This window comes from Thalassophryne amazonica, chromosome 12, assembly GCF_902500255.1.
Source record: "Thalassophryne amazonica chromosome 12, fThaAma1.1, whole genome shotgun sequence".
Taxonomy (NCBI): Eukaryota; Metazoa; Chordata; class Actinopteri; order Batrachoidiformes; family Batrachoididae; genus Thalassophryne; species Thalassophryne amazonica.
This window is the reverse complement of record NC_047114.1, coordinates 22,274,919-22,347,007: the sequence shown is the minus strand read 5'-3', so window position 1 is coordinate 22,347,007 and position 72,089 is coordinate 22,274,919. Positions and strand designations below refer to the sequence as shown.

General features: G+C 42.5%; 1 protein-coding gene and 1 long non-coding RNA gene across 2 annotated transcripts; both read left to right on the top strand.

Moving 5' to 3' along the window:
• The first annotated feature begins 27,580 nt into the window (after nt 1–27,580).
• On the top strand, nt 27,581–71,863 carry LOC117521609 (NACHT, LRR and PYD domains-containing protein 4C-like). The gene is made up of 11 exons (XM_034182940.1): nt 27,581–27,734; nt 31,109–31,203; nt 31,307–31,432; nt 33,986–34,111; nt 46,420–46,498; nt 46,864–47,065; nt 47,214–49,017; nt 49,101–49,274; nt 65,737–65,907; nt 70,346–70,392; nt 71,199–71,863. The coding sequence occupies exons 2-11, from the start codon at nt 31,121–31,123 to the stop codon at nt 71,735–71,737; spliced, it is 3,351 nt and encodes a 1,116-aa protein (XP_034038831.1). The 5' UTR covers nt 27,581–27,734; nt 31,109–31,120; the 3' UTR covers nt 71,738–71,863.
• On the top strand, nt 49,284–58,118 carry LOC117521640. Its single transcript, XR_004564010.1, has 3 exons — nt 49,284–49,395; nt 54,816–55,498; nt 57,324–58,118. It is a non-coding gene; the product is annotated as an uncharacterized LOC117521640 (long non-coding RNA).
• Nucleotides 71,864–72,089: the final 226 nt, after the last annotated feature.

The following is a 72,089-nucleotide window of genomic DNA, read 5'->3' as shown; positions in this document are numbered from 1 at the left end:
ACTCTGCATTTAATCATTAGTGATCGATCTCTGCCCCCCTTCACGGCATGTCTTTTTTCCTGTTTTTTTCCCTCAGCCCCAACCAGTCTCAGCAGAAGACTGCCCCTCCCTGAGCCTGGTTCTGCTGGAGGTTTCTTCCTGTTAAAAGGGAGTTTTTCCTTCCCACTGTGGCCAAGTGCTTGCTCATAGGGGGTCGTTTTGACCGTTGGGGTTTTTCATAATTATTGTATGGCCTTGCCTTACAATATGGAGCGCCTTGGGGCAACTGTTTGTTGTGATTTGGCGCTATATAAGAAAAAAGTTGATTGATTGATTGAAAGTGGTGGGTGGACTCATTTACATTTTGAGCAAAGCCAATTGAGTCCTAATAATAGATTAAATGCAGTGTTGAGGCTGTCATTCTCAGCATCTGTGGTGGATGTTAAAATCGCCCACTATAATTATCTTATCTGAGCTAAGCACTAAGTCAGACAAAAGGTCTGAAAATTCACCAGAGAAACTCACAGTAACGACCAGGTGGACGATAGATAATACAATAAAACTGGTTTTTGGGACTTCCAATTTGGATGGACAAGACTAAGAGTCAAGCTTTCAAATGAATTAAAGCTCTGTCTGGTTTTTTGCATTAATTAATACGCTGGAATGGAGATTGCTTCTAATCTCCGCCTCGGCCCGTGCTACGAGCATTCTGGCAATTAGTGTGACTCGGGGGTGTTGACTCATTTAAACTAACATATCATCCTGCTGTAACCAGGTTTTCTGTAAGGCAGATAAATCAATATGTTGATCAATTATTATATAATTTACTAACAGGGACTTAGAAGAGAGAGACCCAATGTTTAATAGACCACATTTAACTGTTTTATAGGTCTGTGGTGCAGTTGAAGGTGCTATATATTTTTCTTTGAATTTTATGCTTAAATAGATTTTGCTGGTTATGGTGGTCTGGGAGCAGGGAACCGTCCTCTAACGGGGATGGGGTAATGAGGGGGATGGCAGGGGGAGGAGAGCTGCAGAGAGGTGTGTAAGACTAACAACTCTGCTTCCTGGTCCCAACCCTGGATAGTCATGGTTTGGAGGATTTAAGAAAATTGGCCAGATTTGTAGAAATGAGAGCTGCTCCATCCAAAGTGGGATGGATGCCGTCTCTCCTAACAAGACCAGGTTTTTCCCCAGAAAGCTTTGCCAATTATCTATGAAGCCCACCTCATTTTTTGGACACCACTCAGACAGCCAGCAATTCAAGGAGAACATGGCGGCTAAACATGTCACTCCCGGTCTGATTGGGGAGGGGCCCAGAGAAACAACAGAGTCCGACATTGTTTTTGCAAAGTTACACACCGATTCAGTGTTAATTTTGAGTGACCTCCGATTTGGCATAACTGGGTGTCATTACTGCCACGTGAATTACAATCTTACCAAATTTACGCTTAGCCTTAGCTAGCAGTTTCAAATTTCCTTCAATGGTCCGCCTGCTCTGGCCCCCGGAAGACAATTGACTATGGTTGCTGGTGTCGCTAACTTCACATTCTCAAAACAGAGGTCACCATAACCAGAGTTTGAGTCCTCGCGGGTGTGTCGTCGAGTGTGGAAAAATGGTTAGAGATGTGACGGGTTGGCGGTGTACACGGGGCTTCTGTTTAGAACTACTCTTCCTCCTCACAGTCAACCCAGTCGGCCTGCTTTCCCGGCTGCTCGGGATCTGCCAGAGGGAAACTAACGGCGGCTAAGCTAATCATGGTCCGCACCGACTACATGGGCCTGGCTAGCTGTAGAATTTTCCACGGTTGCTGAGCCGAGTCTCCAATTCGCCCAGCCTGGCCTCCAAAGCTACAAATAAGGCTACACTTATTACAATACCATTACTGCTAAAGGAGGCCGAGGAATAACTAAACATTTCACACCCAGACAGAAAAGTTGCGGGGGAGGACAGGAGAAGCCACCATGCTAAACCGGCTAAGAAACAGTATAGCTGACGGTTTCGGGGTCCTCGTTCCTACAGCCCGGCCTTCAGCACAACGGCTTCCAGGTAAGAACACAAACTACACTTGATTGTGACGGAGCCCTTAAAATGGCTCCAGTTTGTTTGTTTGTGAGGGAATTGTTGATTTTACACATCAAATGGAGTTTAGTCTTTTGGTATTGTGGCAACTCAAGGCTCCTGTATGCTTTTCAACACAGGAAATAAAGTAACTTTTATCATGCGATCAGTTTATTTATTTTACCCCATCTAACCTTTGACTTATTGGGTGCTTTAGGGCCGAGCATCCGATCAACTCAGACTCAATAGAAAAGTATTTCAGCCCGGCAATGCTGCAGGATCCATGGGCAGGTATGAACCTGTCCCCGTCCCTGCGAACGCCTGTACCGGACCGAGGACTGACTGGACGACTGCTGTTAGGGCTAAAAGTACTTGTGTACGTTTGTTTTTATCCAGAGGGATCGAACACTTCCATCAGATGCTCTTCACCCCTGACTCCTCTCAGCGTGTCCATGTCACATTAGTCCTACAAATCTTATTTTATTTTTTGTTTTTGTTCTTTTTTTTTTTGGAAAAAGTGCTTCCTCTCCCCTTCATTCTCCCTTAGCTGCTTTTGCTGTCATCACCTATAGAGGGCGCCCTATCCACCAAACAAGACTGCATATTCTATTACAGTTCCTTTGATGTCAAAATTTAAAATGTGTTTCCTGACATTTATTAAACTCTTTTAATTGGTGAGTTTTAAAGGCTCACAGTGTCTTTTAAAATGGGGTGTTGATGTTAAAGCTTTGAACTGTCAAAGGTCACCCACAGATTTGATCAAATGCACCTAAAATTTAGCCTGAGTATAACCTTCATGTTCATAAGTATTTGGACATTCACACTGTTTATTTGAAATGAAACTGTCACAATGTGGTTGTAGTGTTGATGATCAGATGGATTAACCATGTAGGATTTTAAACCATGAGTGTGTGTGTGTGTGTGTGTGTATATATATATATATATATATATATATATACATATATATATATATATATATATATATACATATATATATATATATATATATATATATATATATATATATATATATATATATATATATATATATATATATATATATAAAATGCTCCAATTTACAGAGCTCATAACTAACTGGACGGATGAGAGCATTACATGAAAATCATCAGTTTTACAGCCAGTTTTCATTTGGTAACTGGATGTTGGTAAGGCTTCCAAGTGAATCTGTCTTGGACATCATTTATATCCATCATTAAGATTGATCATCATTATTGTGCGAAAGTGGGCAAGTGAGGGAAGCCAACAGGATACCTATAACAACTATGAAAACTAGTGACAGGGCAAGTTTTACAGAGCAGGTAGCTCTGTATGCTTTGGGAAACCGAAGGAGTCTTGAAACTCTTGTCGGCCTTTCAACCTTACAAAACACCCCCCCCCCCCCCCAAAAAAAAAAAAAAAAAATCATGTTTCAAAAATAAAGAAAAAGTAAAGTTCGTGTGTATATTCAGTGTTTTGTAAGTTTGCACTCGAGTTGCCAGGTTTATAATGCCCTATAATTAATTCAGTCATAGAATTGTGTGAGTAGAGCCTCATTTTGGTCTGGTGTCATCTGTTTCAGACAAGGTGAAAATCAATTGAATGACTATCGTACCCTGACCCTGTGGTAATGATCCACCTTTTCTGGTGGGTTTCAGATTTGGAGGGCTGATCGTCATCAGAGCCTCTTCATGCTCTGCCTCCAACCTGCTCAGTGCACATGAGAGGCGCATTTCAGTCTGATGACATCAATCAAACCACATCATGGGGGGGGTAATACAGATACAGCGTATACGTTGATCGTATAGAGACCAGATCGAGCTGTGCAGCCGTGCTTATACTCTGTATTGCCACAGTGGCCTCCCTCAGGACACCTCAGGGGACCTTCTCAAAGTCCACAACACACTGGTTTTATTTCTCAGCTCTTTCTTTATATATATATATATATAGATAGATATATAGATATACACACACACACACACACACACACACACACACACACACACACACACACACACACACACACACACACACACACACACACACACACACACACACACACACACACACACACACACACACACACAGGTGTTGGTCATATAATTAGAATATCATGAAAAAGTTGATTTCAGTAATTCCATTCAAACCTGAAACTTGTATACTTTCATTACACACAGACTGATATATTTCAAGTGTTTATTTCTTTTAATTTTGATGATAACTGACAACTAATGAAAACCCCAAATTCAGTATTGTGGAAAATTAGAATATTACTTAAGACCAATACAAAAAAATGGATTTTTAGAAGTGTTGGCCAACTGAAAAGTATGAACATGTACAGCACTCAGTAGGTAGTCGGGGCTCCTTTTGTCTGAGTTACTGCAGTAATGCGGCGTGGCATGGAGTCAATCAGTCTGTGGCACTGCTCAGCTGGTATGAGAGCCCAGGTTTGCTCTGATAGTGGCCTTCAGCTCTTCTGCATTGTTGGGTCTGGTGTGTGGCATCTTCCTCTTCACAATACCCCATAGATAGGTCAGGTGAGTCTGCTGGCCAGTTAAGAAACAGGGATACCATGGTCGTTAAATCAGGTACTGGTAGCTTTGGCACTGTGTGCAGGGTGCCAAGTCCTGTTAGAAAAATGAAATCTGCATCTTCATAAAGTTGGTCAGCAGCAGGAAGCATGAAGTGCTCTCTACAACTTCCTGGTAGACGGCTGCATTGACACTGGACCTCAGAAAACACTGGACCAACACCAGCAGATGACATGGCCCCAAACCATCACTGACTGTGGAAACTTTACACTGGACCTCAAGCAACGTGGATTCTGTGTCTCTCCTCTCTTCCTCCAGACTCTGGGACTTTCGATTTCCAAAGGAAATGGAAAATGTACTTTGATCAGAGAACATAACTTTGGAGCACTCAGCAGCAGTCCAGAGTCCTTTTTGTCTTGAGTCCAGGCAAGATGTCAAGTCAGCAGTCTGCCCCATGACTCTGTCGCCTACAGAACTAGACTGAGAGACCAGTTAAAGGACTTTGCAGGTGTTTGGAGTTAATTAGCTGATTAGAGTCTGACACAGGTGTCTTCAATATTCAACCTTTTCACAAGATTCTAATTTTCTAAGATACTGAATTTGGGTTTTCGTAGTTGTCAGTTATAATCATCAAAATTAAAAGAAATAAACACTTGATATATATCAGTCTGTGTGGAATGAATGTATACATTATACAAGTTTCAGTTTTGAATGGAATTACTGCAATAAATCAACTTATTCATGATATTCTAATTATATGACCAAGCACCTAGAGAGAGAGAGAGAGAGACAGACAGAGACAGAGAGAGAGTTGTGGATACTGAGAACGCTATTCAATATTTCTAGATTTAAATTCGAGTTTACCAAATTTGTTGCCTCTTGAGGAAATAAAAAATTGCTGTTTTTTATATCTTAACTGATACAGAGAAGTAAATACAATTATACATGAGGTTTGCACGGTTTGTTACTGATCATTTCTTATTTTGGTATTCTATCCAGTCTTGTGTTATTACAAAATGGATTGGCTCATACAATGCATGATGTCATAAACAGTATTAAATAGGGGGTATCAGCCTTGAGTTTTACACTGTTCAGGTTCTTTCATTTGGTTCTGTTTTACTGTGCTATTATTTTTTTCCCCCCTTTCAATAGGGGGTAGACTGCTGGGGGTTCCCACGATGCACTGTTTCTTTCTCTTTGCTCTGTATGCACCACTCTGCATTTAATCATTAGTGATCGATCTCTGCTCCCCTCCACAGCATGTCTTTTTCCTGGTTCTCTCCCTCAGCCCCATCCAGTCCCTGCAGAAGACTGCCCCTCCCTGAGCCTGGTTCTGCTGGAGGTTTCTCCTGTTAAAAGGGAGTTTTTCCTTCCCACTGTAGCCAAGTGCTTGCTCACAGGGGGTCGTTTTGACCGTTGGGGTTTACATAATTATTGTATGGCCTTGCCTTGCAATATGAGGCGCCTTGGGGCAACTGTTTGTTGTGATTTGGCGCTATATAAAAAAAAAAATTGATTGATTGATTGATTGATTTCAATGACTGGTTTTATAAATGTTTTCACTGTTTGAAGAACTTATGGATATCTAAGGGTTTTTGCCAGTTATTTTTTGGAGGTCTATTTTCTGTGAAATGCAGATTAAGTACAACCCCAATTCCAATGAAGTTGGGAAGTTGTGTGAAATGTAAATAAAAACAGAATACAATGATTTGCAAATCCTCTTCAACCTATACTGAATACACCACAAAGACAAGATATTTAATGTTCAAACTGATAATATTTGTTATTGTTTGGTGCAAATATTTGCTCATTTTGAAATGGATGCCTGCAACATGTTTCAAAAAAGTTGGGACAGTGGTATGTTTACCACTGTGTTACATCACGTTTGCTTCTAACAACACTCAATAAGCGTTTGAGAACTGAGGACACTAACTGTGAGTGTCATGATTGAGTATAAAAGGAGCATCCCTAAAAGGCTCAGCTGTTCACCACTTTGTGAACAGCTGCATGAAATAATAGTCCAACAGGTTAAGAACAATGTTTCTCAATGTTCAATTAAAAGGAATTTAGGGATTCCATCATCTACAGTCATAATATAATCAGAAGATTCAGAGAATCTGGAGAACTTTCGACATGTAAGCGGCAAAGCCGAAAACTAACATGAATGCCTGTGACCTTCGATCCCTCAGGCGGCACTGCATTAAAAACTGACATTACTGTGTAAAAGCATCTTACCCGCGTGGGCTCAGGAACACTTCAGAAAACCATTGACAGTTAACACAGTTTGTCCCTACATCTACAAGTGCAAATTAAAACTCTACCATGCAAAGCGAAAGCCATACAGCAACAACATCCAGAAACACTGCTGCCTTCTCTGGGCCCAAGCTCATTTGAAATGCAAAGTGGAAAAGTGCTTTTTTGAAATGTGTTTCAGGCATAGATTTCAAAAGAGCAAATATTTGTACGAAAACAATAAAGTTTATCAGTTTGAACATTAAATATCTTGTCTTTGTGGTGTATTCAATTGAATATAGGTTGAAGAGGATTTGCAAATCACTGTATTCTGTTTATTTACATTTTACACAACATCCCAACTTCAATGGAATTGGGGTTGTATTTAAATTTGAACAATACTTGCATTAAGGTCCAACCTCCAACATTGTGCACAGCCACTTCTGGATTTGCACAACAGCTATACAAATTTTGGAAGTTATGCAGTCGCAGATTTCAGATGATTCATGGGACACGGCTATAGGTAAGAGAGTGTTGGCAAGTCAAGGAATGTGTGTCTTACTGCACCACAAAATCCCATTGGTTCCTGAATGGTAACCACAGAAGCAGACAAGTGGTCCATCCCCAACTGTTCCAAAGTACATATCTGCCACAGACAAGTGAAACATGGGCGTGTCCTTGGCCTTTTCCAGTTGCTGTGGATCAGTGTGGGTGTCATCGGGGCTTTTTCAACAAAAACAGTAAGTGGTGATTTATACTGATTTTGTGTTGATGCTTTCATTGTGGAAAAAAAAAATGTTCTTCTTGGCTGCTGGACAATCTTGATTTTTTAGCATCTAGAACCCTTCAACTTCCAGGGTCCTAGGGTGAGCCCAAGACCTCCAGCCTAAGATTTGCTTTTCCTCAGACCTTCCTATTACTGTATCGCATCCCTGAAGGGTAAGGAATGGTATGGTCCATGTTACAGGTGTCTGTTTTTGTGTCTTTAGAGGAGGAAGTGGTAAGTCTCGTACAGGCCACAAACTTTTGTAGATTCTGTACTGTCACGTAAATGAGAGTCAATGATTCCTCCTGGACGATGGGCAAATCCAACGTATGTTATCTGTACAACTGAAGCCGAAGCCAGTACCCATTTACAGCCGGGTGGACTGAGACACTAGACTGACTTGTCCAAGAATACCCAGTGCGTGGAATTCCGGATCAACAAAGCCTTCACGTTGGAAATGATCTGGTTGTTTCAGCGGGGTTTGAGCCTGTCGATCGGCGCTCGGAGCGCGGCGCGCTCTCAGCAGATGTGGCCAGTCTTTAATCTGTCTGGAGCACTCCTTAATCTGTGTAATCTCCATAAAATCGTCCCTGAAAGCCATATTAATTTTCCGAATGGTGTCCACCTGGAGGTCTCTCACAGTTTCTGGAAAAAATTGATGCAGCAATGCTCCAAATCGTTCAGACATTTATTCGCAATAAAAATCCGACGAGAGGGGTGGACCACTGCTCACACAAAGCCTGCTCACAGGCGAATGACGCAACCGACAGGCGTGAAAAAACTCACGCATGCGCACGAAGTTTCAAGCTTGGCTGATGCAATCACACGTGATTCAAATCCATATAGTTTTTGAAAAAAATAAAAAGGTCCGTTACTTTTTGGACAGACCTCGTATACACTGGTTCTCTGGAAACAATTCATTGACTTTTCTTGTGAAACATGGTTGCTGACAGAGGTCGTCCAACTCTTTGTTGTAAAACCTACTGCTGTCAAGAACTCCGTGACAGCTCATTGATTAAAATGGAATGGCGAGGTGAGTTTCTTTCACGGGGTTCCATTCTTGCCACAATAACAAAGCAACTTTTCACAATGATAGCTTTCCAATAACTGAGATTGTAGAGGGGAACCTACAGAACATATGAAAAACTGTTATGTGCCAGTGCTGCCAATTCGTGATGGAAACAGAAAATGAAGGCATTGCTTTTCATTCAGCCCCGTTACATTATTAGACTAGTAAATGTTAGAAAGCCTTAGTGTGCTATTGATGAAGCAATTGGCCAAGAGGGAGAAAGGCTTCATCTTGTCACGAGTCATAAACTCTGATGTCAACATCAATAAAATCCTTACTGGGAATCCCAGACTGACACTTGCTGCAACCATTATCAGTACAGAGGGGCAGTGATGTTGAGTGGTTCTGTGATACTCTCATCTGGGATTGCATGAAAGTGACGGATGGTCTTGAGGGAAGACGGAAACTACAGCTAAGAAGTTGAAGTTTCAGAAAGTGGTCTAATGAAGTCTCAGTGATATTCAGTCACTGATTTATCAATAGAAATATGACAAAGTTGATCAAGATGCGCCAGCAAGTTCCGAGGACTCCAGGGAGATAAATCGGTTATGGTTCGGATTTCAGTTCAGTTCTGTGAAATACAAAAAATGTATTCAAACTTGTACAACACTTCAAATGTGGTCAAACAGTGTGAGGAACAGGTACAGGCTGATGTCTAGACATATGTCCCGTTGTCACTGACCGAATGGTCCCCCCCAAAAAATCAGTCCCCCCTGATGACGCGGTTCACGGATTATCACCTCACTTCTACTTCAAACTGCACAACAGTCATCATCTATCTCAGTGAAAGATATCTGAAGCTTTTGTACAACAATCCTTTCCACATAAATTCACCATTTTTTCATCATAAAAGGTGACGGAAGTGATCAGAGCGCTGCAGCTAAACAAGCTGCTATCTGATACATTCACTGCACGTCGGACATTTCAAAGCATCACGGAATTTCATCTTGTTTCTGCTTAAACGGCCTAATTTCTGCTTAGAAATGACTTTAGAATGATTTAAGAGGTTTTATCTGTTGGAGTTATTCTGTAGATACACTGTTTTATTTTATCATGCATGTTTTGTGTTCTCTGCTCTGGTAGAATGTAGTTCTCTCTGCTCTGATAAAGTGTACTGTACTGATGTGATGGGTGAAGGTTACTTAAGATATGTGACATGACGTGCTTCTGCAAGTTGTGGTATCTCTGTGTGCACGCTAAGCTCTTTTTCAGGACATGTGAAGATGACCCAGGCAGAATGCAGCCATAAGCGGAGCAGTGAGATAAAGAATAGAGAATTGAATGTTCCAACCACAGTGTGATTATGATACATTAGTCCTTGTGTCAGAAGAAGTGTGATTAATCGTTAGATGTCTTAAACACATCTTAATCGAGCCCAAGATTAAAAAGGTTCTGAAAGTCCTGAATGTATTGTGCAATCAGCGGTTCTGCGGCAACAGCTCACGCGCTATCACTCCTCCCCTTAGGAGCTGTACCGCCCATGTATGTAGGGAAGTCCTAAATAAAAGAGCAGGAGCGCAGGCCAGACTTTAGTGTAGCTTTGGTGTACAGCCTGACTGCACTCCGCGCGAGATAAATTTGACTTTCTGTCTCACTGGTGGTTCTTGACTCTGTTTGTCTTATCAAGGTTTTAAGAATGTTTGGAGGCGAAAATACCCAACATTATCTTTATCATCTGATGGTTAACCCTCTGGGTCCGAGGGCATTTTTTGGACAGTTCACTTGCCTGGCATAAATGTTTTATTATTGCTGTTAACAGTGCTCCCTGCATCCCACAATCAAGTTTCATGACTCTTTTTTCAGGACAACCTGTGCTTTCAGAATATATATGTTTTAGTTGTGTTTGATAAGTATAATAAAGGTTTACAATCAAAAATAGGCAAGAAAAAATAAAGCGAAAAATAATTTTCCACACACATTTATTCAAAACACACAGCAAACTATAATAAACATGTTGGGAAAGTGTAGTGACACGGACCCACAACAGGGGGCGTAAATGAACGGACAATGGATGAGCCAAAAAACAACAATTTACTGTTGTGAATGTGCACAACGAAATACAGACAATCACAGAATTTGAAAATAGTCAATATACAAAGGTGACGTGAGGGCAGGCTCGAGGATAGAAGACGTCTGTCCAGAGAAGAGCCGGGTCCCACACGATTTCCACTGCCAACGGGTCTTAAGCACACCGGAGCCGCCAAGTCCTGAATCCCCAGGTGACCACCGTCTCCAGCTTTCAGATCTGGTATTGCTGGCAGGAAGCAGAAACAGTTAATGGTGGGTGTGTGGATACACACCCAGTAAACACTCAGTAGACAGTTCAGTTCCTCTGGGAGGGAACACCTCCACCTCAGAAATAGGAACACAGAAAAAGCAGCACCTGAATCACTACTTATCCGAGTTCGGCGTGAGGAGTGAAGATCGTCACTCTATCACCGGCTTCGAACCCCAGCCTTCAGCTAACAGCAAGGAAACAGGTACGCCTGCAAACAGTACAGAATTAAGTGCATTCGGTACAGAATACGGCTGAGAGATTTACCTCAATGGTAGACGATATCTCGGCAGCGAGGTGGAGATGCTGCCTGGCTTTTATGGTGGTGGTGGTTGACGAGTGACAGCTGGCGTTGATGATGAGTGACAGCTGTCACTCCCGGCTGATCCTGAGGGGCGACTGCGCCCTCTCGTGCCTGAAGCCCGCACTTCAAGCAAGGCGCCTTCTGGTGGTGGGCCAGCAGTACCTCCTCTTCAGCGGCCCACACAACAAAACAACTGTTTTGACACTTTATAAAGGTAATTTGAGGTCTTGTGTGAAAGACTGTACAACAAAAAGGTTCAAACAATAAACAGAAATGCACATTTTGAACAATATATACAAAATGGTCTCTGTGTTTGGTTATTTTGATATGGTAAACAGTGCTTTACACAGAGAAAGCAACAGAGTTATCGAGTAACATTCACATGCAGACTAGTGGAGCATTCCTGATAGTTACACACTCTTTGTTTGAGCATGTGAGATTGTCATCAGAGGCGCCTCGTCTGCTTTCACTCGCTGTGCATAATGGCGCAGGGCGCATTGAGTATGTACTAATAATATGTACTCATTGGAGCATCCAGTGGGCTATTCAAACGGGCCAACTAGTAACTTATTACTCCTGAAAATGATCTTTGGCTTTTCACGTGAGGTAAATCTGCCCTACGATTGGATTTTGAAAAACCATGTGATGGTGAACTAATTCCAATTGGACACTCACATTGCGCACATCATCACACAGCTTCTATGAGGAGTACAAAGATGGCCGATGGTCTTAGCCGTCGTATACGGCGGTGTCAGCCCCAGAGGGTTAATAATCCCAATAATCCATTTGACTGCTTTGGGTGAAGAGACTCCATCTCAGATGTGCTCCTGTGATCAGAAATTACACGTGTGCAAATGCAAAAGGTGGAACAATTTTTAGGAGCGGACGGTTCGGTCTGTGACACCGGGTGTCTAAAACAAACCTTTTGGACTTAACTGTGAATTTCTCCTCTGTGAGATCAATAAAGTTTATCTTTATCTTTTGTGCATCTATCATAAATAATCATGGGACTTTTTGAAACATGATACGACAACCATATCTGCTGTGTACCCAAGTTGGCACTGTATGACCCCTTTAAGCTGACAGCAAGAAGATGGTATAATTTTAGTAGATTTGTCCTGAGTGATGATTATAAAATTTCATCATCATCTGTACAGTATACTGTACAGATGATGATGAAATTTTATAAATAAATTAGGCTTAATGGATAATTAAGTATACTTAATTATCCATTAAGCCTTAATTTCAGAACAAAATTATCACAAAAAGTTACCTTGTACTTTCTTTCCCCCTAATATGAAGTGAAAGGTTTCCAATAAACACCTTTTGAGTTATAGTGCGAGATTTGTAAAAGTCTGGTCCAGACACAGGTGCAGCAGGCTAACATTAGCCGCTCAGCCTAACAGTTAGCACACAGGCTAAGAGTGCTAAGAAAACTAATTCACCCTCCTGTAGGAGACAAGAAATCCCCGTCTTCATCGTCTCTGCCGAACATTTTGTCAGATGACTAGTTAACTTTGCTGACAATATGAAAAATGTAGAGAAAGGCGATACCCGTCTGTGTCTTTTAAAGTTCCGCTGTCCGTCTTCCTGTTTCTGAACGTCAGCTGACTAATCACCTGATTTGACAGAGGTTACACCTGCCTACCGCTTGATGGCGCCACTGTCCTGTGCCTGATCCATGGAGCTCCATGGCCTGATCAAAACTTTAAATTTCTTTATTTTACTGGATTGAGCAGAGTAGATTCCCCTGTCCATTATTTTAATTCTATTTTAACTCTAGCACTAATTGACATGATGCAAATGCTGAAAATCATATTTAAATATTTGTATAATAATAATAATAATAATAATAATTATTATTATTATTATTATTATTTTTAGAATTTTGTATTTTTGTCCTAATAACACAGAATACTCATCCTACTGTTGACTAAATAGATTTGTTCCCTTTTCCTTTCAATCTCCGTGTTAATGCTTTTAACTCATGTCTAAATGACCAAATTTGTCCCACTTTTAGTTTGTAGAATTTGATTTCATGATGTTTACATTTTTCAATTAATATATCACTGGACCTTCCATAACTCATTTCAAACTCTTTTAAAAATTTCTGTATCTGACTTCGTCCATTGATATTGATAATGATTTTTTTTTTTTTTTTACATTTTATTTAATTTTATTTTAATTACATTTTTGGTGCTCTAAGTATTAAACAGGATGCATTTTGTTCTTTGGCTTTAAATTATGTTGAATATCTTTTCAACAATACATGTGTTGGTCATTTTTCCCCTTCAAAAAACAATCAAGCCAAGAAAACCTATTCAAGGCAAATTTTTACTGTACGAGGTCTGTGAGGAAAGTATCCGACCTTATTATTTTTTTCAAAAACCGTATGGATTTGAATCACGTGTGATTGCGTCAGCCAAGCCTGAACCCTCGTGCGCATGCGTGAGTTTTTTCATGCCTGTCGGTTGCGTCATTCGCCTGTGAGCAGGCTTTGAGTGAGGTGTGGTCTACCCATCTCGTCTATTTTTTATTGCGAATAAATGTCTGAACGATTTGGATCTTTGCTGCATCAATTTTTTTCCAGAAACTGTAAGAGACCTCCAGGTGGACACCGTTCGAAAAATTAATATGGCTTTCAGGGACGATTTTATGGGGATTAAACAGATTAAGGAGTGTTACTGCCACTTTAAGGATGGCCCACAACTGCTGAGCGCTCCCAGCGCCCATTGACATGCTCACACCCCGCTGAAACAACCAAATCTTTTCCAACGTGAGGCTTTGTTGATCCGGGACCTCGTCTGACTTTTACAAAAAGGCAGAAGGCGTCGACATCAGCACTTTTTCAGCACATTCTACCGTTAAAGGAATTTTTTTTTCATGGAAAAAGAAGCGGAGGGACGCGGCACAAAACCACCTCAGTGTTGATCTCACAGGACGGCTTTGAGATGGCTTTCAGACGGATTCTGGTTGCTTTCCAGTCGTGTGATTATCCGATTGTGATTGTGCATGATGTGGACATGCCAGAACATGTCCCGTGAGGCTTCATCACGGTGTTTCTTTGCGCCATGCAGCTCCGCCGCGAATAAAATACCCTCGGTCATATGAGCATAAAATTAGGAAACAGAATGTGACCTTTTGACCCCTTATAATAGGTCATGGTTAGCCATTTTGAACTTGTTCAAGGTCTGTGTCCCAAGAATGTTCCCTGTGAATCTGAAGACCCTGGCAGCAATAGGACTGGACTTATGATGAGCACAGACAGAAGAACAAACAGATGGGTAGGCAGACGGGCAGATGGAAGGCCTTTGCAATACCCGATGGCCATATTTTGGCCTTGGGTAACCAGACAATAAGGCTATATGTGTGTTTGTACAGTAGTCTGCACATGTTTGGAGCAGTTACATAAACTGTAAAAAAAAAAAAAAAGTGTATAAAATTAATAGGGACATCCTGTGAAATCAAGAAAAAAAATTTTAAAGAAAACAATGGAGTAGTGTTTAACTTGCAGCAATAAAATGTGTAACAAAACTGAAATAGGAAAATAACAGTACAGATATGTTAAAATAAACATATTCCATTGTGGAATTTAAACACAGAAAAACTGTAATACCAAAAACTGTACAACACAGTTAGGCCATGAGACGAGACCCGAAAATGTTAAAATGTCTTAGAAAAGGATTTTTGTAGCATAGACCTGGTAACTAATAAAAATCCTCCTTTTTATATGAAGATGAACATAGTGAACACATTTCAGCTTGTTACCACAAACAACACTTGCACATTTTTGAGCAAAATTACTTTATTGAAATTTAATAGGAAGTCGTTGCTAAGGGGCACGGCTACATAACAACCACTCATTTTGCAGTGAATACAATTTGTAAAATCACATTTTTCTTGAAATATACATTCATTAGATTTTTTTCATGCTGAGAACTGAGAAAATATACCATAATTTACACAAAAATATGTCAAATTAACCCCTTCTCACGTGCTACATAATACACGACTAGGGATGGGTATTGAGAACCGGTTCCTTTCGGTATCGTTAAGAAATGATTCAATCCACCAACATCAATAAGCTTTGTGCTTAACGATTCTGTTATCGGTCCTTCAGAGTGGCCGTTGTTTTGGCAGGTGTTTGTCAGGAAAATGATAATTTCTCTACATTGATTACAGACCCTGCAGCGGGTCCTTAACTTTTCTGCAGCGCGGCTTTGCTTTGAACCTTTAACCAATCGAAGCAGTGGTTCGCAGATTGAAGCAATGCTTCGGTCGATTGCTTCGTTTATTTCTTTCTTTTGCTGAATTTTCCCCCGGCAAAACCCTAAAGAGCATATGTCTGTGAGTATTATTTACCTTTTCTATGTTAAACCGACCTGTTATGGTCTTCTGAAACAGTTGATAGATGTATTTTATAACTTAAAAACGGGAGCGATGCTAATGCGTTAGCATGTCTATGGCATTTTCAATGTTAAAAGTTAGCATTTAGCAATTGCAGCCGACATCACGTTCGGGTGCATTTGTTTTCAAATTGTAATATTCCTTAAATTTATTTTTGCTTATATAGTAATAATCTAATGATTATTATATTAAATTTTAGAGAAAGAGACAAAAAGAACCTGAACAGAAACATAACAGAAAATCTATAATAGCAACTAACAATGAACATAAATAAATACATACAGAAATAAATGTTTCCTGTGAACACCTAGTGACTCTCACATCTCCATTTCATCCCTGTCTTATTTAAGTTTAATGACAGTTTGTTTCAGTCAAACCATATTTTCAGTTTGTTAATTTCTTCAGTGATTTCCTCCAGAACTATCTTCCAAACTAGAAAACTGCTGCATCCTAGTAAGAGCAGAATACTCAATCAATCAATTTTATTTATATAGCGCCAAATCACAACAAACAGGCACTTTATATTGTAAGGCAAGGCCATACAATAATTACATAAAAACCCCAACGGTCAAAACGACTCCCTGTGAGCAAGCACTTGGCTACAGTGGGAAGGAAAAACACCCTTTTAACAGGAAGAAACCTCCAACAGAACCAGGCTCAAGGAGGGGCAGTCTTCTGCTGGGACTGGTTGGGGCTGAGGGAGAGAACCAGGAAAAAGACATGTTGTGGAGGGGAGCAGAGATCAATCACTAATAATTAAATGCAGAGTGGTGCATACAGAGCAAAAAGAGAAAGAAACACTCAGTGCATCATGGGAACCCCCCAGCAGTCTAAGTCTATAGCAGCATAACTAAGGGATGGTTCAGGGTCACCTGATCCAGCCCTAACTATAAGCTTTAGCAAAAAGGAAAGTTTTAAGCCTAATCTTAAAAGTAGAGAGGGTGTCTGTCTCCCTGATCTGAATTGGGAGCTGGTTCCACAGGAGAGGAGCCTGAAAGCTGAAGGCTCTGCCTCCCATTCTACTCTTACTGTTGTGAAAGTGTAGGAACACGGACCCACAACAGGGGGCGCAATGAACGGACAATGGAGAAGGTAAATAACAAGGTTTACTATTGTGAAACAAGCACAATAAATACAACAATCACAATTTGGGGTCGAATCCGCTGGTGTCGTGTGGGCAGGCTCGAAGGTAGGAGACGTCCGTCTCAGTCGAAGCGGAACCACCCAGATCTCCTCTGCCACCGAACCCTGGAAATACTGGAACCGCCAAGTCCCGAATTCCCAGGTGGCCACTGCCTCCGCTCGTCGGATCCGGTACTGCTGGCGGGAGAGAGCAACAACACACAGGTGTGGATGCGACCGCACCCAGTAACGGAGAGGGGAGAAGCCGCCTCCACCTCTTGTCAAAGTACAGCAGGAAGGTGAGTACTTATCCAAGCAATGAAGCTATCAGTAGTCAACAGTCCTGAAAAGGTTTAACAAGTTTAGCTGGTTGTTCAGAATATAAATGCAGAGAATATTACCTCAGTCTTAGGCGATATCTCGGCACTGAGGTGGAGACGCCGTCCTCCAGATATACCTCTGTGCTGAGTGGAACAGCTGTGTCTGGTGATGGGTGACAGCTGTCACCCAGGCTACTCCCATAAGGCGGCAGCGCCCTCTGGTGCCTGGAGCCCGCACTCCAGGCAGGGCGCCCTCTGGTGGTGGTGGGCCAGCAGTACCTCCTCTTCAGCGGCCCACACAACACTTACAAACCACAAGTAAGCCTGCAGTCTGAGAGCGAAGCGCTCTATTGGGGTGATATGGTACTATGAGGTCCCTAAGATAAGATGGGACCTGATTATTCAAAACCTTATAAGTAAGAAGAAGAATTTTAAATTCTATTCTAGAATTAACAGGAAGCCAATGAAGAGAGGCCAATATGGGTGAGATATGCTCTCTCCTTCTAGTCCCCGTTAGTACTCTAGCTGCAGCATTTTGAATTAACTGAAGGCTTTTCAGGGAACTTTTAGGACAACCTGATAATAATGAATTACAATAGTCCAGCCTAGAGGAAATAAATGCATGAATTAGTTTTTCAGCATCACTCTGAGACAAGACCTTTCTAATTTTAGAGATACTGTGTAAATGCAAAAAAGCAGTCCTATAAATTTGTTTAATATGTGCATTGACATATCCTGATCAAAAATGACTCCAAGATTTCTCACAGTATTACTAGAGGTCAGGGTAATGCCATCCAGAGTAAGGATCTGGTTAGACACCATGTTTCTAAGATTTGTGGGGCCAAGTACAATAACTTCAGTTTTATCTGAGTTTAAAAGCAGGAAATTAGAGGTCATCCATGTCTTTATGTCTGTAAGACAATCCTGCAGTTTAGCTAATTGGTGTGCGTCCTCTGGCTTCATGGATAGATAAAGCTGGGTATCATCTGCGTAACAATGAAAATTTAAGCAATGCCGTCTAATAATACTGCCTAAGGGAAGCATGTATAAAGTGAATAAAATTGGTCCTAGCACAGAACCTTGTGGAACTCCATAATTAACCTTAGTCTGTGAAGAAGATTCCCCATTTACATGAACAAATTGTAATCTATTAGATAAATATGATTCAAACCACCGCAGCACAGTGCCTTTAATGCCTATGGCATGCTCTAATCTCTGTAATAAAATTTTATGGTCAACAGTATCAAAAGCAGCACTGAGGTCTAACAGAACAAGCACAGAGATGAGTCCACTGTCTGAGGCCATAAGAAGATCATTTGTAACCTTCACTAATGCTGTTTCTGTACTATGATGAATTCTAAAACCTGACTGAAACTCTTCAAATAGACCATTCCTCTGCAGATGATCAGTTAGCTGTTTTACAACTACCCTTTCAAGAATTTTTGAGAGAAAAGGAAGGTTGGAGATTGGCCTATAATTAGCTAAGATAGCTGGGTCAAGTGATGGCTTTTTAAGTAATGGTTTAATTACTGCCACCTTAAAAGCCTGTGGTACATAGCCAACTAATAAAGATAGATTGATCATATTTAAGATCGAAGCATTAAATAATGGTAGGGCTTCCTTGAGCAGCCTGGTAGGAATGGGGTCTAATAGACATGTTGATGGTTTGGATGAAGTTACTAATGAAAATAACTCAGACAGAACAATCTGAGAGAAAGAGTCTAACCAAATACTGGCATCACTGAAAGCAGCCAAAGATAACGATACGTCTTTGGGATGGTTATGAGTAATTTTTTCTCTAATAGTTAAAATTTTATTAGCAAAGAAAGTCATGAAGTCATTACTAGTTAAAGTTAAAGGAATACTCGGCTCAATAGAGCTCTGAGTCTTTGTCAGCCTGGCTACAGTGCTGAAAAGAAACCTGGGGTTGTTCTTATTTTCTTCAATTAATGATGAGTAGTAAGATGTCCTAGCTTTACGGAGGGCTTTTTTATAGAGCAACAGACTCTTTTTCCAGGCTAAGTGAAGATCTTCTAAATTAGTGATGTTATGTGAGGGACGCAGACCGAGGAGCGGCCCAGAGTCCAACAGAACCCAGCACTAATTGACCAGAAGCAGCTCCAGAAAGAAAAACAGATTTATTACTGTCACCCTGTGCTGTACATAAAATCTAAATAATAAAAGTCTGGTGTGGTGGACAAGTGGCGCACTCTCTCAGCGCCACAACAGATCCGAGCCCGAATCTTCTGGACTCAATCGTTCTGTCAACACCACCCACCCCCCCCCCCCCCCCCCAGGTGGATTTCCAGAACAATGCTCTGTGAAGGAGGAGCAGAAGTGAGGTTATTCATACCATCATTATCCACAGTTTTCTCCACAGAGGCACACTTATCAGCAACACGTTCAGATCTTACTGCGGACCTACTTCACACAAACAGCTGCTCACAGCGAGTGGAAGATCATCAATCCCTTCACCACAGCCGTGAGGAGCAATCAGAACAATTATCTTCAATTCTTTAATTTTAACTGCGTCAAACGCCACAACATATGAACAATTTAGCTTTTAGGAATAATCACCTCTGACGTGTGCTGACAGCGCTTGCCTCTCACCCTCATCCTCCTTCACAGACGTGATGTCAGCCTCTGGAGCAGCCCTCGGCGTCCTCACATACTCGTCACAAGAATGTAACAAAGTTCAATTCTCCGGCAATCCAGTCCAACTCACTGCTGGCTTAAATGCAGCTTCTCATTACCACATAGGTACCAGCTGAAAGCCCTTAAATCTGCACGTGAATATCACAGGTGTCGTAACTTCCTCCTAATGGAGAGCCGCACGAGATCACAGCAGGTGCAGCCAATCATCATAATAAAGGTGAGAGACTCTTCTGCAGCACAGCTTTCACAGAGATCAGTTCCAAACCACCTAGGAAGGAAAATAAACACACATCCAAAAAACCATGTCCACCCCAACCCCCCAGCACACAACAAGTGAGACGCCATTTCCTCTCCAACTTACGAGTTATCTGCTTTAAGCTGCGAGTTTGTGAGTTATACCACGGAGTCAGGCACTTCTGATTTAAAGCTCTCTTTTTCAGAGGAGCTACAGCATCCAAAGTTGTCTTCAATGAGGATGTAAAACTATTGATGAGATACTCTATCTCACTCACAGAGTTTAGGTAGCTACTCTGCACTGTGTTGGTATATGTCATTAGGGAACATAAAGAAGGAAACATATCCTTAAACCTAGTTACAGCGCTTTCTGAAAGACTTCTAGTGTAATGAAACTTATTCCCCACTGCTGGGTAGTCCATCAGAGTAAATGTAAATGTTACTAAGAAATGATCAGACAGAAGGGAGTGTTCAGGGAATACTGTTAAGTCTTCAATTTCCATACCATAAATCAGAACAAGAGCTAAGATATGATTAAAGTGGTCATATTTGTCTAATAGATTACAGTTTGTTCATGTAAATGGGGAATCTTCTTCACAGACTAAAGTTAATTATGGAGTTCCACAAGGTTCTGTGCTAGGACCAATTTTATTCACTTTATACATGCTTCCCTTAGGCAGTATTATTAGACGGTATTGCTTAAATTTTCATTGTTACGCAGATGATACCCAGCTTTATCTATCCATGAAGCCAGAGGATACACACCAATTAGCTAAACTGCAGGATTGTCTTACAGACGTAAAGACATGGATGACCTCTAATTTCCTGCTTTTAAACTCAGATAAAACTGAAGTTATTGTACTTGGCCCCACAAATCTTAGAAGCATGGTGTCTAACCAGATCGTTACTCTGGATGGCATTTCCCTGATCTCTAGTAATACTGTGAGAAATCTTGGAGTCATTTTTGATCAGGATATGTCATTCAAAGCGCATATTAAACAAATATGTAGGACTGCCTTTTTGCATTTACGCAATATCTCTAAAATCAGAAAGGTCTTGTCTCAGAGTGATGCTGAAAAATTAATTCATGCATTTATTTCCTCTAGGCTGGACTATTGTAATTCATTATTATCAGGTTGTCCTAAAAGTTCCCTAAAAAGCCTTCAGTTGGTTCAGAATGCTGCAGCTAGAGTACTGACGGGGACTAGCAGGAGAGAGCATATCTCACCCGTGTTGGCCTCTCTTCATTGGCTTCCTGTTAATTCTAGAATAGAATTTAAAATTCTTCTTCTTACTTATAAGGTTTTGAATAATCAGGTCCCATCTTATCTTAGGGACCTCGTAGTACCATATTACCCCATTAGAGCGCTTCGCTCTCAGACTGCGGGCTTACTTGTAGTTCCTAGGGTTTGTAAGAGTAGAATGGGAGGCAGAGCCTTCAGCTTTCAGGCTCCTCTCCTGTGGAACCAGCTCCCAATTCAGATCAGGGAGACAGATACCCTCTCTACTTTTAAGATTAGGCTTAAAACTTTCCTTTTCGCTAAGGCTTATAGTTAGGGCTGGATCGGGTGACCCTGGACCATCTCTTGGTTATGCTGCTTTAGACGTAGATTGTGGGGGGGTTCCCATGATGCACTGTTTCTTTCTCTTTTTGCTCCGTATGCATCACTCTGCATTTAATCATTAGTGATCGATCTCTGCCCCCCTTCACGGCATGTCTTTTTCCTGGTTTTTTCCCTCAGCCCCAACCAGTCTCAGCAGAAGACTGCCCCTCCCTGAGCCTGGTTCTGCTGGAGGTTTCTTCCTGTTAAAAGGGAGTTTTTCCTTCCCACTGTGGCCAAGTGCTTGCTCATAGGGGGTCGTTTTGACCGTTGGGGTTTTTCATAATTATTGTATGGCCTTGCCTTACAATATGGAGCGCCTTGGGGCAACTGTTTGTTGTGATTTGGCGCTATATAAGAAAAAAGTTGATTGATTGATTGAAAGTGGTGGGTGGACTCATTTACATTTTGAGCAAAGCCAATTGAGTCTAATAATAGATTAAATGCAGTGTTGAGGCTGTCATTCTCAGCATCTGTGTGGATGTTAAAATCGCCCACTATAATTATCTTATCTGAGCTAAGCACTAAGTCAGACAAAAGGTCTGAAAATTCACAGAGAAACTCACAGTAACGACCAGGTGGACGATAGATAATAACAAATAAAACTGGTTTTTGGGACTTCCAATTTGGATGGACAAGACTAAGAGTCAAGCTTTCAAATGAATTAAAGCTCTGTCTGGTTTTTTGATTAATTAATACGCTGGAATGGAAGATTGCTTCTAATCCTCCGCCTCGGCCCGTGCTACGAGCATTCTGGCAATTAGTGTGACTCGGGGGTGTTGACTCATTTAAACTAACATATTCATCCTGCTGTAACCAGGTTTCTGTAAGGCAGAATAAATCAATATGTTGATCAATTATTATATAATTTACTAACAGGGACTTAGAAGAGAGAGACCCAATGTTTAATAGACCACATTTAACTGTTTTAGTCTGTGGTGCAGTTGAAGGTGCTATATTATTTTTTCTTTTAGAATTTTTATGCTTAAATAGATTTTTGCTGGTTATTGGTGGTCTGGGAGCAGGGACCGTCTCTACGGGGATGGGGTAATGAGGGGATGGCAGGGGGAGAGAAGCTGCAGAGAGGTGTGTAAGACTACAACTCTGCTTCCTGGTCCCAACCCTGGATAGTCATGGTTTGGAGGATTTAAGAAAATTGGCCAGATTTGTAGAAATGAGAGCTGCTCCATCCAAAGTGGGATGGATGCCGTCTCTCCTAACAAGACCAGGTTTTCCCCAGAAGCTTTGCCAATTATCTATGAAGCCCACCTCATTTTTTGGACACCACTCAGACAGCCAGCAATTCAAGGAGAACATGCGGCTAAACATGTCACTCCCGGTCCGATTGGGGAGGGGCCCAGAGAAAACAACAGAGTCCGACATTGTTTTTGCAAAGTTACACACCGATTCAGTGTTAATTTTAGTGACCTCCGATTGTCATAACTGGGTGTCATTACTGCCAACGTGAATTACAATCTTACCAAATTTACGCTTAGCCTTAGCTAGCAGTTTCAAATTTCCTTCAATGTCGCCTGCTCTGGCCCCCGGAAGACAATTGACTATGGTTGCTGGTGTCGCTAACTTCACATTTCTCAAAACAGAGTCACCAATAACCAGAGTTTGATCCTCGGCGGGTGTGTCGTCGAGTGGGGAAAAATGGTTAGAGATGTGAACGGGTTGGCGGTGTACACGGGGCTTCTGTTTAGAACTACTCTTCCTCCTCACAGTCACCCAGTCGGCCTGCTTTCCCGGCTGCTCGGGATCTGCCAGAGGGAAACTAACGGCGGCTAAGCTACCTTGGTCCGCACCGACTACATGGGCCTGGCTAGCTGTAGAATTTTCCACGGTGCTGAGCCGAGTCTCCAATTCGCCCAGCCTGGCCTCCAAAGCTACAAATAAGCTACACTTATTACAAGTACCATTACTGCTAAAGGAGGCCGAGGAATAACTAAACATTTCACACCCAGAGCAGAAAAGTGCGGGGGAGACAGGAGAAGCCACCATGCTAAACCGGCTAAGAGCTAGTAGCTGCGCTAAGCTAGCGGATTCCTAAAAACACACAAAGTGAATAATGTGTAAATAATTTAGAGGTGATTCAGCAGAGGGAGTGCTTTAGTTAAGGCACGTGAAGATTACACTGTGAAACAAATCGTTATCTAGGTAACTAGATCAATCTAACTGCGCAGATTAAACAGCTAACAGATACAGCAAAACACCGCTGTGCTCCGGAACAGGAAGTGATACAATACCGCAGTGAGAGCCAACCACCAGTAGAGGCAAGCAAGAGGTACCATCTAACTTTGTTTTTTCCAGGACTGAGGATGATGGAAGAAGTTGCCACCACCACAATTTTAAGAAGAAATTAGTTAGTGGAGAAAACATTCCAGGTTCACAGCTGACAGTGGCAGCTGGTGGAAAAAAATCTAGGTAGGTCTTGTGTGTCAATAGATTTCCCTGCTTAGTCCAGTACAGACATTCAGCAGTTTCACAGATAAAGTTAACCATTTACAGCTATATTAGGCCTCATTTATACTTTGGAAAGAAACAGTATCAAATACATTACAACACTCAGGGTGCAGCGGTTTGGGGTCACTCCTTTATCCCAGGTTCCCCTCACTTCCCAAAAACTGTGTCCCAAAGTTCTTCAACTTTCTCCGGTGGGGTTTTCGTTTCCACCAAAAACAGCAGCACTTTGATAAATCCAGGGGCAAAAATGCTATCGTAGGTCGCCCCCGCCCAAACCATTAAATTTGGCGATGCTGATTGGCCAAATTGGTCATTTCGCTGCACTTCAAGGGGCTCTTTGAGTGACCGCCCCAAGAAGAGAAATGATACGTTCTGTCAGTGGAAATAAATGCTTTGTTGAATTAGAGTCAGTTGGTGGAAACGTTGTTTTAATCATTCAGATTACATGTGGGAACATACTATTAAGTAAAACTGACAGATAATACTTTAAAAAAAAAAAATATTTTATAATTATAACAATAATAATCACTATCATGATAACTGTTCAGAACATATTAAATGCATAAAAATCTGGAACAAACTGGCAGTAAGGATTAAAAAGGGGGAACTATTGACAAGCAGGAGATGGAACTTCTAAATGCTGAAAGATTAAGATTGAGGGAGGTGCTGAGACGCCTTATTGCGACTGTAAAGTCTGTAGCTGTAAGAAACCTGACAGAGAGACATTATTTACACCTTGAAATGGCAACTTCCTCAAAGAAGTTGACCAGCTGGTCAAGTTTGACCCCATAATGAAAGAACACATTACAGATGTCCATTTCCAAAAGAAGACCACCAGCAGCCACACCAGTTACCTTGGGCACCACACAAAATGAAATGATAAACTTCATGAGCAGCTTCAGGAGAAGCCCTGCAAAAAGGATCATTTATGGGTTTCTGGTGGCAGATGAGTCAGTCCTTTTAAGGACTGTAGAGGGCAGTCACATGACAACAGGGCCAACATGTGTGGAGAAAAAAAACAAGGGAATACAAGCTGTCACGCTCCTAGAAATAAATCCTAGAGCTTTTTTTGTGGTCAGACATTTTGAGCCAGATCCAGCATGTCTGCAAGTTGCTGCCGTCTCCCAGCATGCACGTGGACACTGCAGTTGGTCCACTTAAAAAGACAGAGAGCGTCTCTGCGATTACAGAGAAAAGGGCTTCGTTTCCTCACAGATGTCCACAAAGGACATGAACACAGAGACTGTTTTAGGAAAGAAAAGGTTCAGGTCCACAAAACAACACTTCTCTTATGAATCATTTCATCACAGTGGTGATGCCTGAAGAAATTTGAAGTACAAATTTTCGATGTTGTTGATTCTGCAACATCAGCACTTAGAGAGGTTTGACACTATGCAAAACGTAGGACACAAGTTTGGTGTTCTGACTAGTTTTCAAAGTCTCTCTGATGTGGAAACAACCAAACAGTGTCAGACTCTAAGTGCTGCTTTGGACTTTAATGGTCAGTCTGACCTGGATGGCAAAGAGCTAAAGAACCTGCCAACAAAACCAATGTCCCACTTTAAGCTGCTGTTGTTCATTCATGAAGCTGAACTGTCTGAAATATTCCCCAATCTGTGGACGGTTCTGAGAACAACACAAACTCAACCAGTAACTGTAGCTGAGGCAGAAAGATGCTTCTCCAAACTCATAAAAGCAGATTTAAGGGCAACAATGTCTCAAGAGTGCCTTTCTATTCTTGCAGAAAATGTTTCACATGATGATGGTATTGATATGTATGGATCAGAAAAAGCTACATTTTTGAGATTGAACTGGATTTGATGTAGATTATAATGTCTGTGTATTTGCTAAGAGCTGTTATTAAAACAAGGAGTTCATATTATTTGAATCAGTTTCCAGTACTTTTTCTCTGTTGGAGACGGTGATGCTGGGGACCGAGGGGGGTGGGGTGGGGCACCAGTGAGGCTGTCCAGAACCACCACTGAGTGCCGGTTGACTCCTGAGTGCTAAAAATATCCACAAAAATCTCTTAGCAACAAAGTCAAACACAGAAATAACCTTTAAATTCAATATTGAGGCTGTGGGGAGAAAACTAACAGGTGCACGTTAGAACATGGAACAGAACATCAGACAATGTGCTGGTGTTTTGGAAGCTCTGCCTTAAAGGGAGGACTTCTCAGACGATGATCAGATGAGCTGTGTCGTGGTGACGTGCTGCACCAGGTTTATCATAAAAAAAAATAATATTTGGACAATATCACAGTAAAACAGTAAATTACTGAAAATACTCAAATAGTCAAAGCTTCAGAACAAACTTTTACATTCAACCTGCTCAAATCAGTCACAACCTGCTGAAAACAAAATACAATATACTGAAAAATACAAGAACGTTCTCACGTTTTTAAATATTTCTTGGTGTTCAGTTAAATCAGTTATGAACAAAAATCTAAAGATGTGACAATGTGTCTGGAGGAGGTTGTGTTCAAAGCTGAGTGAGTATGTATGAGGGAGAACATTGAGGGAAGCCACCAAGACACTCATGACAACTGAAAGATTGACAAGTGAGGGAAGCCACAAGATGCTGACACCTCTGAAGGCCTCCAAGTTTCAGTGAGTGTGATTGGACAGTTTGCAAGAGCTTTTGTCTGCTGCTGCAGCTTGACAGTCGAGTAGAACACAAAGAATGTCTTAAAATGAGGACAAATGATCTAAACTTGTACTTTATCACAAGACGCCTGGAGGAGGTGAGCTAAGAATCTTTTTTTATACTCTTTTCTATATTTGCAGTAAAACGAGAAACATCCAAGAGAACCTGGATGCAGACAAAATAAGCAACTTTTTTTTTATTACTTTGGCTGTTGTGTTTTTCATCAAATCTGTGTTCAGTCCATCACGTGCACTCTGATCACACCTTCATGCTGAGCACGTGCACAGACGGGCTTATCGAGTTAGCAGAGAAGTAGCATGGGTACTTAGTTGTCTTGGCAATGCTGCATTACTGTAACTGTAAGATTTGTGAGTCTTTCACAGATGCATCAGTTACCCATGATGCCGTGGGCACGAGCACGCACCAGAACCATGAATGTGTGTTTAGTGTTTTTGCTGCAGAAAAGGGCTGTAAGTGCAGCAGGAGGAGGACAGAGTGAGTCTTCACTGTCTGCTGTGGAGCAGCACGTTGGCAGCAAACGGGCACAGACCTCAGAGTCTGGCAGCATCCTGAGGATCCTCTCCCAGATCCTGAAGGAAAACCACACACACACACCGTCAGGCTTTATTTCCACAAACACACTCACACATGGAAACAGACTGTTCAGACTGTGATGTTGTGGAACAAACTGCACACTTTGACAGTGAAGCTGAAAAGGAATTTAAACATTGTGTTGTGATCACGTCCTGGCATCTGAATGTGTTTGATTTGAGAGGAAGAACTTGTTGGTCTGGTTTTGCAGCATGTCTGCTGTTCCACAAAAACACAGACAGCGTCCTTTCAGCAGGACTGTGCTGCTCCACTGCTGTTCTTGTAGGTGTGTCAGATTGTTGGTCTTTGTCTTCAGCTGGTTTGACGGGTTTGTCCTCTTACTGGAAATCTGTCTCTCAGTCTTTCACTTTGGTTCCTGGGTTTGAGGTGGAGGTTTAGCTGAGAGGCTGTTTTGTTTTTAAATTGTCTTTTGGACTGTTGTCTGGGTTTTTGTCTCTTCTGTTGCTGATAATCAGGTAAATATTTTCTTTTACTTTCAGATGATGTCATAAAGTGTTTGTTTGTAGTTTGTTTTCTCTGTCTGACTGTGGTGGTATTTTGGATTGTTCCTATGAATACGACATGTTTTCAGGCCGTGCGGCCGGCAGACGTCCACGGCAGAATCACACATTTTTCCTTCATTTTTGTGAAATTCAACTTCACAATATACTTCATTTCAGTTAAAATCACTTCTTGTTGTTTTGTTTGAAGGTTTTAAGCAATAACTTTTTTTAACAAATGCAGGTGTGTGACCAGCTGTTTTTATGACAAAATAATGACAAGACACACTTTAGGGCCCCTTCACACATAACATGATTGAGGCAGGATGGCACACGAAGGAGGAGTCAAATGACAATCATGGGAAATCGGAGCTGCACTCGAACACCTCATACAACAGTCGCAACATTCATTCGGGCACGACACATGTACTTTATATTCACATGCCGCTCACACCGGAAACCCATTCAAACAGCGGGCATGATGAGGTCATGCTGCCATCTGATCATGTTCGGAGCATTTGAACAACATGTCGTACGCAGGTTGGACATATCGTGCAGCTGCAGTTCAACAATCATACTTGTTGAACTGCAGCTGATTGACACCATCGAGACAACTATCACACCAACGGCTGAAAGTCATCGAATGCCTGATGAATGACCATTCGACCCAGAGTCAGCTGGAGTCCAGGTCCCAGCCACAAATATCCAACACCACCCATTGGGCACTTAGAAAAGGCGCCGCGCAGCCCACAGAAAATTAGAGAAGAGGTAAACCACTTTCAAGTTTGCTGTGCAAATAGTCACACATTTTCTAAATACCGCACAAGTGTGCTGTTACCAAGCAACACAGTGCCCCCCCCGCAACACAGATGGCGTGTTGTGATCACTGTCAGCACACATAGCTGGATGGCTGTCATGTCCATGATAGTTCAGCTGACAGCTGTGGAACACCACAGTATGTCCCAATCCCACACCACAACAGAAATGGAAATAAAAACCCAGACCTCCTGTGTGTCACAGCGCCAGCCGACCGGACAGCCACGTGACATGACGTGTGATCGCTGATCACGGCCCAGACGCGCCCACTGGGGCAATGAGATGTGCCAGCAAATGCAGGCGCACAAAAGCTGTCAGATGATCACACGCGCGTTCACCAAGGTGAGCCATGTTGCACTTGACCACTGTGTCATCACTATTCAAAGCTGGAGAACAGATTTCGTGCTATGAAGAACAGCACTTCTTCACAACATGCTGCTGCCATGCACATGTATCTGCAGACTCTTTTGATATGGTGAAAAATAAAAATAGCTCACCAGCCCCCTCTGCCTCACGTGACACGCGACCATTCATGTGAGCGCTTTGCTGCTCCACATCATAGCTGATCAGTGTGTACACACGTGTGCTGGTGTACAGTGACTGTGAGCCCATTAATGTGAGGAGAGGTGGGCATGTCGCCTGTTGATCATGTGTTAATTGACATGGTCACATGCACTACAGTTATGTGTATGTCAGGGGATCGTGGTTGACATGAAATCACGTCATGGGATGGATGACATTCAAAATCATGCAGGGAGGTTTCTGACCACTGGATCGCCGCAACCACGTCTCAGCTCGCACGGTGATGAACATGTAGTCAAAGCTGCACTTGACCACTGTGTCATCGCGACTCAAAGTGGGAGAATACATATCATGTGATGTAGAATATCATGTCACAAGACACCACTGTGAGGCATGTGCATCGGCAGGCTCACAATATAATCAGTAAAAACACATATCAGATTTAGAACGTGGTCACCAGTGCTTCAGTGTGCGCTGGACATATGGAGCCAGCTCATGTGTTCATGATCCAAGTGCATCAGGTAATTCATGTAAAAAAATAAAAGGAAGAAAAATTCATCATGTCAGTTCATCACTTCCTGGTTTACGTCGAGGATGATCATTCTTGTAGTGTGCTCACAGGAATTAAATATGATAGAAATTGCAGTGTTTTGTTTCTTTTTTTCCTGGTGTTTTTTTTTGTTTTGTTTTTGTTTTTACAGGAAGAACAGATTTATGACCAGTAACATGACTGTCTTACATTTAAGCAGTACATTCATTGTTCCAATAATGTTCTGAATCTGTGCTGTCTCATTAATGTTGTGCTTACACATTTTCATTGATTTATGTAAATGTCCAGCATCTAATTGATCTGCTGCTGTGTGGGCGTAACTTTCCATGTGCTCACACTGTGTTTATGCACGCGCCACGCCTCCCCAATTCATTTTTATTGCAGTCTTTCGGATGGTTCCTGCTTCTTTCTCCCAACAGCGTGTTATGTGTGACGGAGCCATTAATAATGTGTGAGAGGAAAAAAGAAAAGAGGTTGTTGACTTCATAAATGCTCAAACAGTCAACAGAGATTCAAGTTTGTCATGTGACACAGAGGAATTGTTGTGTGTTGGGGGGTGTGGCTGGACATTTTGGTGTTCTTTTCTTTTCTTTGCTCTCCAGGTGGCATGAAAACTGATTTGTCTGTGGAGAAGGTGCTGGCTGAAGAGTCCTTCACCCTCATCAACATCATGTGCAGCACCTGTGAATGGTGCTCACGTGCAGCCTTAAAGACTTTCAGCTGAAGCAGATAATTGGATGGCGTTCTGCATTTAAGTCATGTGTGATTCAAGCAGAACTGCCGGGAACTCAACCTTGTGATGTTTGTTTGTGAGACGCTGAGGACCGCGCTTGGGTTTGACACATCGAGCCCGTGAAGGAGGAAGGGTGAGGGACACATGCTGTCAGCACACATCAGAGGTGATTAAGTGTTTGACTAATTGTTGAAAGTAACTTGGTATTTTGTTACACAGTATATTTGAATTGTGATGGGAATTGTGCAACTTGCTTCTCACTGCTGTGGCGTGCGGACAAGTGATCCTCCACCTGTTGTGAGAAGCTGCTCATTTGCATAAAGCTTAAAATACAGACCTGAATGTGTTGCTGATAGTGTGTGTCTTTTGAAGGATATTAGTTGTAACTGCTGACTTACCTCACCTCTTCTATCCTTCGCAGAGTCGGTTTGTCGTGTCCACCTGGGCTGTGTTTGGCAGTGATAGTGAGTCCGGGAGCGCCGGGCTTCGATCCTTTTGGGCGCTGGAGAGCGTGCCAGCCTTCACTCCACCAGAAGGACGCTATTTTAGTTTTTACACTTTATTATGCACCAGCGGGTGAAATAAATAAATTGTTTTTGTTATTGGAACCGCTTTCTGGTTATTTTTAGCGCTGGGTTCCGTCTGACGCAGGTCCGCTCCTCAACCCGCGTCGACACATAACAGGAATGTTGGGAATCCTGTGTGACAGCATGTTGTGTTTGTGTGAAGGTGTCGACTCTTATGGATCAGTGTGAGGACACAGAGGAGGGACCCCCAAAAACCGGTCTGTGTGGGGACCATGAGATCCAGATCAAAGATCAGAGGTGAGACCAAGACCTGAAACTGGGAATGTGAAGGTCAGATCTCACATCGCCACACCGTCATTATTCACACTCTGTGAGCTCTGAGTGTGTATTTGTGTTCCAGACCACAGGAGCTCAGAGCGCACTTTGCTGGACCAGATCCTGAACCCAGCTGTGTGTCCATGAAGAGTGACGGGTTGATGAAACTTCCTCTTGATTTCAAAGGACAACCACCCTCTGCTGGAAAGAAGTGAGCTCTGACTGACACAAAAACGTTTCTGTATTTATGTTTTCACGGCTATTTAGCCTCTGAATTTTATCTTAAACAGGAGTTTGTCATTTAATCAATGATTAAATTGAATCTGGCCTGAAAACAAGACTGTTTTAGGGTGTTTGAACTTTGTCTCACTGGAGGACTTGCAGACATGGACACAGCTGGTGTCCTGAGTGGAATGTGGGAGTTCTTCCTTGACCTGACCTTAGAAGTTCCTGGTGGTTGTACTGGAGTGACCAGAATCCACAGGGGGAGGAGTTTGATATCTGAGAGCCCTCTGAATATCATTGATAAAACTCCGACCAGTATAAGCCCTGCGGTGAGGTCTCAAAAAACAGTCAGATGACTTCATGTCTAGTTCTTCCTGCTTGCGTTACCAGGCTCAACGTCCCCCCATCCCTCCCTCCTGTGTGCGTGCACACTCATCTTGTTTCACCAAAGAAATTCACTTCGGTACAATGGCAGAGGGAATACTGCCGGAAGCACCACTTCCACCAGACATGTGCCATGTCGGATTAATCATTTTCTCTGCAAATTGGCTGTTGAAAATTGTTGTGATCACTTCCTGAATCACAGAGGAACACAACAGCCTCTGCCATTCATGCACACGTGTGCCTAACAAGCTGCATAAAGAATTTTGAACCGTCTAAAAAGGTAATTGTCATGTTTACATTGTCATGGCTTGATAAAACAGTTGTGTGTTCTTTCCTTCTTGTGTGTAGCTGTTAAAGTATGTTTACAACAGATTTAACTCCTTGTTATAATGTTCAGACGAGCTGCGCTCTGATGTGATCCGCTGACGTCACCACTCGCTCTGTTCACTTCTTTACTCCACTTGATGAGCTGAAATGTACAAAAAATCTTTCAGGCATAAATGTCGTGCCACGTGACGCGATCTAATCACCAACACAATGTGCAGCTCATAATGTTTAACATTCCACACCAAATGAAACAGCTTGGAAAACACAGCTCCCAGAAATATGACTTAATAAACCTCCAAGCTGAGGTTAGTCTGTTAGTTTGGTGGTTCAGACTAGAAGAGAGGGGTGTGTCCAGGCTTCTGTTGTCACACACAGAATCACCCACGATCCTCTCCTTTATTCATTAATGAGTTCATTGTGATGTAGCCACAGTCAACACTGCAGCTGCTGCCAACACTGTGATGTCCAGAAATGGGCTTCATATCAGCTGTTCAGGGTCTAAACAGAAAACCTGCAGTCTTTGTCCAACATATATACAGTCTGTGATTTCATCTCACACTGTTCAGTCAAATGTCTCTTGGACAGTGCGTGGACAGTCTTCTCCAGAAGACATCAAGTTCTGTAAAATCATAGTTTTGAAGAAATTTCTTAGGGCTCACAGAAATTTAGAGCTCGATGGTGCCAGACATCAGGGGCAGGGGGCTTCCATCCAAGTACACCCACCCCCAGGTTGTCGGGGAGAAGCTCCAAGATTTTGCCTTTTTTAAATACCAATACTGCATCTTCAACTTTACATCTTATCTGAAAATTACAAAATAAGGCCTTGTCCACATGGAAATGGGTACAATCTTTTGTCATTTTCACAAAGTGTTCTGTAACTTGTGCAGTGTGTTTGTGTATTTTTCCAAACAAACTGTACTGTGTCCACTGGCTGCTCTCCACCTCGCAGACAAAGTGAAAGGACGTGCACTTTAACTGAAACAACTTTCAACTCTTCAAAAAAATGCCTTCATTCGGAATCGATCAGCATTTTGATCTGTTTGTCAGCAGAGGACCCAGCAGATTTATCAGTGTGGCTTTTGCAGAAATGCTGCACTCCACAGGCCAGTTTTTCACAGGATGTATGCATGTGCACGTGCAGCCTGCTCACTGACTGAGGATTTTGCAGACCGCCGGCGCTTATGGTCCAGGAAAGCCCCAAAAATATAATAATAATAATAGTAATAACCTGTGAAAACAGAGCGTAAAAACCCTAACTTACTTGTTTTTTATATATAAATATATTTTACTACTAGTTTGGTTGTACATGGGACATTGGACTTCAACAGGAATCAAAGCACAAAGCAAAATGAACTATAAAAATTAAAGAGTAAATTCAAATAATAAAATGTACACAACAATGCCCAAAAATACCAAATTAAAGAGCTGATGAGAAATAAATGGTGTGACTTTAGGTTTTACTCTTCAAGAGTCACATTTAACAGGTGTAACTTATACTCCAGTCTGTATTTTCTACACAGATCACTGATTTGATTTCACTGGTTATTTATCATTAATTAAATATCAAGTGCAAAACAGTAATTAGTACTCTGAGTACATATTTTTCAGAGAAATGTCAAACCAGTTAAGTCACAGGACCTTCAAAAGTAGTAAAAAAACCATGACTTAATAAAATACAGTAGTTTTGAGAAAAGTACTTTCAACTAAAGTACTTTTAACACTCAAACTTTTACTTGTAAATGAGTATTATTTCAGCAATGTAACAGTACTTGTACTTAAGTTTGCAGTACTCTTTCTACCTCTGCTCAGAGCTTTCTGTGTGTTCCAGACCACAGCAGGACACAGCGCCCTCAGCTGTTCCTGAACCTGAACCCAGCTTGGTGTCTCTGAAGAGTGACAGGTCAAACAGACGTCGCATTAATTTCAAAGGACAACAAGCGTCTGCTGGACAGAAGTGAGCTCTTACTGACACTAAAATCTGACTGTGTTCATGTTTTCATCATTATTCAGCCTCTGAATTTTAACATAAATATTTTTTCTGTAATTAATAATGTAACACACACACACACACACACACACACACACACACACACACTGGATAATGAACTTTGACTGTGCAATAAACAAACACAGGAATCTGTGCACACAGTTTACAAAAGTGTGTTCAAAGGTTATGAATTTCAGAAACACAGTTAATCCACTATTATTACATTTACTTCCAGCTGAGCCTTGGGGTGGTGGTGTGCGGGCTAAGTACAAATCTGAGACCAAAAAACTTTGACCAGACACAAAGGAGCAACCTGCTCAGCGAGCCGCTCTCACTGGAGCAACAACATACAGAATGTGTCTCTTGGTCATCAAAACATTCCAGTCATATATTTCTGAACTCTTCAGCATCAGACGCGATCCTGCCAGGTGAAGTTGCTCATAAACTTTAAGTTTCTTAAATATTTATTACGGCCACTCTTAAAACATCAGTTATCTTGATAATTTTATTACTGGTACATTTTAGAATTGATTTAGATGAGATTATCTCACAGGAATTTATCACAATTATCTGGGAACTTTTTTTGCACAGGAATTCAGCTTCCATATTGGCTGCAGGCACAAACGAACACAGAATATACAGAACCTGTGCAGTAGTTCGGCCAAACTACAGTGTAGTGGCGCTCGTGAGACTGTGACAAAGGAGAGATGGTTTCCACTGGAGGTTTAAAGGGTGGTTCAGAATGATCTGATCCTGACCAGCACATCACAGATATAGTTGGAGAGCCGGCGCTCTGTGCACATCAGCAAACATGGTCCCTGAAGATGTTCCCTTCTCAGGGAGCCATGTTGTTGTTGTCACATGTTGTGGTCAACACCTGCGACAGTATATGCTGATGGTTACGACACACTGTTACCAGCAAGATCCCACATCTGATCTGAGAACAGAACAACCTCTGATACTGACTCACAGATTGTCCTGTTTAATAATAATTATGAACAACCTGCTCAGATCATTGTCTGTGTTTCACTGGAAGTGTGTGTGTGTGTTTGCATATGAACAACTGCAAAGACGGAGGGCCAAGTGTGTAAATGCACATTTGAGAGAGACAGAATGGGTGATCATTCATTACCTGAGGCCATCAAATATGGTCATTGGGAAGATTTTGCATCTGTCTGTCTGTCTGTCTGTCTGTGTGTCTGTGCTCATCATAAGTCCAGTCCTGTTACTACCAGAGTCTTTAAATTCACAGGGAACATTCTTGGGACACAGACCTTGGACAAGTTCAAAGATGGCTAAGTGACGTATTTTAAGAGGCTAAAAAGTCACATTCTATTCTGTTTTTTTGTTTGTTTGTTTTTTTTCAGTGGCAGGGGTGATGTTAGTCACAGTAGAGTGGCTGTGTGACATCTGGTCTCTCTTCATTTATGTGTTTATATAATAATAATAATAATAATGACTTGGATTTGAGATGCACTTTTCAAGACACCCAAAGCACTTTACAAGTTGTATTATTCATTCACTCACACAGACACACATTGGTGGTGGTAAGATACTAATGTAGCCACATCTGTCCTGGAGCAAAGTGACAGAAGCATGGATGCCATTCTGTGCCTACAGCCCCTCTGACCACCACCTCATTCATGCACAGGCAAGGTGGGTTAAGTGTCTTGCCCAAGGTCACAACAGCAGATTTTTGTCTGGTTGGGAGCCGGATTTGAACCACTGACCCTTCAGTCATAATGGGCCTTTCACACCGCACGCTTTGGAAGCAGCAGAGGCATCACAAATCGGTCTAAAAAGCATTATTTTTAATGAGATGTCACTTTTAGAGACGCAGAAATGTCACATCAAAAACTGAGCTAAAGTGACGCTTCTGCTGGGAGCGCACATTGCCACTTGTCGACAGGCAGCCACAGCAGCTCAGTTCAACCCAATCCATCTTTCGCCTCTCTGAGCTGTGACGTAGCTTCGCACTGTCCAACAGAAACGAGGCGTCAGGCCAAAACATGGAAGACTGCAGTGCAGAAACCACTGATCTGTGTAACACAAGATCAGTGCAGAAACCACTGATCTGTGTAACACAAGATCAGTGCAGAAACCACTGATCTGTGTAACACAAGATCAGTGCAGAAATGTGTCACAGGACTGCTCTTTTATACAGAGCAGTTTTCTGAAGAAAATCCTTGCAAATGTTTGTTTTTTTTTTAACCTCAAAATTTATTTCTGATTACTGTAAAAAAGTTTTGAACACTTGTAATTAAAATAGTAAAAAAAAAAAATCTTTAGAAACTTTTCTTCATCTGTTAATTAAAACCATAACTTACCTGTGATTTCTTGTTTAACATAAGGAACCTTGGACATTTATTTTTAGACAAATAAAATAACATAGAAATGTGTACATTTTTTAAGTCTGGTAGATTATTCATATCTCATTTCAACCAGAAAAACAGACATTGTAAATAAATACAAATGTTTATTATAAATGCAACAGGAGATAATTTAACAATGACTGCAGTGTGATTGTTAATGTGACATAAACCTCATGATATAATTTTTTTAATTTTGTCATTTCAACATTTAATTATGTCCTCATTGACTATGTGATTGCTTTGAATGTTGCAATCAGGACAGAGCAATTTCTAAAATATGAATTTGACTATTCTCATGATTGTGAATGTTTTAAAATTATGCACAATCAGGGCGGGGCTTCTTCTACCTGTGCAAATGTCTTTTGACTTAACTTTGGACTTCACGGACATGTTTAATGATTCATTCATTTAATGTTAAAATATAAAATTAAACAGCAAGTGTTGGTTTGCTGGACTCTCAGGACATTTCACCAAAGTCTCCTCTGTAGCTTCGACCTCTGGTGGAGTTTTTAAAGACACTTTTTCTCCAGCTATACTAAAATACGAAATAGAAGAAATGGGGGAAATGGAGCCTAATAATCACAAAATGGGGTAAAACGTAACGAAATGGAGCCTACTGACTCCAAATATGATTAAAAATGGTTCATTAATTACTTTTATTTAATTATTTTTAAGCAAAATTTAGTTAAATGGGGACTGATAATAAAGAAATGAGGATAAAATGTAACGAAATGGAGCAGACTGACTCCAAATATTATTAAAAATGGTTCATTAATGAATTTTATTTAATTATTTTTAAGCAAAACTGAGTTAAATGGGGACTGATAATAACGAAACGAGGGTAAAACGTAACAAAATGGAGCAGACTGACTCCAAATATGATTCAATTAATTACTTTTATTTAATTATTTTTAAGCAAAATGGGATTGATGATAAGGAAATGGCAGTTAAACGTAGCGAAATGGAGCAGACTGACCCATTGACTGATGTTTGATCTATGGAACTCCAGATGGTGCACCTGCCCCAACTACATGTACTGAGCACAACTAACAAAAACAAAATCGAATCGAGGATCCTCTGGTCTCAAGCCCAACACTTTAACCACTGGACTATCACCTCCCCCATTTTTCTGTTATATTTTCAAACATAAAAAAGAAAAAAAAAAAGCTGAATAAATTGCCTTTTTTCTCTCTCTCTCTTGGTCTATACTGTCTGTGTCCTTATGTTAATTGTCATTGTGTTCAGTTCTGTGTTCATGTGTGTTAGTCGTGTGGTTTCCCTGTTTCTGCACTCGTTTGCATCCTTGAGTTCCACTTTAGTTTTCTGCCATTTCTAATTTGGTTTTTGTATTTGGTTTTGTTTCTCCTTTTAGTTTGAGATTCAAGATTCAAATAATTTATTGTTGTCATATGCCCAAAGGAACATGTTCCCTGCACAAGGAAATATATCTACTGCATTTAACCCATCCTAATTGCCAGTTAGGAGCAGAGGTCGCCTTTAGGCGCCCGGGGACCAGCTCCAGATGTATATCCCTGCCTTAGGTCAACAGCAGGGCTGAGCAAACCTTGACCGGCCTCATGACAACAGACGGCACACACATAACACACAACACATATAAGCCGGCCTGGTACATGAACACATATAAAAAACACACACAAGGTAAAACTTGGGAAAGAAAAACCTTCATAGCTGCTGCGTTGAATCACGCAGCAGCAATGCAGGAAAAAAAACCATCAGCACAATGAACAATGATCACACACAACAACAAGACGAGAGACGATGACCAAGATTTGTAAGAGTCCAGTTATCAGACAGAACACTCCGGAGGCAGCCTTTAGGCGCCATCAACGGCCTTGTCCATCCATTCTGGAGGGAGGAGGGGCCCAGCCCTGAACAGTCCACTGTCCACAGTCAACGTCAGAGCTGGAGAAGCTGAGGGCGGGGGAAGACCAGGGAGTGAGGCATAAGTGTTATTCTTCTTCCAGGAGGTTTTTATCACAGTGGCCTTGAAGTGCAGCTGTGTTGGGAAGCCGAATAAATATCCAGATTAGCAGACACCTGAAAGATTCCACAGTCTGAGACAGAGTGGCTTTAAATACATCTGAATTAGGAGAGGAGATGTGGTCATTACTGACGATCAAAGCGGTTTTCAAGTGCAGCCATTCTTCCTGAGATGGTTTCCAACGTGCGGTTAACACCCGCCGACTGAGCTGACACTGCCCTTCAAATCGAATCAGTCATGTGGGGCAGCCTGGACGGGCCAGTTATTGCCGCTTCCACCTTCTCAATTTTCCGGTAAACCAGCGCTATGCCCGCTCCACACAGCAGGAACCCGGTCACCACCGTGCCAAATATATACACATCTTCAACGTCCTCCACAGACAGTGTGTAAAGGCACATGATCTGCCATTTCCTCCAACTGTCCATCACGTAACCCATCACATGTGTCCCGGCGGGACAGGTCGGGTCCTCCGCTCCCGAGTGTCTTGTAGAAAAAAATAGTGTCAATTGCATTCAGAGACCACTTAACAGATCCATTTTTGCCATTTCCAGAAGAGCAAAGCTGGCAGCCTCACACACAACACGCCACAGAAGCAGGAAAGATAAGGAGGGAGGGAGAAGAGAATTACTAGATTATTATTAGATTATTATTATTAGAATTATTAGATGTTCTACTCACACCCAGGGCTCTTTTTGAGGTTTGTGTCACTTTGTGTTTGTCAGTTTCTGTGTGTTTTTGTAGGTGTGTATTGTTTCCTGGTCTCCCCTACACCTGTTACATTTCACACCTGTTGCTTGTCTGTTTATTTGTGTTACATTAAGTGCTGCACCGTTCTGCTTTGAGTTTGCCAAATGATTATTTGTCACCTCTCATTCCCAGTTTGTTGTTTGTTCCTTGATACCTCTGTGAGTTTTTCTGTTATTTGACGTCTCTGTGTTCATTGTCCTTTGTTTTACCATCGATTTCTATTTACTCACTAGATAGAGGACCGGGGCGATGCGCTCATTCTCTGGCTGTTTGCCAGAGCGCCGCCATCTTGGTTTGCATCTGACAACCTAAACATGAATAGAAATCAATGTATGATCAATTTTAAGACAGTTTCACGATAAATCTGCATTTTCTGTGCTGTTACATTTATTCAAACTCAGTCTCACATTTCTACAGACAATATTTGTCAAAACAAATACAGAAGCGGATCAGACAATTTATATAACAGACTTGATTGAATTTGTTGGTTCCAGTCCAGATAGAAAATAATATCAGTTTGTCAAACACACTATTTCTGTCACCACACCAGAAACTAGTCTGATCCTTAATTAATTTCATTATGAAGTTAAAGATGGGAAATAATCAGGGGTGAAAGTAAGAGCTTCACACGCATCATTTTAAAGATATTAATATTAAAGACTGCTCTTAACCCACCTGTGGCGCCGCTTTTACGGAGCGCTTCTCCACAAAAATATTAAATAATATAAAGAAATGAAACAGCCACGACAGCCAGGATGAAAATAAGATTATTTAATCTGGACCAAGATGAAAGAAATCTGAAAACATTAGATTATCATAGAGAAATAAATCTCATTTGTGTATATTCTTATATTAGTAGAATATACAATGTCAAAGTGACTGTCATGTGACCCACCAATTTGAGAGAAAAAGCATTTTCATTCAATGAATTTTCTCTAACAGAATATCTCAGGATGGAAAACCTGATGTGAAGAAAAAAATCTGAGGCTGATTAAAAGGGATAAATTGAAAGTGAGACTTCTAATTGAATCACAAAACGGATAGTGAGATATTTATCAAGACAAACCATTCAGTAAAACTGAAGTCACTACTTTACAGAATACAGATCAACACAAAAAATAAATCATTTTCTAACCTTTTTCAGCAATTTCAGTAATTTTCTCACATAATTGATATTACACATAATACACACTTATGAAAACTCACTCCTCAATTTATTTTTATTTATTTAATAATAATAATAATAATAATAATAATAATACTTTCCATTTATAGGGACCTTTCAAAGAGGCTGAGAGAAGATGATGATATGAGGGTGCGTCCAGGTGTGTGTGTGTGTGTGTGTGTGTGTGTGTGAAGAAGTTCGATGAGGTGCGGCAAGGTTGTGGAGGGCCTTGAAGGTTAGAAGGATGATTTGATACTCAATGCGGTGAGGAAATGGAAGCCAGTGAAGTTGTTGAAGAACGGGGGTGATGTGGTGAATAAATGGTGTTCCTGTGATTATCTGAGCTGATTCATTCTGAACCAGTTGGAGCTTATGAAGAAGCTTTTGGGGGAGACCAAAGAGGAGAGAGTGGCAATAGTCCAGGTGGGAGATGACCAAAGAGTGAACCAGGATGGCAGTGCTGACAGAACAATGCAGATATAAAAGCATAACAATAAACAAATTAGAATTAAACACTTAAAAATACATTTACCAGGTAAAATAAATTGTATAAGAATTTAAAACAAGAGAAAACTTATGCAGTGAATGAGTGGAGCTCATGGTGAATATGTTTTCTTGAACAGGTGGGTTTTGAGATGTGATTTGAAAATAACCAGAGAGTCAATGTTATGATATCTGGAGGAAGAGAGTTCCAAAGGTGGGGGGCAGAGTGACTGAAAGCTCTAAATCTCATGGTGGTCAAGCGAGCAGGAGGAATGGTGAGGCTGAGAGGTGATGATGATCTGAGCGTACGGCCGGGTGTGTGTGTGTGTAGAAATTCGATGAAGTGCGGTGAGGTGGGGTTGTGGAGGGCCTTGAAGGTTAGAAGGATGAGTAATTGGAAGCCACTGAAGTTGTTGAAGAACAGGGGTGATGTGGTGAATAAATGGTCTTCCTGTGATTATCCGAGCTGCTGCTTTCTGAACCAGTTGGAGCTCATGAAGAAGCTTTTGGGGGAGACCAAAGAGGAGAGAGTTGTAATAGTCCAGGTGGGAGATGACCAAAGAGTGAACCAGGATGGCAGTGCTGACAGAAGTGAGTGACGGGCGTAGACGATTAATGTTGTGGAGATGGAAATATGCAGATGGGGTGATGTTATTGATGTGGGTTTGAAATGACAAAGTACCATTGATGAAATTGAGTATTATGTTTCCAAAATATATTACAGAGGCAGAGTAGAAAAGGATGGGACCAAGGACAGAGCCTTGGGGAACACCAGAGGAGAGGGGAGATGGCTGTGATGTGAATGTTTTTAACTGAATATACTGAGTGCGGCCAGAGAGATAAGATGAAAACCAGTCTAAAGGTGCATTTACACATAACCAAGACGCATTACGAATGTCATTTTTCTGTCATTCGTGACACATTCCTGACATTCTTAATGTGACTTAACGCATCTGAATAGGTTTCTTAATAGTGTGTGTTGGTGCGCGATATTCTTGATATTCGAGGAGCATGTTTTTGCCTGTCAAAAAATCTTCCACGAATGTCACACACCACCCCCATTTCGTCTCACGTCGTGGAGGTCGCAACTGAGCCTATTAATCCGTCTTGATGAGTATTGATCCTTAATAGAACGTGACAACGTTCGTAGTGGTTCTGTGATGGTTCTTGGAGCCCAAACTGTCAAGCGTTATTACGAAATGACACGGAGACTGTCAAGTTTTGACACGACTTGTAACGCGGTGTCACATTTCACTGTGCGCCACGACGAATCAGTTTTCTGTCACGTGCGCACTATTAAACTCGGCTCCAAGTGTGGTTCCACAGTTCCTGCTGAAGCTCCTCATGACACTCCTGCAGCAACCGATGAGCGGGAGAACGAGTCTGAGCAACCAGGTGCAGCCAGACATCTCTGCACCTCCTCCAGTCCGGCAGAGGAAGAAGCGCGCGCACAATTAAACCCCGTTGCACTGCAATCTGATTGCTGACACCAAGTCGGCTAAAAGTCTCATTGGAGTGCTCTTCAGCGCGCTCCTGCAGGTGTTCCACCTGCTGCATGTGCCTGATGTTTGGGAAAATGCGTGAGACGAGCTGCATGAAGCCACACATCTGACTCTGTCCGTCTCCTCCTCTCTGCGCCACTCCATGGCACAGAGCCCAACTACACATGCAGTCACAAAGTTCTTCTGAAAAACTGGAGCGATCTGAATTCGGTTGGATGAATATGGGTGTGTGTGTGGAGACAATTCATCTCGGTCACAACGTGACAGAACTTGACGCGGTGTTACGCGCAATTGCGTGCAACAACGCGGAACACTATTCTTGACCGTGCGTAATGGTTCCTGATAATTCTCCAGCCATTAATCGGAACGCGTGATAACAGGTTCCAGCAGTTCCTGAGGACACGTGACGTCTCTGCCCCGAATAATCACATTCGTGATCAGCGGCCAAGAATGTGTACTTCGTGGCATTCGTGACTTGTCGTCGTTATGTATAAACGCAGCATTAAGGAGTGCATGATAAACCAAGAACTGCCAGTCTATGAAGGAGGATAGAATGAGAAATGACCTATTTAACCTTTAGTTAACCAGCTGACGATCATTTGTCAGCTTGTTGCTGTACCCAAATGCTGCAGAAGAAAAGCATTTTCAGATCACTTTGTCCCAGGTTTAAGTCAGCGCATCATTATATTTCTGTTTAATCTAATGGCTGATGATGCAGAATAACTCTAAGCAAGATGGCAGCTGTTGGCAACAGCTCACAGGCTGCATCCACCATCTAGCGGATTAAATAGAAATCAACGGTTTTACCCCAGTTGTTTACCTGTTTTTTGGTTTGTGTTACATGTTAACTCCTGTTGTTGCCTTTGAACTCCCTCTGTTTGTTTGTTCTGGACTCCTGTGTTTTGATCAAATAAATCACCTTTGTTCTCCATTTACATTCTGTGCAGTTTCTGTCTGTGTCCCAACAAGATGTCATTCCTATTGAGAAGCCAGCCCTCCATGCAACTGTGCATGTGCACCCATGCACAGTTCTCTCTACCCAGACTTTCACACCTCCCCCGTCCACACTTCCCCCTGTCGGGTTGACGGTCCCTCTCTTTACCGCGTTGAACTCCTCGAACCGAGTGACCAAGGAATGAAAATACAAGAGCAATACGTGTCTTTTCAACTTTTAAAACTTAAAATTTGCATGTGCACGCTATATTTTCAGCGCAACATTGTCAGGACGCACAACTCAACCACTCAACTCGATAGAATATTCACACGTGGAGTTAAGCTACCCCACTGAAGGAAACACACATTTTTGTGTCATTCTTTTGTCATTACATGAAAATATAAACAGCAATAAGTGTCTTTCCAATTTTAAAATTTCAAATTTGTGTGTGCATGCTGTATTTAGAGCACAATATTGTCGGGACGCGGAACTGGCAATTTATGCTTTGGGACGCATAAATCAACAAACCTGCACATCTGGACAGAACACCTGCATGTCTGGGTTCACTCTGTAACTGAGCACCACAGAGGTTAATATGAGTACTAGAGTCTGCAGTCGCACTGAGAAGTGTCACGGTGAGGAGGCGTGGTCACCATTTTACATAAGGGCAACTCAGGCGGCAGCGCACACTGACACTCAGAGAGTCTCATCAAGAAACAGGTGCAAAATGCTGGAAAGCTGCACATGCTGGCAAAGCCACAAACGGAGGAAGAAGGGAGACAACATTTCCTTCTATAATTAGTTTTTGATATTCTTGTTACTTTTTCCATGATTTTTGGGCAATAAACTGGTGTAAACCATCATGCCTGAGTATGAAATCTGAGAATTTAAACCACCTTGAATGGAATTGAATTCAAAGCTGAAATTATTCAGTACTATAAAAAAAATGGATTTAATTAATGTGGACCATGTGGAATTAATTAATGTACTCTTTGTGCCTGTCTGGATTGTGTGGAAGGTTTACGTCGCATGGTGGAGAACTTTTTGGAATCCTGTCAAAGTTAATAATTTATTTTATATCAATATGGGTGTGTGTATATATATAGTAATGGATTGATGAGTTGAGCAGGACGTCTCAGCTCAGCTGAGCTGCTGATTTATTTCAGCTGGAACAGATCGGATCCGTGTAGCTTTCAACACTAATATTTGGGAATGTGTGTGTCAGAGCAAGTTTAATACTTTACTTACATAATTTAATGTAAAATTATTTTACTGGTTGGATATCAGGTCAGAATGATATTTTAACATTTATTTTGCAAGCTTTTTTCCGTGTGTGTTCACTTGAGTATCCACATTGAAAAAGCAGTAACATCCGGGCACTTCATCAATATTTTGCCCGGTTAGGAGGCATAATGTCACTGTCCATGAAGGGACATTCATGTTTATATGGGGTTAAAATTGTCTCATTAATATTTGTAAATGTATGCAGGGTGATCTACAAATAATCATTGATTTGCAAATGTGTTCAGATATCCACAAATGCAAATTTCATATTTGTAACTTGTAAATTGTTTTTTGCAAATAATGTTGTATTGGAAATATAAAACTTAATTTGTAAAAAAAAAAAAAAAAATTACATTTGTAAAACTGGAAATTGTATTTGTGAATTGAGTTTCAGCATTTGTGGATCACCAGTTACACACATTCATCGCTTTCCTCTGCGACGTAATTTTGAGACAGTCTTTTTGCGCACAGATCCACAAACAAATGCCGACTGATTCACAAATACACACTCACACCTCTGGATATCCACTAGATGGCAGTGTGGTTCCATTCAGTGATGTGGCAAGCTGAAACTATATGCTCCCAGATGAGAAAAGACTGACACGATGACAGGTGTTTTACCAGAGCATGATGCTAGCTAGGTAGCTCTGGTAAAACACCCGTCATCATTTTATACAACACATCATAATTTTAAAAAACAATTGACCTTGCAGACAATATCACCACATACATACCTATCCATCAAACACCTCCATTACGGTAATGTGAAATGATTTATTCTGAAATGTCGGTCTTCTCTCATCCGGGAGCATATAGTTTCAGTTTGCCACATCAATGAATGGAACCACACTGCCATCTAGTGGATATTAAGTGGCGTGAGTGTGTATTTGTGAATCAGTCGGCATTTGTGGATCTGTGTACGTCTCAAAATTACATTGCAGAGGAAAGCGATGAATGCGTGTAATTGGTGATCCACAAATGCTGAAACTCAATTCACAAATACAATTTCCCATTTTACAAATGTATTTTTTTTTTTACAAATTAAGTTTTATATTTGCAAATAGAACATTATTTGCAAAAACCAATTTACAAGTTACAAATATGAAATTTGCATTTGTGGATATCTGAACACATTTGGAAATCAATGATTATTTGTAGATCACCCTGCGTACATTTACAAATATTAATGAGACAATTTTAACCCCATGTTTAATAGGCCGCATTAGAAGTACTGATTGGAGTCCTCATATTATCCTCTATTCTGAGCACCTAACCCTAACGCTCTCTCTTTTGCACGTGTAAGTAGCCAATTTGAATTCAGCATGTCAAAATAAAATAAAAAAATATATATCAATGTAAACCGTACTGCTATGAGTATTAGTTTCAATAAAATCTTAATGATACCATCCTGAGTACAAACATGAGAAACACAGTTGATTAATCTGTATTTTCAACCTAAAAGCACAAAGCAAAAGCTTTTAATTTTGCCATGTTGATGAAGGAGCGCTCACTATTTTTGGCACGGTGGGCCGTCCTGCCAACCCTGTGGAAGGGAATTGTTGCCTGGAAAATTCATCTTTTCCAATAAATCCAGAAAGTCAGTGTTTTGGTCCTGTGTGGACGGACAATCAGTGCACCTGTTTGACTCTCAGTGGGATCAGCAGGACCAAGAAGACGACCATAAAAACCACTTTGAGTGTTCTGAATAATGATGCAGGTTGATGTGAACTTGAAGCTGTTTGTGTTCAGACATAATGTGAGTAAACTGTTTCTGATTGGTCCACAGAGTGAAGCAGCAGAGCTCAGAGGTTCTCAGGGTTCCATCTGCTCAGCAGCATCAAACACACCTGAACCACATGTTTCTGGTCTGTTGACTTCAATCAGATATTATCATTGGACAGTTTGCTCATAATGTCTTCATGCTGCAGAAATAAACACTTTGATGATGTTTATTCTCTCATTTATATTCTTGAGTACATCATTCATGGGTTTACTGTTGTTGAAAGTGATGATTTGAATTATTTGTGCTTGATTTTGATAAATTCTGATGTTGTTCTTTCATAAAAATGATTTAAAGGATTTAACTTTTCAGTCTGTTTTTAACTGAAATGGATTTTAGGAACAAAATCAAGAGAAACTCACAGAATAAAAAATAGTATGATGTTGATACAAAATCCTCACTTGTAAAAAAGTGATGAGTTTCTTCGTCCATGTTTATATTCTGCTGCAGAATTTCGAGGAGAACATGTTCATGTTTGTTAAAAATGAGCTGAAGAACATCCAGAAGGTTCTCCTGACAAATGATGCAGAATACTTGGAGAGTCAGAGTGAGAATGAGGAGCAGAGGAGCAGCAGACTGGTTTTCCTGGACCTCACATTGACCTTGATGAGGTCAATGAATTATGATGAGCTGGCTGACTGTCTGCTGAGCAGTAAGAGGACTTCTGTCCACATTTAACACAGACACTAAATAACAAGTGATGTTTGTCCATTTGAAATATATTCATGTGTGAATTCTATCAGGAAAACAGGAAGTGATGTCATCATTCAGTAACTGATCTGTGCTGTTTGTTCTTTCAGGAACTCGTGCTGAAGTTTGTCGTCGTAAATTCAAATCTAACATGAAGCAAAAGTTTGAGCGTGTGTTTGAGGGGATCTCTAAAGCAGGAAAGACGACTCTTCTGAAGGAGATCTACACAGAGCTCTATATCACAGAGGGCGGGGCTTCAGAGGTCAACGAGGAACATGAGGTCAGACAGATTGAAGCAGCATCCAGGAAAACAGACACACAACAAAGAACAATCACATGTGAAGACATCTTTAAAGTCTCAACTGACACACAGCCACCAATCAGAACAGTGCTGACAAAGGGCGTGGCCGGCATCGGCAAAACAGTCTTAACACAGAAGTTGACTCTGGACTGGGCTGAAGGACGAACCAACCAGGATGTCCACTTCATATTTCCATTCACTTTCAGAGAGCTGAATGTGCTGAAAGAGAAGAAGTTCAGCTTGGTGGAACTTGTTCATCACTTCTTTGCTGAATTCAAAGAAGCAGGAATCTGCAGCTTCCAACACTTCCAGGTCTTGATCATCTTGGACAGTCTGGATGAGTGTCGCCTCCCTCTGGACTTCCACAGCAATGACATCCTGACTGATGTCACAGAGTTGAGCTCAGTGGATGTTCTTCTGACAAACCTCATCAGGAGGAGCCTGTTTCCCTCTGCTCGCCTCTGGATCACCACACGACCTGCAGCAGCCAATCAGATCCCTCCTGAGTGTGTGGACATGGTGACAGAGGTCAGAGGCTTCACTGACCCTCAGAAGGACGACTACTTCAGGAAGAGATTCAGAGATGAGGAGCAGTCCAGAAGAATCATCTCCCACATGAAGACATCACGAAGCCTCCACATCATGTGTCACATCCCAGTCTTCTGCTGGATCACTGCTACAGTTCTGGAGGACGTGTTGGACACTAGAGACACACCAGAGCTGCCAGAGACCCTGACTGAGATGTACATCTACTTCCTGGTCGTTCAGTCCAAAGTGAAGAAGGTCAAGTATGATGGAGGAGCTGAGACAGATCCACTGTGGAATCCAGAGAACAGGAAGATGATTGTGTCTCTGGGAAAACTGGCTTTTGAGCAGCTGCAGAAAGGGAACCTGATCTTCTATGAAGAGGACCTAACAGAGTGTGGCATCGATATCAGAGCAGCCTCAGTGTACTCAGGAATCTTCACACAGATCTTTAAAGAGGAGAGAGGACTCTACCAGGTCAAGGTCTTCTGCTTCATCCATCTGAGTGTTCAGGAGTTTCTGGCTGCTCTTTATGTCCATCTGACCTTCATCCAGTCTGGAGTCAATCTGCTGTCAGAAGAACAAACAACATCCAGAAAGATTAACATATTGAAAGAAAAACCTGAACTAAGACGTCTCCATCAGAGTGCTGTGGACGAGGCCTTAAAGAGTCCAAATGGACACCTGGACTTGTTCCTGCGCTTCCTTCTGGGTCTTTCCCTGCAGACCAATCAGACTCTCCTACGAGGCCTGATGGCACAGACAGACAGAATCTCAGAGACCAATCAGGAAACAGTCAAGTACATCAAGAAGAAGCTCGATGAGAATCTGTCTGCAGAGAGAAGCATCAATCTGATCCACTGTCTGAATGAACTGAAGGATCGTTCTCTAGTGGATCAGATCCAACAGTCCCTGAGCTCAGGACGTCTCTCTGAAGAACGTCTGTCTCCTTCTCATTTATCAGCTCTGGCCTTCATCTTACTGTCATCAGATCAACATCTGGATGTGTTTGACCTGAAGAAATACTCTGCTTCACATGAGGCTCTTCTGATGCTGCTGCCAGTGATCAAAGCATCTAAAAAAGCTTTGTAAGGACAGAAACACTTTGATATTTGAACACTGACTTAATTTATAATATGAAACTCTTTCTTGTTTTTAATCTTCTCTGCAGGTTGTCTGACTGTAATCTGTCAGAGAGAAGCTGTGAAGTTCTGTCTTCAGTTCTCAGCTCTCAGTCCTCCAGTCTGACAGAACTGGACCTGAGTAACAACCAGCTGAAGGATTCAGGAGTGAAGCTGCTGTCTGCTGGACTGGAGAGTCCACACTGTCACCTGGACACTCTCAGGTCAGGATTTAGTTTCTGCTTCAAATGTTTCAAAATGTTTCTCTGAATTCTAAACTGTTTCATCAGATTCAGTTTCACATCAACACTCAGATATGTTGTCTGAACCAGAACTAAAGGATTTGTTGGGAAGGTGTCGTAGCACGGACCCACAACAGGGGGCGCTAAAGAACGGACAATGAATAAGCCAAAAAGTAACAATTTAATGTTGTGATAATACACAACTAAATTCACAGAATTTACAAAGTCAATTGACACCAGGTGACGTGTGGGCAGGCTCGAAGATAGAAGACCCCCGACGAGAGAGAAGCCGCATCCCACACGGCTTCCACCACCAACGGTCTGAAGAACACCGGAGCCGCCAAGTCCCGAGTCCCCAGGTGGCCTCTGTCTTCGGCTGTCGACCCTGGTACTGCTGGCAGAAAGCAGAGATAAGATGAATGAGTGTGAGTCCACACACTCAGTAATCCACTGTCTGTACACAGTTAGGAGGGAGCACCTCCACCTCCAATCACACACTCGTGCAGCTCCTGGTTAACCACTTATCTGGGTTGGAGTGTGAGGCGAAGCCGTCGCTGTCACACCAAACGCCAATCCCACAGATAAGGCAACACTCCAGGAAAACGGCTGCAACAGAAGTTCAGGTTATTTAACATAAAGTGTCAGTCAGCAGAGAAATTACCTCTTCAGTGGTTGCAATTTCTCGGCGAGGAGGTGGAGTTGCAGTCCGGCTTTTATGGTGGTGATGATGATGAACAAGTGACAGCTGGTACAGAGGATGAATGACAGCTGTCACTTCTTCTGGGTCTGGCGCCCTCTCGTGCTTGGAGCCCACACTCCAAGCAGGGCGCCCTCTGGTGGTGGTGGGCCAGCAGTACGTCCTCTTCAGCGGCCCACATAACAGGACCCCCCCCTCAACGGGCGCCTCCTGGCGTCCGACCAGGCTTGTCCGGATGTCTTGTGTAGAAATCGGCCAGGAGGGCCGGGTCCAGGATGAAGCTCCTCTTCACCCAGGAGCGTTCTTCAGGTCCATACCCCTCCCAGTCCACCAGATATTGGAACCCCCGGCCCTTACGACGGACGTCCAGGAGCCTGCAGACTGTCCAGGCAGGCTCCCCGTCAATGAGCCGGGCAGGAGGCGGCGTAGGTCCCGGAGCACAGAGGGGCGAGGTGTGGTGTGGCTTTAGACGGGAAACATGAAAAACAGGGTGAATCCGCAGTGAAGCCGGGAGTTGGAGCTTCACTGCGGCCGGGTTGATGATCTTGAGAACACGAAATGGACCAATGAACCTGTGTTTCAATTTCGGGGAGTCGACACACAGAGGGATGTCCTTGGTCGAGAGCCACACCTCCTGCCCGGGCTGGTATGTGGGGGCTGGGGAACGCCGGCGGTCCGCATGGGCCTTGGCCCTCGTCCGGGCCTTTAACAGGGCAGAGCGGGCGGTCCGCCACACCCGGCGGCACCTCCTGAGGTGGGCCTGGACCGAGGGCACACCGACCTCTCCCTCCACCAGCGGGAACAATGGGGGCTGGTACCCCAAACATGCCTCAAAAGGGGAGAGGCCGGTAGCAGATGAAACTTGGCTGTTATGGGCATACTCGTTCCAGGCCAGATGGTGACTCCAGGCCGCCGGATGCGCGGAGGTGACGCAGCGAAGGACCTGTTCCAGCTCCTGGTTAGCCCGCTCTGCCTGGCCGTTTGTCTGGGGGTGGTACCCAGACGAGAGACTCACGGTGGCCCCCAGCTCCTTACAGAAACTCTTCCACACCTGCGAAGAGAACTGGGGACCACGATCTGAAACAATGTCCGATGGTATCCCATGCAGCCGCATGACGTGGTGGACCAGGAGGTCTCCCGTCTCCTGGGCCGTCGGGAGCTTCGGGAGGGCCACGAAGTGGGCCGCCTTGGAGAACCGGTCCACTATCGTGAGGATTACGGTGTTGCCCTGGGACGGCGGGAGGCCCGTGATGAAGTCCAGGCCGATGTGAGACCAGGGGCGATGAGGCACCGGCAGGGGTTGGAGGAGTCCCGAACTCCTCCGATGGTCTGCCTTGCCCCTGGCGCAGATGGTACAGGCCTGGACGTAGTCCTGGACGTCGGTTTCCAGGGATGCCCACCAGAAGCGCTGCTGGACTACTGCCACGGTCCTACGCACTCCGGGATGACAGGACAGCTTGGACCCGTGACAGAAGTCCAATATGGCAGCTCTTGCCTCTGGTGGGACGTACAGTCTGTTCTTGGGGCCGGTCCCCGGGTCCGGGCTCCTTGCCAGGGCCTCCCGGACGGTCTTCTCCACGTCCCAGGTGAGGGAGGCCACGACAGGGATGATGGTCTCGGTGGGGTTCGACAGCCCCGCTTTGGCTTCTTCTTCGTGCACCCGGGACAATGCATCTGATTTTTGGTTCTTGGTCCCGGGGCGGTATGTGATCCGGAAGTCAAAGCGCCCGAAGAACAGAGACCAGCGGGCTTGCCTGGAGTTCAGCCGCTTGGCAGTCCGGATGTACTCCAGGTTCCGATGGTCCGTGAAAACCGTGAAAGGCAACGATGCCCCCTCCAGCAGTTGTCTCCACTCTTCAAGAGCCTCCTTCACCGCGAGGAGCTCCCGATTGCCGACGTCATAGTTCCGTTCATCTGGGGTCAACCTGCGGGAAAAATAGGCACAAGGATGGAGAACCTTATCAGCCTCCACGCTCTGGGACAGCACGGCTCCTATCCCTGAGTCAGAGGCGTCCAATTCCACTATGTACTGGCGATCAGGATCAGGCTGCACCAGAACTGGTGCAGACGAGAACCGGCGTTTCAACTCCTGGAACGCGGCTTCGCACCGATCCGACCAGGCGAAGGGGACCTTGGTGGAGGTCAGGGCAGTCAGGGGGCTAACTACCTGACTGTAACCTTTAATGAACCTCCTGTAGAAATTTGCAAAGCCGAGGAACTGCTGCAATTTCCTGCGGCTTGTTGGTTGGGGCCTCTCTCTCAGCCGCAACCTTGGCCGGATCAGGGGCGACGGAGTTGGAGGAGATGATGAACCCCAGGAAGGACAAAGAAGTGCGGTGGAACTCGCACTTCTCGCCCTTCACAAACAGCCAGTTCTCCAACAACCGCTGTAGGACCTGACGTACATGCTGGACATGGGTCTCAGGGTCCGGGGAAAAGATGAGTATATCGTCCAGATATACGAAGACGAACCGATGCAGGAAGTCCCGCAAGACGTCATTTACCAAAGCTTGGAACGTCGCAGGGGTGTTAGTGAGGCCGAACGGCATGACCAGGTACTCAAAGTGACCTAACGGGGTGTTGAATGCCGTCTTCCATTCGTCTCCCTTCCGGATCCGAACCAGGTGGTATGCGTTTCTAAGATCCAATTTAGTGAAAATTTGGGCTCCATGCAGGGGCGTGAACACTGAACCCAACAGAGGTAACGGGTATCGGTTGCGAACCGTGATCTCGTTCAGCCCTCTGTAATCAATGCATGGACAGAGTCCGCCGTCCTTTTACCCACAAAAAAGAAACCAGCACCCATCGGGGAGGTGGAGTTCCGGATCAGCCCGGCAGCTAAAGAGTCCCGGATGTAGGTCTCCATTGATTCGCGTTCCGGACGTGAGAGGTTGTACAACCTACTGGAAGGGTACTCAGCGCCCGGGACCAAATCGATGGCACAATCGTACGGTCGGTGCGGGGGAAGAGTGAGCGCCAGATCTTTGCTGAAAATGTCAGCAAGATCATGGTACTCCTTTGGCACCGCCGATAGATTGGGGGGGACTTTAACCTCCTCATTAGCCGTCGTGCCGGGAGGAACCGAGGATCCTAAACACTCCCGGTGGCAGGTTTCGCTCCACTGCGTCACAACCCCGGACGGCCAATCTATCCGGGGATTGTGCTTCACCATCCATGGAAATCCCAAAATCACTCGGGAGGTAGAAGGTGTTACATGGAACACAATCTCCTCCCTGTGATTCCCAGACACAACCAAGGTCACTGGCTGTGTCTGATGTGTGATTAATGGAAGCAGGGTGCCATCTAGTGCTCGCACCTGCAATGGTGCCGGCAGAGCCACCAGAGGGAGCCCTACTTCCTTTGCCCATCTGCTATCTAGCAGATTCCCTTCCGACCCCGTATCTACCAGTGCTGGGGCGTGAAGGGTTAAATCCCCACAAAGGATCGTTACTGGGATTCATGCAGATTTGTGGGGTATCCCCGCGTGCGTGTTATGGCCCACCCTTAGCCCAGTTTCTAAGGACGGGCGTTGTAGTTTTGACCGTTTGGGGCAGTCCTTCTGCCGGTGCTCACAAGAGCCGCAGATAAAACACTCCCCGCGGGCCAGCCTCCTTTGTCTGATGTTTGTTTTCACTTTGGCCCTGCTCGTGTCCATAGCCTCCTCAGCAGGGGGAGCTGTAGCCACACGGAGCTCTCTGGCAGTGAAGCGTGGGGGCGACGTCACCTTTTCGGAACCGGAAGGGGGAGGGACGGCTCGTGCCCAGTCACGCCCCCCGGCCTGCTCCCGACGATGCTCGTTTAAACGGTTGTCTAAGCGTATAACTAAATCGACAAGCCCGTCAAAATCCCGCGGTTCCTCCTTAGCCAGAAGGTGCTCCTTCAGGACCAGAGACAGTCCATTTACGAAGGCGGCGCGGAGCGCAACGTTATTCCAGCCGGACCTCGCTGCCGCGATGCGGAAGTCGACTGCATACTCGGCTGCGCTACGGCGCCCCTGTCTTAATGACAGCAGCACGCTCGAAGCGGTCTCGCCTCTGTTGGGATGGTCAAACACTTGTTTGAACTCCCGTACAAACCCAGTATAAGACGTTAGGAGCCGTGAATTCTGCTCCCAAAGCGCCGTAGCCCAGGCGCGTGCCTCTCCTCGAAGCAGATTAATAACATAAGCCACCCGGCTGGCGTCTGACGCGTACATGACAGGGCGCTGTGAAAAGACGAGCGAACACTGCATGAGGAAGTCTGCGCACGTCTCAACACAGCCCCCGTACGGTTCCGGAGGGCTTATGTATGCTTCATGGGATGGTGGGGGGGGGTTGTTGAACGACCAGTGGAACGTCTGATACAGGCCCAGGACCAGCCAGAGGAGTGGCTGCAGCAGCGCCCTGATCGCGCGCTTCCACTCTGGCGGTGAGAGCCTCCACCCTCCGGTTAAGGAGAACATTCTGCTCGGTCACTAAATCTAACCGAGCCGTGAAGGCGGTTAAGATCTGCTGCAGCTCACTCAACACGCCTCCCGCTGACGCCTGCGCTCCTGGCTCTTCCATTCCATTGGCCGTTCAAGCTTGGGTTGACGCCCCTCGGAATCCATGACGATGGCCGAGAAATCCTGTTGGGAAGGTGTCGTAGCACGGACCCACAACAGGGGGCGCTAAAGAACGGACAATGAATAAGCCAAAAAGTAACAATTTAATGTTGTGATAATACACAACTAAATTCTGGGTCTGACGCCCTCTCGTGCTTGGAGCCCGCACTCCAAGCAGGGCGCCCTCTGGTGGTGGTGGGCTAGCAGCACCTCCTCTTCAGCGGCCCACATAACAGGATTTCAGTCTCTGTTGGAAACATGTCAGGGTGGTGCAGCGGGTATCACATGCTCACAGCAATAAGGTCTTAGGTTCAGCTACCATTAAAGTTCAGGTCCATTCTGTGTGGAGTTTACATGTTCTCTCCGTGTCTGTGAGTTTATTCCTGACATTAAAATCATGTTCATTAGTTTCTGGCTCCTCCCACTGCCCTTGAACAAGGTAGTGTCTGTAGACCTGTCCTGAGTCTTCTCTGTGGCTCATTTTTTTCATCAGATCCTCAGATCACTCCCTCCACCTTCTCAACACCCTCTCCTCACTGGTCAGCACATTAACATCTACAACCTTTATTACTTACCTACTGTACATCCTTTCCAGTTCTGTGTCCAATCAAAACAAGTACTTTTCTCTTTCTTCATCCACAGTTCAATGTGTCCTTTCTTTAGTTTTTGTCTCTTTTCTTTTCACTTTACACCACCTCCTCCTGTCTCCTGTCCACTTTCTTCTCCTTTCCAATGATCTCAGTTCTTTTCGCCAACCTCTTTTCTCCTTATACTTTCCTGAACACCTTCATTCCTCCTCCCAGTCTCCTTGTCTCCCCTCCAGTGGCCAGATGTTACATCCAGCACCTTCCTGTCTGTCTCCCTCAGCACATCTGCAGGACTTTTCCCGTTGTCTATAATCACATTACCTTCATCCAGTGCCAAGAGGTGAGATGGGCACTTCCACTTTCTGATCCTTGGTTCAGCTCTCTCTTTCTCTTTCTCTTTCTGCAAACTACAAACCCTCACGTGTCCTGTCACCACCTAACAGTCTCTTTTAGTTTGAATCTCCTACATAGAATGTCGTCCACCTTCCTCCTTGATATCATATCGACCCACAACTTCCTCATCACTCTGTTCTGTATCATCCCATTGAAGTCTGCTCCAATCACCACTCTTCTTTCTTAGATTCTCTCTCTACCTCCTCATTGAACTCACTCCAGAAATCTTATTCCTCCATCTCACTCCCTGCTGTTCTGTTCTGGAATGTCAGATGTTGTTTAACAGCTCCTGATGTACGAGGTCTGTTAGAAAAGAAACTGACCTTTTAATTTTTTTCAAAAACTATATGGATTTGAATCACGTGCGATTACATCAACCCAGCTTGAACCTTCGTGCGCATGCGTGAGTTTTTTCCCGGCTGTCGGTTGATCCTTTGCCTGTGGGCAGGCTTTGAGTGAGGAGTGGTCCAGCCTTCTCGTCTTTTCTTTCATTGTTTAGGAATAGCTCAGAGACTGCTGCTTTGCTTGATCAAAATGTTTTCAGAAACTGTGAGGCACATCCAAGTGGACACCATTTGAGAAATTCAGATGGTTTTCGGTGAAAGTTTTATGGGCTGATGAGATATTAAGGAGTGTTACTGTTGCTTTAAGAACAGCCCACGGCGCCAGATGGCGTGCCGTGCCCCGAGCCGCCGTCGTCAGCCTGTTTTGAGCTGAAAACTTCCAAATTTAATGCTCTGTTGAACCAGGACGTCGTGAGAGAGCAGAGAAGTTTCAGAAGAGGTCGGGATCAGCAGTTTATCCGGACATTCCACTGTTAAAGGAGATTTTGTAATGAAAGACATGCGGACGGATTTGCGCGTCGCAACGCAGCCGCTCATCACGCGGCGGCACAGAAAAACACCTCCGTGTTGGAATCCATTCATAAGATTCAGGCGGCATTTGATGGTTTTCAGTTGAGTATCCGAGAAATTGTTTAACACCTGGGCATGTTCCAACTTGTCCTGTAGGGCTTCCAACACGGAGGTGTTTCTCTGTGGTGCCGGGCCATGAGCGGCTGCGTGCCGATGCGCGAATCTGTCTGCACGTCTTTCATTACAAAATCTTCTTTAACAGTGGAATGTCCAGATAAACTGCTGATCCCAACCTCTTCTGAAACGTCTCAGCTCTCTCACAACGTCCTGCATCAACAGAGCCTTAAATTTGGAAGTTTTCAGCTTGAAACAGGCTGACGACGGCGGCCGTGGGCTGTCCTAAGCGACAGTAACACTCCATAATCACTCATCAGCCCATAAAATTTTCACCAAAAACCGTCTGAATTTTTTGAATGGTGTCCACTTGGATGTGCCTCACAGTTTCTGAAAAAAATTTGATCAAGCAAAGCTGCAGTCTCTCAGCAAGTTCTCAGACAAATGAATTCCAACGGGAGGGGTGGACCAGTGCTCACTCAAAGCCTGCCCACAGGCGAATAATGCAACCGACAGGCGTGAAAAAACTCACGCATGCACACAAGGGTTCAAGCTTGGCTGATGTAATCGCACGTGATTCAAATCCATATAGTTTTTGAAAAAAATAAAAAGGTCAGTTTATTTTCTAACAGACCTCATATATTTGGAAAGTTCTGTGGTCCCTCAGATGTTGCTCCTGTTTTTTGTGTGTCTGCTGTTTTCTTTGAATTTCCCTGTAAAGTTCTTCAGGCTTCAACATGTGATTGTATTTTCTGTTTAAGTTGTTAAATTCCTATCACCAAAGTCCTTCTATACATATTCCAGGCCTTAATGTGGTACTGTAAATCTCCCAAAAAATGGACAAGAAAACACTGAGCATGCGAAGAAGCGACACTACAATGTGGCACACTGGGGAGGACGTCACAGACTGACTGAATCAGGAATTTTATCCAGTGTGGCTCCACCTTCCACAACTCTGGCCACAAGATCTTCCATTCCATCACCTGGTCCATGCTACTTGCTGCTCCATCCTGACTGTCCTGCTCTCGCAGGTTTCCTCCACCCAAACTCAGATTTCATCCTGAGTTTGGGTGGATTTCATCCATCACCAACAGTTCCTAAAACCAATTTAAAATCCTCAGAGAAATGTTTTGGATCAGTAGACTTAAGGTCCCAACTTTTCCTGGACTGAATGTTGAATGTGACTTTGTTCTGTTTTTCTGTTTTTGTTATTTGTGGACTCAAATTGATACGTAACCCGGGAGAGGTCACTTAAAGTGATATTTTTTTTCTGACCATGATAATTTGTGCACGTTTTCCTTTAATTGAGCCCACGATTTAATAAAATGTGATCACAAATTAATAAAATGTGCGCACGTTTTCCTGGCCGTGATAATTTGTGCGCACGTTTTAATGGCCATTCGTGCGCACGTTTTACTTTAATTGAGCCCTCAAATTATAGTAAAACGTGCGCACGTTTTCTTTGCATTCAAAATGATATGACATAAATTGTTATCCTCACGACGGGGAGACGCTTCGCCCTCAGCATCCTTTTTAATGTGCTTAAAGTCCAGATGATGTCATGCTGGGCAGCTGGAGTTCTCTGTATGTCCTTGTGCGCCCAAACCATGATGATACACTCTGACCAGATCCATTTATAATGGGGAAATGTATGACACTGTCTGCTGGTTTGTTGGCTAATAGCCAACATTTATGTGTCACAACAATATTGAATGCACGTTTGTGCACACAATGTAATAAAACGTGCACACAATATAACAAAACGTGCACACAATATAACAGAATGTGCGCACAATATAATAAAATGTGCACAATATAACAAGATGTGCGCACAATATAACAAAACGTGTGCACAATATAATAAAATGTGTACACAATATAATAAAACGTGCACACAATATAACAAAACGTGTGCACAATATAACAAAACGTGCGCACAATATAATAAAACGTGCACACAATATAACAAAACGTGTGCACAATATAACAAAACGTGTGCACAATATAATAAAATGTGCACACAATATAGCAACATGTGCACAATATAATAAAACGTGCACACAATATAACAAAATTTGCGCACAATGTAATAAAATGTGCACACAATATAATAAAACATGTGCACAATATAATAAAATGTGCACACAATATAACAAAACGTGCACACAATATAACAAAACGTGCGCACAATATAATAAAATGTGCACACAATATAACAAAACGTGTGCACAATATAATAAAATGTGCACACAATATAACAAATCGTGCGCACAATATAAAAAACGTGCGCACAATATAATAAAATGTGCACACAATATAACAAATCGTGCACAAAATATAACAAAATGTGCGCACAATATAATAAAATGTGCACACAATATAACAAAACGTGCGCACAATATAATAAAATGTGCACACAATATAATAAAATGTGCACACAATATAACAAAACATGTGCACAATATAATAAAATGTGCACACAATATAACAAATCGTGCACAAAATATAAAAAACGTGCGCACAATATAATAAAATGTGCACACAATATAACAAAACGTGCGCACAATATAATAAAATATGCACACAATATAACAAATCGTGCGCACAATATAATAAAATGTGCACACAATATAACAAAACGTGTGCACAATATAATAAAACGTGCGCACAGTATAACAAAACGTGTGCACAATATAATAAAACGTGCGCACAGTATAACAAAACGTGTGCACAATATAATAAAACGTGCACACAATATAACAAAACGTGTGCACAATATAATAAAATGTGCACACAATATAGCAACATGTGCACAATATAATAAAACGTGCACACAATATAACAAAATTTGCGCACAATCTAATAAAATGTGCACACAATATAATAAAACATGTGCACAATATAATAAAACGTGCACACAATAGAACAAAACGTGCGCACAATATAATAAAATGTGCACACAATATAACAAATCGTGCGCACAATATAAAAAACGTGCGCACAATATAATAAAATGTGCACACAATATAACAAATCGTGCACAAAATATAACAAAACGTGCGCACAATATAATAAAATGTGCACACAATATAATAAAATGTGCACACAATATAACAAAACGTGTGCACAATATAATAAAACGTGCGCACAGTATAACAAAACGTGTGCACAATATAATAAAACGTGCGCACAGTATAACAAAACGTGTGCACAATATAATAAAACGTGCGCACAATATAACAAAACATGTGCACAATATAACAAAACGTGCGCACAATATAATAAAACGTGCACACAATATAACAAAACGTGTGCACAATATAACAAAACGTGTGCACAATATAATAAAATGTGCACACAATATAGCAACATGTGCACAATATAATAAAACGTGCACACAATATAACAAAATTTGCGCACAATCTAATAAAATGTGCACACAATATAATAAAACATGTGCACAATATAATAAAATGTGCACACAATATAACAAAACGTGCACACAATAGAACAAAACGTGCGCACAATATAATAAAATGTGCACACAATATAACAAAACGTGTGCACAATATAATAAAATGTGCACACAATATAACAAATCGTGCGCACAATATAAAAAACGTGCGCACAATATAATAAAATGTGCACACAATATAACAAATCGTGCACAAAATATAACAAAATGTGCGCACAATATAATAAAATGTGCACACAATATAACAAAACGTGCGCACAATATAATAAAATGTGCACACAATATAATAAAATGTGCACACAATATAACAAAACATGTGCACAATATAATAAAATGTGCACACAATATAACAAATCGTGCGCACAATATAATAAAATGTGCACACAATATAACAAATCATGCACAAAATATAACAAAACATGCGCACAATATAATAAAATGTGCACACAATATAACAAAACGTGCGCACAATATAATAAAATGTGCACACAATATAATAAAATATGCACACAATATAACAAATCGTGCACAAAATATAACAAAACATGCGCACAGTATAATAAAATGTGCACACAATATAACAAAACGTGCGCACGTTCTCTCCACATGCAAAACATTTTGCAATAACCCTTCCAGGGCTCGGTAAATTGATGTGTATTTTAATTTTTTTTTTTTTCTAGCTTGTGTGTCTCTATATAAACTCTGAACTTTAAAATGTTCTGTTTTAGTTTCTGGATACCTATTTGCTGATCCTCTTGTGAGTCATGTGACCTGTGACACACTAGGAAAGCTCTACCCATCTAACACCCATGGTTGTCTTTATGCAGTGTTTAGGCCCCTGAGAGTGAAAAGTGTCTGAAAGTGTTTGATGTCTTCAGTCAACGTTCGTCTTGTTATGTGTGAAAAATAAATGTTGTTTCTTTACAGCAGCTGTCAGGATGCATGAAGACAAAAGCTCTGGCTCGTTCTTCCATGCAGTTTGCCACATTGTATAATGTAGACAAAAATTGTGTCTTCTTTTGATAAAAATGATGATGGTGTTCGGGGTTTAATTTTTTTTTAATGTATTATTCGTATTGGGTTTGTGATTGCCTTACTTGCTTAAACTCAATGAAAAGTGATCCTATTGTATAATACACCAAAAAAAACCAAAAAACAAAATCATCAGGGGTGGGACTCGTCTGTCTCTCCTCTCGGCTGCGCACCTTTTCCCTCTGGCTCCCGCGTGTCGGACCTTTTTACTTTTTTCATAAACCTGATGGATTTGAATCGCGTGTGCTGTCATGAACCTGGCGATTGCATCATTTGCTTGTGTGTCGTGCGCTCTGCGTTTTTTCATTCCAATGAAAAAAAAGGAATGACTGTAGCAGCGCAACTGCATCACAGTTTGACAGACACTGGGCGACAGTGAGGTGGAAACCAGTCGGATTAGGATCGGAACAACCGTAAGACGTCCTCAAACGGTGGAGAGCGAGCCACGCTCCGGTCCACACTCACGCTGTTACCACCCACAGAATGGGTTCCCTTGTGATTAGAACTCTAATTTTTCTACACAAGCTAGATCAGATGATTACCCCCCACATAAAAAAGTGTAATTGACGCGATAACGCATCTTTGGCATTGAGCGTCACTATCTGAAAAGACGTGTTTAAGCGTCTTTGGCACTGAATGAGTTAATAATAAAACACAACTTTGAATTATGCGCATGTTGATCTGCCTCATGTCCCGCCCTCGACACGCCCACATTCAGCCACAAATGGTCCCCTCATTAATATTCAAACACGTGAAGCCTGAAACATGAACATATCAAGAAAGAGCAGGACAAGAAACTTTTCTGAAACAGAAATCAAAGGGCTTGTGTACAATCAGATAAAAAACAATAAATACAGAGTAGTAACACTAGGTGGCGAAAGTGAGCCAACAATTAATTCTAAATCCAAGCATTCATAAGGAAAATTCACTCAGCAGGTTTCTTCTGATTTTTGACATTTTGCTGACTCATGGACAGACTGTAACTTTAAGAAGCTTTAAGAAACTTTAAAAATCTTCACTCAAGAACCAGAATGAAACTTTCCAGACAACAGAATAAGTAAATCATTATTTATCATTAGTTGCTGTGATGTAATCGTGTTGATGTTTTTATTAAGATAAAATCTCAACAAATAACATTTGTGGAGCAAAAATCTGGACCAATTTTTAATATCAGATTGAACTGCTAACAGTGCTAAAGGTGAAAACATACAAAATTATATAACATGAAAATTTCATTCTATGGAAATACTGGAGCACAGATTTCTCAAATGGTCCACGAGGAGAATGAACTGCACAACAAGCTGTTTTATACCAGATATTTGGAATTAAATGCTCAGACAGGAGAGACACAGTCTGACCACAAAATGTAGCAGCCTCTCCTAGCATGGCTCTTGAATCACCTCACAATTATTCACAATGCTGTGGGTTAAAACATGGTAAAGTCATTGAGGTATTTAAAAACAGAAGAAAATAAAAAAAAAATCACCCCTTTATCCTTGTTGTGGAGGGGTAACTGTCTGTGGACACCAGGGCCTGTACTACGAAGCGGGGTTACTGGCTTATCAGGGTAACTTCTGGAGTAAGTTGATGACGTGTGGACTAACTTCCCGGTTAACCCGTACTACGAAAGGTGGATAGGTTTCGATCGAGGCATGCTGCCACGACAACTTGGCTGTGCACCAAACCTGCTCCGAGCAGGTTATGTTCTAGTTTAGCTTGACTTTCTCATTTAACCACTCCCTTCATAAGTACCGTCCATCCACCTGCATCACTCCGAAGACAATGCCAGCCTACCTGGATGATCCGTGTGATATTTGAGCACAAATTGTGGGGGGCTCTCTCCGCAGGGCGAGGGTTTATAAAGACCGCCAGAATCCGCTGACATACCCGGACGATATTCTCTATGAAAGATATAGATCCTCAGCCGAGGGAATTCGTTATCTTTGTCAGCTGATCGGGCCAGACGTCTGTAACATCACCCATCGTACACTGTAATAAAAGACTGTTGTTTTTACAGGAAAACACTGGCAGCTGTGGTCACCACTGTAAAAAATACAGCGGTTAAATGTACAAAAAAAGAGCTCTTGTTTGTAGATTTAACAGTTCCTTTAATGTGAGTCAGGCATGGTTCATTCACTGTAAATCCATATACATATTATGTCTGTAATGTTATCTACTGTGCTGCTGTATGTTTTACAGGAATTCCCCGGTAATCACAGCTGCCAGGGTTTTTTTTACAGTGTAGCAATGCCCCGACGATCGAGCAGATAATGTGCCTTGCACTTAGATATTTTGCCAGTGGACACTTTATGTATTCCATCGGTGATGCTGAACATCTGAGCAAGAATACTGTATGTCGTATGATTCGCAAGGTAGTACTTGCTCTATCTAAACTGTTGGATGCATTTGTCGTTTTCCCTGGCCATTTATCCGCAATGCTAATCAAAGAAGGGTTTCATGCAATTGCGGGTAATTACTGATATCAAAATAGGTCTAATGCATGTCCATTAATTAGGCGAAGTGGGGCTTATCAAGCTATGAATATAAACCTACCATTTTGAAGGATGTTTTTATATTTCATCTTCACCTGCTGCCAGGTGCGTTTTGCACTGCTATTACATCTGAAATATTGACAGGATTAGGAATAGCAATCATACGGTCAAGGTAGCCTATTTAGGAAACATTAAATTAACCTAACATTTATTAGTAGGCCTACACCCACTTCTGAATCGTGTTGCATCTGGGCATAATTAATGAAAGAGGGGCATTTATTTACACATATTAGACATTCCACAGGTTAATCATCTGTAACAGATTTGGAGAACAATTACGCATTTACCTGATCATTAATACGTTGCCAACAAGCCTGTCTTGCTTTATTGGCAGACGATGTGTTCGATTCCCCCCTTAACCCCTTACCAAAAAGTAGCATATGCAAGTATGTTTCAAGTATACTTCGAGTTTACTTTTTATATACTTATCAGTACTATTTTTTGGTAAGGGACGTTAATTTAAATTCCACGTAGCTCCGCATAATAATCGTGCATTCTTCTCCGGTAAAGTAAGGTGACCGTGCCATGATTGAAAAAATGGTGACGTGTGCTGCAACCCGCCCCTTTTATGTGAACGTGCACATACCCCACTTAGATTAACACAGGTTCAACAAATCAACATCTTATTCAGCGTCGTAGTACCGATTAACACCACTTGAGGAAACCAGGTTTTGTCAACCCCGGTTTAAGAGGTTGACCCTGGGTTACATCTGAGTAAGTTAACCCCGTTTCGTAGTACAGGCCCCAGGACTGTTGTTCCAGGCTGTAAAAATGTTTATTTCTGCTCTGAAGTTGGACATTTAAACATGGGCTTCTGTGTAAAGTAACTCCTTTTAGGAGTCAGCCTCAAGTGACCAATCAAGGCAAAATTTTCAGCTTCTGGGTTTGCTTAATTTCCTGCGCGTGGAAGTTGGTGCTTGGTTCTTGGGTACTGCTTTGCAGCTGCACGCTCCTCTAATGTGTCTGATGTGATTAGAACAGGTTAAATGCAGAGGATTAATTTCCCTTCAAGGATCAAAAAAGTTTATCTGACCTTATTCAATAACACATTACTGTTAACAGATAAATATATCTGATGTATAAAAGTCAGGTGTGTGTATGTGGGAGTGACCAACTATAATATGTCACATATCAGCCCAGTCTCACTTTTTTTATGCTCCTTGCCACAAAATATCCCATCTTTGTGACAGGGTTTTTTTTTTTTAACTCACTATTACTAACCCAACTCCTACCCCCAACCATAACCACCCTGACAACCCCCCCCATCAGCCATCATGGAATGAATGAGAATGAATTTGTGCTGCCGTGACAAAAACAAGGTGCTTTTTGTCACAAAATTATGAACCAATAGATTAATGTATATTTTGTGCTCCTGAATCATGACTTGCTGTGAAGTATGGACAGAGACCTTTCTTTGTGTCCACATGTCCAAATTTTTAGCAAACATTAGCTCCTAATGTTAAATCAGTGAAAGTATTGATCAGTCATAACAAAGTGCACTGAGAAGGATTAAAGTTGTCTTTAATCTCACTCAGTCTTTAATGCTGTTGATGTCTTTAATCAAAGACAGTTTATGTGTTTTCTGTCTAACCAGGCATCGTCCAGGTCTCCTGCTGGTCCAGTTAATAATCATGTTTGACTGAATAAAAACACTTTCAGGTTTGACTCAGTGTCCAAAGCTGGTTTATGGATCCTGTCTGAGGTGTAGAACAAACTGGAACCTTTGCATGACAACACAAGTCTGTTTCTTTTTGATTTTTGTCTTCAGGTTGAGTTTGTGTGATCTGTCAGAGAGAAGCTGTGAAGTTCTGTCTTCAGTTCTCAGCTCTCAGTCCTCCAGTCTGAGAGAACTGGACCTGAGTAACAACGATCTGCAGGATTCAGGAGTGAAGCTGCTGTCTGCTGGACTGGAGAGTCCACACTGTCACCTGGAGACTCTCAGGTCAGGACTCATCAATGTGTGCAGCAGCTCCATAAATCAGAGTGAAGCTGCAGCTTTGCTCCCTGTCATGTTGTGTGAGTGTTGATGGATATCAGTGTTTGTAACGCACAGTAATGAGCTCATCCTGCAGCAGACATCAGTGTGTCCGTGCTGCTGCAAAGTGGGGACGTCCTGACACTGTCCTCACATTGTGTCTGCTGGTTTGTGTGTCTGCAGGCTGTCAGGCTGTCTGATCACACATGAAGGCTGTGCTTCTCTGGCCTCAGCTCTGACCTCCAACCCCTCCCATCTGAGAGAGCTGGACCTGAGCTACAACCATCCAGGAGACTCAGTCAAGCTGCTGTCTGCTGGACTGGAGGATCCACGCTGGACTCTGGACTCTCTCAGGTATGGACTCGGTCTGATGGAGGAGCTCCATGTGAAGACATTTAGTCCCACTGGTTCATGTGGACCTGACACACCAAGCTGACCTCAAACACCATTTTTATAACACAATGCAAATATAAATTGTAAATTTTGAAAATGTACAAAAGTAGCAAACAACAAAGTTATATACAACTATTTACAATAAAATGCAGATAAAATTCTTCTGGAGTTTTTGTTCAACTATTTATTAAAACAATAAGGTGCAACACAAATTATTTGTGCCACTCAAAAAACAATTCCTGTCCAACACAAGACAGAGTGAACACAGTCTGACCCACAAGAGGAGAGTCACTCCTCCTGTTGACCACCTGGAGGTTAATAAAATTATTACAATTACCTGCTCCAAATGTCCAAAATACATGTTTGAAGTGTCTGAGAAATCAGGAAAATGCACCCTAAATGCAAAAATGTTATGTGGTCATGCCCCTGTACCTCCCTAGTTACCTCCCCAGTTATCTAGATCTGCCCCTGAACGTACATGTGTATATGTTTTGCTCACGTGTTTTAGGAAATCATGTGTTAGTCGTTCACACATTCTGGTGCAAAGACAAACAAGTACAGTCGATCATTTTCACTGTCAGTCTGTTCAGAGTCACATGTTTCAAACAAGAATGGAGACAAAAAGCTTCATTTCTCTGAAGCAGGAGTCACCAACCTGCTCCTGGAGATCACCTGGGGCCTCATGTACAACGACTTGTGTGGATTTCCTCCTGAAACATGTTGTTCACCAAAACCCAGAAACTGGTGTAAAAATATTCAGATGTATCAAAGTGAGCATCCTCCAAACACGTTCCATTAGTACAGCTCACTGAACATGGAATTGAGTGCACATGCAGACGCACCAAACTCTGCTCTGGCCACGCCCCTATTTAAATATGCAAATCCATGTAAATAGGTCCTGGAGCTGGGATTCGCCACAACGTCACACCAGACAACATAAACACAGACAAGAAATTATACTGAGTGTGAGCTACAGATGATGGAAATGACATGAAGACATGCAGGAATAACTTATTTGGAACCTGATAAACAGAATAATTATGAAACTGGTAAAATGTTCATGGGAGTGTGTGTGTGTGTGTGTGTGTAAACACTGTCAGCTCAGAACAGCACACACACACACACACACACACACACACTCACTCACACTGAAGTTAAAAAGGTGAAGTGTGTCGCTGTCGACAGTGTGTCGCTGTCGACAGTGTGTGACATTCACACCTTTACACGTGTGTATGAGGTCTATTAGAAAAGTATCCGACCTTATTATTTTTTTCAAAAACCATATGGATTTGAATCACGTGTGATTACATCAGACATGCTTGAACCCTCGTGGGCATGCGAGAGTTTTTTCATGCCTGTCGGTTACGTCATTCGCCTGTGGGCAGTCTTTGAGTGAGGAGTCGCCCACCCTCTCATCGTTTTTTTCATTCTGTAGGAATGGCTCAGAGACTGCTGCTTTGTTGGATAAAAATTTTTTCAAAAACTGTAAGGCACAACTGAGTGGACACCATTCGATAAATTCAGCTGGTTTTCGGTGAAAATTTTAATGGCTGATGAGAGATTTTGGTCTGTTAGTGTCCCTTTAAGGACGGCCCACGGCACCTGACGGCGATCTGCGCTCTGAGGCGTCGTCGTCTCGCTGTTTCAAGCTGAAAACGTTTCGTCAGAGAACAGAGAACTCTCAGGAGAGGTCGGCATGAGGAGTTTATCTGGACATTCCACTGTTAAAGGAGATTTTGTAATGAAAGAACGTGCGGGCAGAGTCGCATGTCGGGCCGGACCCAACCGCGGGGGGTCGCGACAGGAAAAACACCTCCGTTGGAAACCTTAACGGACAAGTTGGAACATGCCCAGCTGTTAAACAATTTCTCAGATACTCACTTGTTGAAAGCCATCAAAAGCCGCCTGAATTTTACAAATGGTTTTCAACACGGAGGTGTTTTTCCTGTTGCGGCATGGACGGATTCGCTGTGTCGTCACCGAACAGACTCGGCGAAACTGCCCGCACGTACTTTCATTACATGGCTCAGCTCAAGGTTGACTGGCACACTCCTGACTGATCAGCCAGCTCCTGCTGAAATGTCCTTGTTGCCAGGAAGCCCAGTGTGGTCAGCACCTGTGTGGACACAGACAACCCCTGGCTCCTCACCGTATTGCGCTCTGGGCCGGCCGCAGTTCTGCACATAACTCCAGTCTGTCCTTGGTAATCGAAATCAGCTGATGAGCCAATTATTGTCATTTGCAAGTAAATCCTCCTGTTCCCTGAATACACGCTCACGTCTGATTGCTCCATTTATAAGATCCTCTAACAACGTTAATGCAGCGATTGTTGGTGCCATTTTCCACATCACTTTACACATGCTTTTATGTCCATCCACATAATTGCAAACACGTGGGTGTGTTAATTGTTCATCAGTGTTTCTCTGATGTTCACATCACTCTGATGACTTCTTGTTTTCAGCAGTGGAACAGTAGCTGTAGTAGCTGTACACCAGACAGAATTTTTGTCAGACGCAACGCACATTTCCACAATCATTTCACTTTTGATCCATCTGAACGTTGGCATGGAGACGGATGCCACGTTTTTGTGTGTACACACGCTTTGTCCATGAGGCCCCTGCTGTCCTGCATGTTCTCCATGTGGACATGCTGCAGCCACAGCTGATTGATTAGCTGATTGATTAGTTGATTAAATCATTATTTTCACAGTCAGTTTTCTTTGGATCAGATGAACACATGAACATTTTTCTGTGACATCAGCAGTGATTCAACTTAACGCTAAAACAGAGAAGAAATAAAAAAGTAAAGAGAAGAATTTCAGCTGGTTTGTCAGAAGGCACATGGGAGACCGGAGCCCTGATTTGATCTGTTTTCTTGTATTTATATTCTTTGTGTTGCTGAATGATTGATGGAAATGAAGTCTGAGAAGATGTTCATGTGTTCATCCTCTGACTTGTCTGAAGAAAACTGGCTGTAAAAGTGATGATTTTCTATAAATTCTTCAGTCTGTCAATGAAAATGTCCAAACAAATATTTAATGTTTTTATTTGACTGTGAAAACATTTAGTTTTGTTGTTGTTCAGTTTTGTAAATTTTGTAAAAGATTCTGATGAGTGAACATTTATTGATTGATATTGATTTATGAACATATTTTAAATTGTGTGGGGAGCCAATAATTCTGATCAGGACCAGAATCAAACCAACACACAGTAAATCAGATAATTCAAATATTTAGTTTATCAATCAGAAATTGATCCTGTTGTTTCTTTGTTTAAAAAAGATAAAACTCCAGTGGATGTTGGATCTTGAACCAGTACTGATCTGGTTTTTCTTTGTCCCCAAAATGATAAATGGACATTTTTCAGGATTTGAACGTTTCAGTTTTTTGTTCTTATTGTCGCTGTGAGTTCAGAATCCAAGACTGAATTCTAAACAAGTGCAGTTTGAAACTTTTCCCTCCAGAGTCACAGATCACAAAAAGAAAAGTCAAACATGATGAAACCTGGAAATTAGATTTGAAACATTCCACAAAGATTCTGAGACTTTTGGGACCCAGAGACAAAATGAGCGTCACACCAGCGCAGACGCGTGTTTAACAAAAAGAAACCAAAAAGATGACAAAATATCAACTCTGAGAAAAAGACAGACAGAAGATCTTCTGTTCTTTCACACGTTTCCATGGAGACATGGACTGCGGACTGGACGACCCTGATATCATCTGATCCCAAAGAGAGCAGAAGGTATTCTGTTTTAGTCCCAGAGATCAGAAGAAAATCTGATCTGGTTCGTCTGTGAACTCATGGACGCCGCCATCTTACGAAGGGATCTCTCACCAATACTGCCTGCTGATTTGCTGAAATCAATGTGGACTTCATTCATTCTGCAAAGACTGAAACAAGCAAACAAAAAAAAAAAACCCACCAAATTGCAAATGTGATTTCATAAGAACAGCAGGAAATTCAATTTGCAAACATGAAAAAATAAATCTAGTGTTTAATAATCTTTGAAACATTTAGTTTTAATTCTGGAGGATTTGCTACGAGGCTCCACAATATGAGGGGACATGTAACACCTGCAGCTGATTGGCTGAGCACACCTGACTTAATGATCAGTGGGCGGAGCCTGTAGAGTCAGGTGACCTCCAGGAGCAGGGTTGGTGACCCTGATTTAAATGATTAAATCCACTTGAACAGATTTTCACCAGAATCTTCAAACTTGTAAAAGCCAAAAGTTGTTGTTTCCTGCTGATCAGCAGTTAGAGGTGATCAATAATCAATGATCTATTTGGAGCGATGAGTGTGTTAGAAGAGAAGAACTAAACTGTGTGGATGAGATCAATGTCATATTGATGTTTCCATGATTAAAGCCCATGTGTTGCTCCGCCCCCTCCTCCTTTCAGGGTGGATCCTGGTGGAGTCCGATGGCTGAGACCAGGTCTGAGGAAGTGTAAGTCTGTTTGTACTTTGATCCATCTGTTTCCATAGAAACCACCCTCTGTGACATCACTCATTCAAGTCCTACTGACAGTGAAGCAGAGTTCAACATGAAGGCGCGTCTGATCCACGTGTGTCACGTGCACGACTTCTCCAAATGGACACGTTGAAAATAAATTCAGTGTTTTCACACTTTGATTTATTTGTGGCAGAAACAAAATCAACACTGACGCCACATGTTGCTTTTTCTTTTTTTAACGAGTTCATATTCAACCACAAAGCTGTGCACAGCACACTGAGAGGCCCCGCCCACTTCCTGTCTGTCTGACCTGACTGTGACTAGCCCCTCCTCTTCTCTCCGTGCACGCTCTGAATCAAAATTGATCAGTCGATAACTGATCAGAGAACTGTTGGATTGATAACCCCAGCTGTGTCGTGCTGATAGATGAACCGATTGATTGATAACTCCGGTCGTGTCGTGTTGATCAATGAACTGATCGATTGATAACTGAACTGATCGATCAATAACTCCAGCAATGTCATAATGATCGGTGAACTGATTGATTGATTACTCCAGTTGTGTTGTGTTGATCCGGGAACTGATCAATTGATAATTGAACTGATCGATCAATAACTCCACCCGCGTCGTGCTGATCGGTGTGTTGATTGAACAACTGATCAACTGATTACTCCGACCGTGTCATGTTAATCAATGAAATGATGGATCAATAACTCTAGCTGCATCGTGCTGATCGGTGAACTGATCAATCAATAACTGAACTGATTGATTGATACCTGCATTGTGTTTTGTTCCATCAGATTTCTGTGAACTCTCTCTGGATCCAAACTCAGTGAACAGAAAACTCAAACTGTCCAACAACAACACAAAGGTGGAACATGTGGACGAGGATCAATCATATCCTGATCATCCAGACAGATTTGACCTTTGCCCTCAGGTCCTGAGTACAACTGGTCTGACTGGTCGCTGTTACTGGGAGGTCGAGTGGAGACGACACGTTTTTATATCAATGACTTACACAAGAATCAGAAGGAAAGGAGACAGTTTGGACTGTGGGTTTGGATTTAATGATCAGTCCTGGAGTCTGATCTGCTCTGATGGTTGTTGTTACTCTGTGTGGAACAATAACAGAGAAACATTCCTTCATCTCTCCCCTTCGTCCTCTCACAGAGTCTCAGTGTTTGTGGACTGTCCTGCTGGCACTCTGTCCTTCTATGACGTCTCCTCTGACTCTCTGATCCACATCCACACCTTCTGCTGCACGTTCACTGAACCTCTGTATGCTGGGTTCTGGATCTGGTCTGGTTCTGGTTCCTCAGTGTCTCTGTGTGGACTGTAGGACAGAGAGTCTCCTCCTGTGGACACAAACACTCGATCACACACGTTTGGACAGTAAATGTCCAGCTGGTTTGATTTTGACGTCTCAGTTGTTGTAAATTCAGCCTGTAAACAAATATCATTTTCACATGATTGACAGTTTGTTTGTTTGTTTGTTCAAAGAAACAAACAATAAACAGAGTCCACTTATTGTTGTCTCTGGGTCAGTCTCTTCATGATTGACAGCTTGAAATCTGTCTCTCCTGATTGTCTTTTTCTGATCAAAGCAGTTTGATGTGTTGATTGTCTGTCTGTCTGTTGTCAAGAAAGATGACTTTAAGCTTGCTTTCAGCTTGTTTTCATTTTGGAATATA

What these genes read in the sequence shown, in the direction of transcription:
- LOC117521609 (XM_034182940.1), top strand. Translation starts at nt 31,121, where the DNA reads ATGGATCAGTGTGAGGACACAGAGGAGGGACCCCCAAAAACCGGTCTG. An exon ending in CAAGCGTCTGCTGGACAGAA is followed by an intron (nt 34,112 to 46,419) that starts GTGAGCTCTTAC and finishes ATTGGTCCACAG; the next exon opens with AGTGAAGCAGCAGAGCTCAG. An exon ending in TGTCACCTGGACACTCTCAG is followed by an intron (nt 49,275 to 65,736) that starts GTCAGGATTTAG and finishes GTGTGTCTGCAG; the next exon opens with GCTGTCAGGCTGTCTGATCA.